The sequence below is a fragment of the Doryrhamphus excisus genome, chromosome 4 (assembly GCF_030265055.1).
Source record: "Doryrhamphus excisus isolate RoL2022-K1 chromosome 4, RoL_Dexc_1.0, whole genome shotgun sequence".
NCBI lineage: Eukaryota > Metazoa > Chordata > Actinopteri > Syngnathiformes > Syngnathidae > Doryrhamphus > Doryrhamphus excisus.
Genome location: NC_080469.1, coordinates 14,441,181 through 14,503,234, shown reverse-complemented (window position 1 = coordinate 14,503,234; position 62,054 = coordinate 14,441,181). Strand labels below are relative to the sequence as shown.

General features: G+C 41.1%; 2 protein-coding genes across 6 annotated transcripts; both read left to right on the top strand.

Annotated features, from left to right (window-relative positions):
* Positions 1 to 19,639: 19,639 nt before the first annotated feature.
* LOC131128152 (transducin-like enhancer protein 4) lies at positions 19,640 to 48,606 on the top strand. 5 transcript variants are annotated; one of them, XM_058070747.1, is made up of 20 exons: positions 19,640 to 20,129; positions 20,382 to 20,467; positions 24,132 to 24,195; positions 24,309 to 24,353; positions 30,582 to 30,644; positions 33,296 to 33,370; positions 34,347 to 34,548; positions 34,911 to 34,927; positions 39,205 to 39,327; positions 39,408 to 39,461; positions 39,541 to 39,693; positions 40,367 to 40,502; positions 40,591 to 40,766; positions 41,120 to 41,196; positions 41,300 to 41,549; positions 41,630 to 41,877; positions 43,556 to 43,703; positions 43,776 to 43,926; positions 44,021 to 44,097; positions 44,598 to 48,606. In XM_058070747.1, the coding sequence occupies exons 1-20, from the start codon at positions 20,085 to 20,087 to the stop codon at positions 44,703 to 44,705; spliced, it is 2,298 nt and encodes a 765-aa protein (XP_057926730.1). In that variant the 5' UTR covers positions 19,640 to 20,084; the 3' UTR covers positions 44,706 to 48,606. The 5 variants fall into 5 exon arrangements, with proteins under 5 accessions (XP_057926730.1, XP_057926729.1, XP_057926728.1 ...); XM_058070746.1 differs by having other exon boundaries at positions 20,370 to 20,467; positions 34,350 to 34,548; positions 40,370 to 40,502; XM_058070745.1 differs by having other exon boundaries at positions 20,370 to 20,467; positions 34,350 to 34,548.
* A 4,735-nt stretch (positions 48,607 to 53,341) lies between these two features.
* mccc2 (methylcrotonyl-CoA carboxylase subunit 2) lies at positions 53,342 to 61,689 on the top strand. Its single transcript, XM_058070810.1, has 17 exons — positions 53,342 to 53,564; positions 53,992 to 54,058; positions 54,504 to 54,588; positions 54,700 to 54,801; positions 54,938 to 55,065; positions 55,279 to 55,391; positions 55,492 to 55,605; positions 55,701 to 55,765; positions 55,846 to 55,945; positions 56,023 to 56,118; positions 57,436 to 57,508; positions 57,593 to 57,669; positions 58,458 to 58,524; positions 59,535 to 59,691; positions 59,887 to 60,001; positions 60,377 to 60,462; positions 60,888 to 61,689. The coding sequence occupies exons 1-17, from the start codon at positions 53,433 to 53,435 to the stop codon at positions 61,003 to 61,005; spliced, it is 1,695 nt and encodes a 564-aa protein (XP_057926793.1). The 5' UTR covers positions 53,342 to 53,432; the 3' UTR covers positions 61,006 to 61,689.
* The last annotated feature ends 365 nt before the right edge of the window (positions 61,690 to 62,054 follow it).

Sequence of the window (62,054 nt, the reverse complement as noted above, 5' to 3'; positions counted from 1 at the left end):
GTGGAATGTTTTATCAGAGCTTTTCTTGTAGAAAATTGGAACCAAAGTGAAGTTTTTTTAATTTTTTTGTTTTTATTAAATGCGTTTTTTTTGTTTTTTTTTTTGAAAACCTGATGCGGCCCAGTCTCACCCAGACCCGAGCTCCAGTGGCCCCCAAGTAAATTGAGTTTGAGACCCCTGCTCTAAGAGATAGGTTGAGGACAACAGTGCCACCTCCTTCATATGGAGAGGAACCGTTTGAGGTGGCTCAGATGCCTCATGGACACTTCCCTGCTGTGTTACGGCCATGCCCAGCCGGGAGAAGGCCCCAGGTTAGAGCTAAGACACGCTGGAGGGATTGTATGTCACAATTGGCTTGGGAATGCCTCTTTGGGCATGGAAGTGGTGGTCAGAGACAAGGAAGCCATGGATGAATGTAGCTTGACTGATACATGATCAAGAAAAAGATGGGTTGTGCAGTGCGCTGACTTATCCTGCACGTCACACAGGTGTGGGTGCCGCACTGTCCAACAGTGCTGTTTGTTCATTTAAAGGTAAAACAGCCTTATAAGCTATTCTATACACAGTGTGCTATGTAATGTTTACTGTAGCTTGATTATACTATATATATATACAATAATTTTCCTCAAAATGACATAAGGTTCAGCGTCCAGTATGATAATTTGGCATTTTGCATCTTGCAAGGATGTTCTCGCCACAGCACAACAGGCTTTATGATTTATATTAGAAATAATAATGCTGTGAAATGATTGTCTTACAGAGGGCAAGAATGCATTGCTGGGTCTCAGGACTGTCTATAATGATACAGCAGGGGTGGGCAAATGTTTTGACTCGTTTGGCGCATTGCTTTCACAAAATTTACGGGGGGGGCGCAGACTATATCTTTTTTTCAGGAGTACTTTGTACTTAAACCATCAAAAGGTTGGCTCAAGCCATGATGCCAGGTTGTATGTTACGTTTAAATTAAATATGTTGGAAAGAACTGGTGGGCCATATTCAAACACTTGGCGGGCCGGATGTGGCCCCAGGGCCGTAGTTTGCCCACCCCTGTGATACAGTATATCAGCAGTTTGACCGGTCCCCAGCCCAGCGGTTGGGGACCCCTGCTCTTTGGTTTCCTCACCTCCCCACAACACGCCCCCACCCCTGGTGCATTCATGGCCACCCGGAATGGTCAGACACATGGAACACATCAGGGTACAGTATCATTACCTCCCTTTGCTGCTTTGCTAGGATAAATTGCAAGATTCAACTGGCAAATAGTGACCTATTTTTTGACCTATGTTTTCAGGTTTCATAGGAAAAAGCCAAGAAAATGTTCTTAAACGCACACTATGATGAAAATAAAACTAGTTCAAGGATTCAGTGAGCCCCCCCGTTTGAGTACACTGCATGTACAGTATCTATACAAAGCAGGCTTGTAAGTGTATGTGTGCGTGTATTGTGAAATGGAGCGTATAAAAGACGTCAGTCACAGTAACTTTTCATAGTGGAGCTCTTGACAAGAGACTCAATCAGCAGCACTAAAGCCTGCCTCGGCTTCCCCCGGCTGTGGCCCCGCTACTTTTGCTGCCTGCTAATCTCCACTGCAGGATGTAGAGGAGCCGTTTGATATTGTCTTCCCTGGTGTTTTTCATTATCACAGTCTTACCGCGGTCAGACGCTGGCTTTAGCTCCACATTAGTGGGCTTGACGGGACGACAATCGCCACACAATCCTGTCGCAATCTTCCATCTCTGATCTAACCCCACTCGCATTTCAAAGCCTGTTTTTTGCTTCTTATCTTACACACTTTTTTTTTTGCCTCAGGGTCACAAACAACATTTTTTTCAAGAGGAAAAATTCTCCAGATATTAGGTGCTTTTTCTTGAATCCAAATTTCCATCAAGGGAAAGCTCTTGTGCAGATACGTGAATATATTGTTGACTACCTTCTAGTATATACACTGTAAATATCACAATATAGCTAATATTCTTGTCAGTGCTGTTGTCATACAGAACTGTACAGCAGGGGTGCGAAAAAGTCATTGTTTTCCCAAGTACAAATACATACATACTGCACATACATGCAAATAGTTTCAGGAAATTAGCAAAAATAACTTCAAAAATAAATTAAAAAATTAAAGATAAGATAAGATATGCCTTTATTCGTCCCTCAGTGGGGAAATTTGCATTGCACAGCAGCAAGAGCACAGAATCAATTAAGCAGTACAAAATACACAATATAGAAAAATAAACAATATAAACAACCCAAGTATTAACAAAATCAACAGTTTTTCCCAGAGTTATATACAATACAGTATGTAGATAATATGAAACGAGATGAGATATATGACCAGTCTATACACTGAGATCTTGCTAGTGAGGCATTACATTCTGTCCACTGTTTCCTATGGACTATACTGTTGCATTGTTTAATATTTAAGGACCAGTATACTGTATCTTATTGCAGTTGTCTTTGGGAAGTTTCAAGTGGAAGAATTTTTTAACATCACAATGGAAACTATGTATTTTTTCCACATCCATGTCGCCTAAAGTCCTTATTCCCTTTTACAGGGTATCTGCAGACTCTAAAATCCAATCAGTTCAATTTAAGGCCTTAAAATTATCTTAAAATCCCATTAAATGTCTTAAATACAATTTTACAAGGTCTCAAAAATGTATCAATGATACTTTTATTGAAACAACTGCATCACTGTCAGTATTTCTTTTAAATATTTCAATTTTTGAGAACATTACAACATAACAACAAAACATAACTAAAGTACTATACAGTGTGCAACACGGTCAGAATTTGTTGAGCACAGCCAGCTAGTGTGCATTTATCTTTGTGAAAAAACGAAAACTAAAAATATTGACCTTCTCAGGCAAGTATTGATCCGGCACTGATAGTACTCCAGTATTGATAATATTGATATTTGGATATCTGCCCATCATTGCTATTTGGCATGAGCAACAAGCTTAGACAGGACTTCCAAGCTTTAATGTCAAACTTGTAAATTTGTACTCAATCTCAGCTAGCGTCTGTCCCATCACGTGGCCCGTGTAATGTGAAACAAGGAATAATATGAGTGTAAAAGTGACTTTTGGGGTTTAATTTCATAGCTCTAATAATGTTGAAACTTATATTTGGAAAGTCAGAATCAGGTTTTCTTAACTATAAACATATTCCACTTATTGTTATTATTATTGAAATCTTACTTACTTAATCGAGGGACGACTGTATACCCAAATGTTAGAAATGCTCCTCAACAATTAACATTATTATCTTTATAATGGCAGAATTTGTGACAGTGTTGTGGCAGGTGAGGGAAAACCATTCCGGCATTGTTACTACGAGCACAGACAGTTCATTCATCTCATCTGAAAGCTCATCTCAGGTTTAATCCAGTCATTACGATTTCTGATGAGATAGCGCCTAAACAGACGACTTGTGAGAAGACTATTTTCTCCAAGGCGCTGACTCCTCTTTGTGTGTGTCTGTCTCTGTAATAAACCCATCGCTCCATGCGGCTAATCTTGTTAGCACCCAATGCTGCATGTTCCGCTATAGCTCCTTTTAATTGCTCTTGTGTTATTAATGAGTGGGGAGTGGGGGAAATGGCTCCTAATTAGCTTGTCTCGTTCTGCAGGCGTCTCAAGTGAAGCAGTGGCACAAACACACAAGGCGTAATTAGAGTACTTCACTTGTCCAAGTATTTATCTAAATCAGAGAGCAACAATTAGCCTTGTCATTAATTATCAGCGGAGTGCCATTGAGTTGAAGTGTTGTGATGTCATTTTGCCACTACAAACACATACTGTATTCATTTACTGTGTCACAAGTGTGTTAACTACTCTCATTGCACACTTATACAAACATTTACGGCTTATTTCACCTGGTGGTGCGTTCTCATTGACTGCAACTAAAGAAAAATGAGTGGCATTGACTGAAACATGCTCTATTGCTGCAGATTAAATGAGCTGTCTATCTTGCAAGCAGCATGGTATTAGAATTGTTAGTAAATCACATCTAAACTTATGAAAAATATCAACAAATTAAACCTCCAATAAAACCAAATAAAAAAACCCAATAAAAACCTCAAAAACATTTTATATCATCTGAAAAATGCTTTGGAGTTTACAGTCTATTAAGCAGGCATTGGGCGCCCCTCAGGGTTCTGTACTAGAGCCCCTTTTTTGTTTCACTTTAGGAGAAAAGTTCCTTTCTTTTAAAGGGGACCTATCATGCTCATTAATCCGACCCTTTGTATTGAGTTGTGAGCGCCTATAGAGCAGCTACACACAATAACCTGCACAGAAAACCCTTTAGATTTTCCAGGACCCACAGCCCGCCTTTGGGCATGCCCACTTCGCTGTGATTGGTGACATGTCCTTCTGTGACATCACAAAGGGGCAGTTTTACCACGCCTTTTGAAACCGAACATTTTGAGCCATCCCAAACTTCTTTCAGGGCTCACTTCCAAATGCGCAAACCTAAATATGTGAATCTTTGCCATTGTTTAACACTAGAATACAACATTTTAACTACATTTATAGGTCAGAAAAGTGAAAAACGCATAATAGGTGCCGTTTATTTATCGACTTATTATCCTCTACTCCAATATGACCTATGATGACATTATGATGATACCATGACCCTTACCGCCAAGTATCGCGGGTGACATCTTTAAACTCTGGCGTCTAAAAGGTTAATAATGAACACCCCCCACTTGCCAACGTCTGCCCCCCAATTTGAAAACCACTGCATTAATATATTATTACAATACATATTATATTGCAATATATAATTATCCATCATAATTTATGTGTAGAAACACTTATTTAAAATATATATTACTATAAAAAATAATAAATGCCTGCCCATAAAACCATCTTGTTCTGGGACTATTAGCAACTACATAAAGTGATACAGTAAATGTTGCATTATTTATAGAGTAAATATAATATAGTATGTTCGCACATTCACCTTCATGCCATATTGTTTAAAATAAATTGGACATATTGGGAATGTGTGTTCTACCATCCATTTTCCTTGCCGCTTATCCTCACTATGCTGGAGCCTATCCCAGCTGACTTTGGGTCCACCCCAGCCAATCGCAGTGCAAATACGGTATCCGTTCTTCCAATAAATAAAATGTACAATAGTGTGTCATTGTAGGTTTAACGTGTATGCAGGGTGCATATGATGAGAGATCAGTGACAGCGTGGCAAGACAAATTTAATTTGCACCTACAGCTAAGTGGAATGAGTGAGGGGACTCTTATGGAGCAAGACTAATTGCTGCCAGGTGATTTGTGTGTGTGTGTTATGTGTGTGTGTGAGTGTGTATGTGCGGCTGACGGGGTGCCAACGTCAATACTTTAGTGAATATTTAATGCGTGTGTTTATCTGTGTGTGTCTGTCAGTGTGTGATAACAGAATGTCAGCAAAGACAGAGGAGTTAATGAGCTCTTTTTTTGCCACCAGGAGTTGTGTGGCCAACATGTCTGTGTGTTATGTTGTGTTGTCATGGTTGTCTGTGCTGCCACAGTGAGAATGAGTGTCACACTGAGTAGTCAGTTTAGCACATACGACACTGGAGAGGACTTATACCCCAGAGATGTTTATCAGACTGCTCATACAGTAAGTCCTCATAACTGGTGTAAATGATGCACCTGTTTTAGATGAAAAGGATGGGGTAGTATGATGACAAAAATACTATAATATTCATAATAGTCTTTCAGGAATGGATGTTAGTGGTGTGCGATACCACTGATTTCCTAAAATTGAGGCTGGTATTGTTGATACCGGCACAATAATAATCAATTTTAAAAAGTGGTCTATATAAAGAAAAGAATACAAGGTATCAGAAGGATTTATCCATTCACCCACCCATCCATCCATCCATCCATCCAGAGGATGGCAGGGGCAGCATCCTTCCCTCTCCCTGACCACTTCATCCAGCTCCTCCTGGCGGATCCCTCAAATGTTGATTTTAATAACTGAAAATAAGAAGCTTTGTCCTGAAATATCTATATAAATAACAAGGGAGAAAATGTAAATGTAAAAATGTATTGTCTACATTTCCTGGCCACAGTAGCAGCTACTCCTGTGGCCGGCGACTGCTCTAATTGTGCACTCTGGATCTCCCCCGACCTCTGTGGATGCATGGTGGCTACTCACATAGCGTATCCGATATTAATGCACCTTACCGGGCCGAGGTAGGTGGCTCTTCCCGCTGTACACTCTGGTTCTCTCGGTTATGATAGTGCTATAAGAAGCCAGTACGCCCATCTTGCAATCAAAGTGAGTGGGCTACACGAGCCTTGTACAATACCCACACATGTACATCCCCAGTGAGTGAAACGTACAACAGCCTTAGCACCTCGAGTTGCATGATCGAAAAGCTATCAATTTGTCGAGACACACCTGCAACCCCTCTGACTACCCACTTCTTTTTTGGGGAAAGTGTAAGCTACACCATCTCTGTTATATGGAGTCTTATTTGGTTTAATTTGGTGTTTTGTTCAAACTTCGAGCGGCCGGACCGGAGCAGGAGGGGATAGAAAAGAAGAGAAAAGAAAACAGACGGGAGTGCAGGGACAGGAGACAATACAAACAATTGCAATGACAATAACAGAATGAAACAGAACTATATCAGTAATAATATTAATAAGATAATAATGGTCCATTGCATCCTTTGATTTTTCAGTATACGGACATTGGTGGAAAATGTGACGACACCCCTGGGTTAAACAATGAAAGCTTTACTTTGAAATGGTAGCTAACACATGTCCTTCATTAAATAGAAAATGCGTGTGTATTTCTGGGCAAACCAAGCCCAAAAAAAAGTAAAGTTAAACTTTTAGTTTGGTGTAGTGCTGCAGTGTTTCTTCTGGACGCCTGTGTCCTCAGCAGGCGGACTCCTAAATTGGATAGCTAAACCTTTCATAAAGTTTAATAAAGCGCTGTTTTTACACCCAGGGGAGCTGGTATTAGTGAGGGGAACCACTGCTGCCGTTCCAGCAAATCACATCATCATAATGAGGCCGTACCATGGGAGTCAACGCCACCCTTTAGCGAGCCCTCCACCGTTTTGTTTTCTTTATCGTTCCTCTGACACAATAAGATGTCTTAACTTCCCTGCCTCCTCCCATTGGGGGATTGGGGGATAGCATTGTTTAAACGTCGTCCGCCAGCACGGACAGACTGGGGTTATTTCTCATTTCCCAAAGATCACAGGCGCTGTAAATGCTGCGACGGCATGCCGTGAATGCCAACAGCGGTGTGATTGGCAGCTTGACGGCAGCGGCAGCATTTGCATGGCATTTAGCTGGGCGGGTGATGGCCACCCCTAACACCTAGGTGGGTAAATAAGATGACTTGTCTGTTCACACAGTGTACACAGCCACAAACACGCACACACACGTGCACTCATGCATGCAATCTCACCCCTCAACAACCCCCTCCCTGACCATCTTAGCCTGCCAAACCTGGAGATGCTCATAATTGTGTGGCATTTAGGCAGAGGGAAGGGACATCTCGTAGTGGCTTACGTGATAGGCTGTTTGACAATCATTAGGCACAATTACAGCTTAACAAAGCTGGGCCTCTGCCAACATTAGCAATATTTAGTCAAATCACAAGAAATAATATCATATAATATATAATAAAAAATATATAAATATATAATAAAATAAAGCTATACCCAAATTGGATACAGTGATTGAAACAACATTGTGATATTGTCAAGGCAGACGATCGGAATCCGAATCAACATTGATGTCTGACATTGAAAACGACATTGAAATCATGTTGAATTTCAAATAAATTCCGACAAATAATCAATCTTGATTCAACTATGATATGATCAACATTGAAAAAATGTAGTCCTGCATCAACATTAATTCAACTCTATGTATATATATTAGTATTTATTAGTAGTTTCCATACTTTTCAACCTTCCTCTGTATGTTTTTAATATGCCCCATTCTTCTTCTTTCTCTTTGGGCTTTTCCTTTCAGGGGTCGCCACAGCAAATCAACCGCCACCATCCAACCCTGTCTCTCCTACCTTCATGTCCTCCTTCACTACATCCATAAACCTCCTCTTTGGTCTTCCTCTACACCTCCTACCTGGCAGCATCCTTCTACCAATATATTCACTATCTCTCCTCTGGACATGTCCCAACCATCTCAGTCTGGCCTCTCTGACTTCATCTCCAAGGCCCCTAACATGGAATGTTCCTCTGATGTAGTCATTCCTGATCCTATCCATCCTGGTCACTCCCAATGAGAACCTTAGCATCCTCGTCTCTGCTACCTCCAGTTCACCTCCAATCTCCAATCACCTCCAGCCCCATTATTACTTTATTTATACCATAATTCAACCAGGTGCATGCCAAATTAATCTACTTGTCAGTGCATATTATTAATGCATATGAAAAACATTCAATGGTTAAAATGCCGAAATGGTCCATTAAGTATGCAGTGGTTCTCAACCTTTTTATAGAAATATCCAATGTTACCAAGACATATTTATTAAATTTAAGGGGCACAAACATGGCAGAGTCCTTCAAAACTAAAAATTAGGTCACTCTTTAAAAAAAAATTCCTACCTTAACACATCAAAGGTAGTGCTCCGTTCCATCACTATATATGTATGTATGTCCAATTCACAAACACATCTCTCTGTTCTGGCCCTTTTTCATATTTGTTGGTCAATTAAAATGGTACGGCAGAATAAATTATAAGAAAATAAATAACATGTATGAGGAATTAATTATAGGATGGACTTTACTTTGCTGGGAGGCCAATAATAGTACAGGTAGCTGAGGTCAAAGTTCAATAATGGTACATTGACAATAACTGACATTGTGCAATCACTATTTTCCAATAAATGGTCGATGGTTAGATGCTTTCTGTTTTGTTTGAATGAGGAGAGAAGCCATTGGTCACAAGAGGTCAGAGCTTTACAACCATTATTGCATTAGCAGGATTTGATGACCAATGATCCTCATGATACAACAATACATTTACTGTTTAGACAGTTGCTTTCTCTGGCTAAGATGAGCAAAACAGGGAGAGTGACTCCCATAAGCACAAAGCTGGCAGAATTTCTTTATCCTGCTGATTCACTCGGCAAAGGTCCCAAAGTTGAGCCAAAGCATGCCTGTGTAGATCAGGGGTGTCCAAACCTCGGCCTGGGGGCCATTTGCTGCCCACAACACATTATAAATAAACAAAACAACAGCAAAAATGGAAAAATTGCAGTGATTTTATAAGAACAAAGTCAAAATATTAAGTGAAAAAGTTGTAATTTTACAAGAATAATGTAGTAATATTATGAGAAAAGTAACGCTATTTTAGGAACATATACTGCACTATTAATAAAAAATAACATAACATTACAAGGGAAAAAAATTAATAAAGTTAATAAAATTAGGTAAACTAGTAAAGTAATTGCAGTAATGACATGACAAAAATATGACAGAAGTTGACGTATGATGTATGATGAAGTGAAATAAAAATAAAATAAAGTAAAACTACTCACCTGTTTAAGTGGCCTGGCCGATAGATAATGAGGAGCAATTCACCGCCATATGTTGGCATTGTCTAGTCATTGGCCAAAGCTACACGCTATGTACATTAGCATCTACTACAATGCAGCAGCAATTTTTAATCCCTATATGAATCAACATTTTGTTTGTCCTCGACTGCTCCTTTTTATTCCGATAGGCTGCTTCTACTGGGTGTCACCACTCCTGGACATTTTATCTTCTAATAATTTATCCAACTGAACACCGACCACACGCTCACAGAGACGTGCCGCGCCGACACTTTTATTCACTTGGAATAATTCAGAAACGACACAGGCGGTGGTGACAAGCGAGGCAATAACAAAAAGTACAAAAAAAAAACTTGGCAGGAAACAATAAATCAATAAGCCTCGCCAACATATCCCGGCCGACTTCTTCTTGACACCTGAAGCTCATTAAACGCAGCCTAACGTCAACTTAGAAGAGAAAGAGTACACAGAGGCTCGCCGTTTCCCAGCCTATCACAGTAAGAGCTGCTGAGCAACCTTGATATATTGTATATACTAGAAATAAATATGATTGTCCTTTAATCTGATTTTATTATACTGGGGACTCCCGCTGGTGAACCTTCTGAGGGCTGATAGCATGTAATCTTATTGCAGGGGGTGTTTCATATCCCCTTCTTGATGGTATTTTATCGTGTCAGGGCTATTATTGTTTCTGTTGCTTTCTGCATTTATATGCAGCGGTGTATATAAGTTCATAAATCAAGTTATTGCGCTGTCTCTGTTTGCATTGTGTGTCCCTGCAGTCTCCCCAGCTCTGCTGTGGCTGCTAATTTATGCCCCTCAATGTGCCAGAATTCTTGCAGGTTCTGCTCAGTTAATGAAGCAAGCATATTGACCCAGTTTGCAACCCTGGCTTTTTCTCATTACCACCTTTTTTTTTTGTGCGCCTGCTTGCATGGCTGTGTGCACTCAGACTGAACTAAACGCTCTCCGCATCATTGAGCGGCATGACTAACCTCTCCCAGCTCATCACTCTCCCTGGGTGCGTGCGGCAGGTGTGTGTGTGTTTACAGGACTCAGCTAAGCAGAATGTCAAATAAATCAACCTGTCCGTCCCCGACTGCATTACTCCCCCATCACTCCTCCCTGTTCATATTTTTTTGCCACTTCTCCTTCCTCCGTCACTCTCCTCTCTCTTTTATGTCCTGTAATTCTCCTTTTAAAGCTCATGGGGTGGTGTCATGTGTCCCCTGATGCATCACTGTCAGAGCAGAGTAACATTGTCATCTACAGATCAACTTACTGCCTTGTGAGTTGTGCATAGTGATAATGTTTTTTTTGGTATACCAGTGCAGTCTGTCTGCATTCAAGCTGCATTCAGCTGCATTCAAATGAATGCACTTTCTGCCCTGGACCGATCTCCTTGTCCTTCTGAATGGGGCCTGATTGAGACACATGCACTGCCTTTGTGCCCTGATCTTGTTGCCATTGATTACCTATCAGGGTTTTTGATTGCATCCAGGAAGTAATTCTTTTAAATAGGCCCTAATGGCCTCCAATCTGAGCTGATGACGCCCTCAGAGAGTCCAGTCGCAGATCCATTTAGGCCCTTTCAAACCTCTTCATGGTCATTGTAAGAACCTTCCTCATAGCTGTGTGACCTGCATCATGTCTGCTCCTTGGGCATGACCAGGAACATTCCACATTGAGGGAGCTTGTATAGTTACTATGTGTCACTTTGTCCAAATAAGTTCGAGTACTTGAATGCATAAACACTTTTACCATTCAGTTATTATAAGATTTTGATCAGCAATCTGACACTCATGACCATTAGTCCAAGATATAATGTCTTTTAAGGATGTCCGATAATGTCGACTGATTGTTAGTTTTTTAGTTTTGTTAGTTGTTAGTTTTTTCTATTATTTTTTATTATATTAATTATTATATTTATATTACAGCAATATGGCAGCCTGCAGGGTTCCCGCTCGGTAGATATCGGTATTGTTGCTATTACGTCAGCAGAGCAGAAGACTGTGCGCTGACAGAATTGAAAAAACTATTGATGATTGGACACAAGAGGGAAAAAGAGGACTTGTGGTCACTGGAGCTAATGGAGTCAGGGGGTGAAGAAAGCAATCGAGGTGCCTGAGACGAGGTGTAATCCTGCTTTTAACTTGACATGACGAGCGCAGCTTTCGAATATGCAAAAAAGATGTGAGAGGAGAGGTATGACTAATCTCTTGAGTCGGGGGGTCGGTTGATCATCAGAATGTCAGGCCGTGTTATTATTATAGTCGGGGTTGGACAGCAGCATGGGGGGAGGGATGTAGCAGACAGGAAGAGGGCTCGCCGTCTAATCCTCCAATTTTCTTACATTACCAACCCCCCTTTCCCTTCGCCTTCTCTCCCCACCTCTGCCCCCCACCACCCCTGCTACCAAGGCTGCCGACAAATGAAACTGGAGATAGCGGCGGCTTCTCCGAGATTGACTTGCGGGAGTAAAACTCACAACGGGAAGAGCGAGGAGGCGAGACAGAGACCTGCTGCACCTCTAACAACATAAATGTACCCAGCAGCCCCCCGGTGGCCCCCTTTCATGTGTGGTTCTTTTCTCTATATGTTTGTGTAAACCTGCTGGTACACTGGTGTCAGCAGCACAGCAACCCTCTGCGATCAATAACTTCCTGCCGATAAGGAGAGAAATCAGATGACAGAATATTACATTAAAATATCACTTTACATTATTATTGACGGATCACATGACAGAATTTCTTGGGCACTTTTCTTCTTCACTTTCTTGTTGCAAGGTCGCTTTGATGGTGTTCAAATATTGAAGGTTGTTGGGAATTAAGTAAGTCAATTTGTGCTTCACATTCTCAATTGAAAGTAACTGTCTTTCCTTTGGTTCTCAAAGGAAAGAAAAAGTGTTCAAGATAATATAAATAGAATTTACAAAATAGGCCAACAATATCTACTTTAATTGAATTATATGACCATTTATTTGAGAATCACTAGATAGTAGGGGTGCTACAAGACACTCATTTCATGACACAAGATGATGCAAAAGATTTGATCTATGAGAACAAGACAATACCTTAACATTACTCTTAAGAAAACTACAAAGGAAAAATCTAACTATATATATGTTGCATTCGTTCATTCATTTTCTACCGCTTATCCTCACGAGGGTCGCAGAGTGCTGGAGCCTATCCCAGCTGTCTTCGGGCGAGAGGCGGGGTACACCCTGGACTGGTCGCTAGCCAATCACAGGGCACATATAGACAAACAACCATTCACACTCACATTCATACCTATGGACAATTTGGTGTCGCCAATTAACCTAGCATGTTTTTGGAATGTGGGAGGAAAACGGAGAATGGTCGAGGCCAGAATTTAACTCAGGTCTCCTAGCTGTGAGGCTTGCGCGTTAACCACTCGTCCGCTGTGCAGCCCACAACATGTTGCAATGTAGTAAATTAATTTCTATAATGTTGTACTCTACTGTACTTTGTGTATGCTGCCAGCCCACTGTCTCTGTGGGTGGAGGTTGGGCTGGTATATATATATATATATATATATATATATATATATAGAGAGAGAGAGAGAGAGAGAGAGAGAATGTGTGACTGAAGGGTTCACTCCGGTCTTGCCATTGGCGCATGCACATGGCAATATATTGAGACCGGCAAAATTAGCTAGTTCATTTTCATTTATTGTGGACCATAGGTATGAATGTGAGTGTGAATGGTTGTTTGTCTATATGTGACCTGTGATTGGCTGGTGACCAGTCCAGGGTGTACCTCATCTCTTGCTGCACGAAGTCAGCTGGGATAGGCTCCAGCATACCCCTAATGTTACCCTAAAGAAGATAAGCGGTATAGTAAATGGATGGATGCCATCACACATACACCGTTAACGTCTTTTTGACCAGTCAAATAAACGTATCATGTAAACATCATAATAACGATCATATATTACTTCTTAAACCAAATACATTCCTACCCAAAATAATAATGCTTGCAATCGTTCCACTCCTCGCTTTCCTTAGCACAGTTCTGTGATTTCCAGCGCCCGCTTGATTGGTTTGCATTCCAGTCACCTCTCATTGGGCGAGGCAGAAACCTGACTGAGCCGGGCTAATTTGCCATGCTAATGAGATGGCACCAGCAAACACAGCCAGCTGGAGACCGGAGTAAATGATCCTGTCACCGGTCGAGAACACAAACACGGCTAACGGCTAATTAGCTCTCCTCGGCTTGTCAGGGTGACATTATTGGTGAATCTGAGAAGGACGAACGGGGGTGGGGGGACGCTGTGTAGAGACAAAGGGAGCGTATATACTTTTGTAACATTAAGCGCAGCAGCTTTCTGCTGCGTGCCTTCTTTTCAGTGTGCTGTACACTGAGGGGTTAGTGTGGCAATGGGCCATGAGAATAAGGCGGGAAAATATGCTAAGCAGACAATCAAAGGTGTACCCCCTGGTGCTAAACAGCCAATCACTGCCACCCCAGCGTGTGTCACCAGCCAGCAGGAGGCAGAATTAGTCCTGGTTAGCGACCAAGGCCCTGCAGTGTGGCTGATTAGGCTTTTAGAAAGAAGAGGAGACAGGACTTGAAAAGTCTGCCTGTGTGAGGTGACTCAGACAAAGGACTTTTTATACTGTACACAAAGTTGGAGTCATAATTTCACTTTTTAATAACATTGTGTTGCCCTTACAATACAGCAAATGTGGATTTTTTTATTTTTTGACCAACTGGATTGATCTTGTTTTGTGTTATCACACAAACAAGTCACATGACCCTGGGATGGAAAATGACTAATTGGCCCGAATTTGTGTATTTCCACTTTGGTTGCCATTCATTAACTCATTTAATCCCAGCCTTTTCCCAATGCATGACTGATCTCTCAAGGCAGACAGAATATTGTATCATACGACTGTATAAACATAGAACCAAGCAAAACAAAGATTAGACTGCCGTCTTTCATCATTTTTCTGTTCTTTAGTAATCAGCAGTCAAATAGGTAAGTTTCAGGAAAATATCTTTTTGTGAAAATATACAGTACATTTCAAGCATTTCACTTTGGTGACAGCTCAAATACGTGGAAGCCTGTTTCTGCCACTGAAAAAAAAGTTATCCCAATGGTAAGTCATAATTATGAGATAAAAAGTGGAAATTATGAGATACAAACTTTGCATGTGGCACAGGTGCTGCCTTCTTCACTTGGCAAAGATTAATTTTGACTTTCTTATCCCATAATTTTGACTTTTGATCTCCTAATGATTTCCCAACGGGATAACTTTTTTTTCCCAGTTTCGGAAACAGGCTTCCATATGAAAGTTTGTTTTCTAACTATACCAACATAAACATCACAAAAGGGAGTTATTTTACAACAAATCAACAATTTATCTACAAATAAAACGGATTTGGGCTGCACGGTGAACGAGCAGCGTGCATGCCTCACAGGAGACACAAGTTCAATTCCACCCTCGGCCAACTCTATGTGGAGTTTGCATGTTCTCCCCGTACATGCGTGGGTTCTCTCCGGGTACTCCGGTTTCCTCCTACCTGGAGTAACCCACGCATACACGGGGAGATCATGCAAACTCCACCCAGAGATGCCCGGAGCGGGGAATCGAACCCGGGTCTCCTTGCTGTGTGGCCTAACCACTCTAACACCGTGCAGCCCATGTCTGTGCATTCATAGAAAAATATGATTGAAATGTAAACACATAATGTAAACATGTATCTGTTCTTTCACAAACACATACAGTATGAACACATATGTCACTTTTTATGCAGATGTAAACATCTGTATCTGTTCAAGTATGCATTCCAGTCACATACACACATTATGGACATCTCTATATATTTAAGTATGCCAATATTCCTTCATATACTCACATCATGTCAACATCTGTCTATCCATTCATGTACAGGCACGATACACACATGATAAACATCTGTCTGAGAGAAAACAAATACATTTGTCATCTTGGTTGCTTTGCATTTTTCTTCCAATTAAACACTTGCAGCCATTTGTGATGTAATAAAGAATCGTCAGCAAACTGTGCATTGCTGTTAGGGGCGGCCTGACTTTGAGCACCAGATGCTGATGCTCCCCTAGGGTGGTCGCTGTGATGGAGCCCATCCTTAAATGTCTCCTCACACACGTCGCTCTCCCTGTGTGGAGGCAGGATTAACCTGCTGCTGGTGGAGTAAATCCAGTGCTGCCTCCACCTCTCCATCTCTGTGTCTGGTTATCCCTTCACATGAGCTCGTCCGTTCAAAGGGGACGGCAGCCGGGGATTAATGATGTGTTAAAAGGCGACAATGGGGGATTTAGATGCAGCTTGCTGTAAGGACAGGAGATTTGAGAACACGGGCCACCGGTTAGTGCACAGTGAAGTATGATTAGGTAGGAGCAACAGCCCACCCCACTCAACACACACACACACACACACACACACACACACACACATACAAAGACAGCATGATAGACAGGTCATATATTATTATTTCATGTGCCGAGAGGATAGCATGGTGGCGAGCTATTCCTATAGTAAATATACATTGAGAACCCTCCTGACCTTAAGGTCAACAGCACCAACCCCCACAATCAAGTGGTGGAGTTGACATATTGTTGTCACTTGTTGACATGTGTGTGATTTATTTCTCCATATTTATTTGTACAGCTTAGTTTCTGCTGCACTAGGTATATAAATATGAAATTAGGAGAAGAAGAAGTCGGTACTTGTCATTTTTGGTGCGTTGTTCAAACAAACTTCCATCCATTTGCTCTACTCGTATGAATATGACGCACCAAAACACCGGATGTGATCACCAAATGATCAGACCATGGTTATCTTCACCAAACAGAAAGCTGAAGCAAAATCAGCAAAAAATAAAGAGTTAAATATCACCCTTGAAGCGTAAATATAGTTAAGTATGAAGCCTGATGATTGACATTGATACAAACCCCCTTATTACCAACACAATTTGCTTCTGTTCAGTTTAGACAGTTTTTCACATTGTTACAGCATTGGAATGCTACCAAAATATATATAGCACGTTTTTCATGTTCTCTTCCTCTTCTGTGTCAAATTCATTGGGTGGATTAAACTGTGTCGCGCCTACACACCCAACAGTGGAAACAAAAGCCAGATCAGGGTTTACTGTTCTGAAAAAGTACTGAAGAGAGCTGAACTGAACTTAACCACTTAGTGGAAACATGTCTGTTGATGTGGCTCGTGTTAGTTGTCTGAGATGGATGTAGGGCAGGTAATGCACAGAGGAAGTATTTGACAATGACATTTAAAACCATGTCATGAGATACGGTTTGGATGATTAATTGCATTTTATAAAGCTGGATTTAAATGGCAGCTATAAATTAAAATGCTGAGCCTATATCAAATTCTATTTATATTGACTGTCATGTGATGTATATCTGATTCATATCTGATTTGTATGCACACTTAAAGGTCCAATATTATACCATTTCTCAACAGTCCCTGCACAACTGTGTTTTGGAAGTGCATTGCCCAAACTCTAGCGAAAGATAGCAATATTAGCATAGCTATGTAAGCTACAGTGCTAACATTACAATCACATTTAATGATCAACATCATAATAGTTTAGCCTTTTCACTAGTGCTGTCAAAGTTAATGCGTTTAATGGCACTATTTATGATGTATTATTATTATTCATTCATTCATTTTCTACCGCTTATTGAGTTTATACTTGGCAGCAGGCTCATCTAGCTAAGGGGCAGGTCAGAGGTGGCAGAAGGTCGTTCCTTTATGACGTCAAGAATATTTGCAATTTCAGTAGCAAGTGTTTGAGCGTCTCCGATTTCAAAAGTGGGGGAGATGATGGATTTTCTTTTTAACGTTTGGTGCTTATAAACAGACTCCAAGGACACATACTTTTGTAATTATGTCATTCAAATGTCAATTTTGCTTTGTTGGGGACCTGTAAAAGTAACAAGAGTCGGATTTGAGGACCATCATATTTTATACGTTTTTTTGTGTTTGATGCACATCTGAATTGGGAGACCAGGGCGAAAAAAACTGGGTCACTTGAACCATGTAGGTGTAAATCCATCCAATGGTTTATAGTTGCACATAATACTGTATGTTACAGCCACCTCTTCAGTCGTGCTTAGTGTTGCATTTAAGGATGTACATGGAATGGAGCACAGCTCGCCTCAGCTGAAATAGACCTTCTTACTGTATGTGGCACACTGGTCAAGAACAATAGGTTTTTGGTTTTGTTTTGTTGGTGAGGAGCAGTCAAATTCCCACAAAGGGCGAGGGTAAGACACTATATAGCCTCCTCTACAAATACACATACATACAGTATACACACATTGACACTCACATCCAGCCTAACCATCTCAAAAACCTGCAATCTCCTGTGCATCAGATGCCAAATGAAGTTCCTCTTTAGAAAACAAAAAAAAAAGAAGCTCGAGCTGTCAAATCGTCAGAGGCTTCGTGGCCGGCGGCCTTGCAGCCCTTGTGTAGAAGCCAATAATCTGGCATCGGGGCTTCAGGTGCGCAGAGAGCCGTGATTGACAGGGCTCGATATGAGGCCCTCGCCTCACTTGACATTTGGGTTTCATAAGGTCTGGAACAAAAGGCAGGGGCAAAATAATCAGAGACGGACGCAGGCAAATAAATCTGTTTATTCCTCCTCACCTGCCTCCCCTCCACTCCCTCCCTTCTGCAACTCCCATGCTCGCCCACATCACCGCTCGGCCGTTGGAGAGGATAGAGGGAAGGCATGATATTACCTTTTCTGAGCCTTAGTGGATTCACGCGCCACGACAGCAGGTCACTTTAGGCCCTGTGCTTACCTGAGATATTAGTTTGTATGTGTGCTGGATAGAGATGTGTATTTGGATGTGTGTGTGCTCAAGCCAGTCTATGTGCCAACCAACAGAAAAGATGGAGAGATATAGGCAGATACATGATGGATGTAGCGTCCAAGCCTAGTTAATTACTCTACAGACCTGAGACCACACTGAATATAAGACGACAACTCTTTTTTTTTGAAGACCTATTTTTGGAAAAGATTGAATTAATCTTTTGGAATTTATCAGCAATATCATTAATTCATTCATTTTCTACTGCTTATCCTCACGAGGGTCGCGGGGGTGCTGGAGCCTATCCCAGCTGTCTTCGGGCAAGAGGTGGAGTACACCCTGGACTGGTCACCAGCCAATCACAGGGCACATATAGACAAACAACCATTCACACTCACATTCATACCTATGGACAATTAGGAGTCGCCAATTAACCTAGCATGTTTTTGGAATGTGGGAGGAAACCGGAGTACCCGGAGAAAACCCACGCATGCACAGGGAGAACATGCAAACTCCACACAGAGATGACCGAGGGTGGGATTGAATCAGCAATATCAGTATCATTAGCTCTATTGGTTTTATTGTACTCAAGCAGGACTTCATTTTGCTAATTCTTTGACCATCAGTTCCATTGGAAACTCCGGGTTTCTGTTTAGGTGACAATATGACAACGAGCCATGATGGAAATAACCATACACTACTATATGGCTGACTTTGGCAGCTGTGATAATTCACATTGGATTCACGTCAGCACACCTACATGTGTTAATTATTCATGTGCAATACAAGCAGACTGGTATACCTGCAAAGCCTGGTGTCAATTTAATTGCAGGGATTGTGAAATTTAAAAATGTCCACATAATGGCAGACTGTTTTAATGGGTTAGTAAATAAGTGGCAGAAAGAAACAGGGAGCACGTGTTCACTTGGGAGTTTGTGAAAAAACATACATAAATCTAGGGATAGTTACCATTGCCATTGTGTCATTTAGTAGCAGACAGAGAGCCAACCCCACGTGGGGTTCCTGCATAGCTCACACCTTTTTCTGAGGTGATTGGACAACATGAAGATGAGTGACAGGTTTGCTAGAGCGCGGGCTGGACTCTTCTTGCTCGCTATTGGTTGCCTTTAATGACCGCCTCTCCTTTAGACCAGAAGCAGGAAGTTGTAGTTTTATTACTCCGATTCACACTCTACTCTCCTTTGGGTTAAAACTACAAATCCCAACATGTTCGATTTACTCGCTTGTAAACGTCGTGAATGTGTAATAGCGCTCGTCTGACTGGCTGCTTCTAAATTTGCTTCTTGAAAGGTGGGGGTGAGAGCCGTCAGTGTCGGTGAAGTGGTCGTAGCCGCCGGGATATGTGAACATTAACGAGGGAAGTAGGAAATTAACTGGCTGGTGAGATGTGGAGACGCCTGCAGGAGGACAAGTGGGGTCACGACATGGCGGAAGACGACGATTAGAAGAGGAAATTCAACAAATAAGTGATTACTAGTGGGATATTTTCTCTTATCACACGGTGTAGACTTTTACAAAATTATTGCTCCAAGAATGGCGATTTGCCGAAGGTCCGAGGGTGTTTACACTCGGCTAGCCGGCTACTGACTGTCTTTTACGCACAGGAGAAAGAGCCACACTTCACTCTTTGTTTCTCGTTTTCATGTGGAGGAACTTTCTAATGCCTTTTTAATGATTCGAGACTTGAGCAAGATGTACCCTCCGGCGCGGCATCCGGTAAGTAGACAAAAAAGCCCATATTGAGGAGCCGTGCTCCTCATGCGTAATCACTTTGGTTCGAGTTTCCGTGCCACTGCGCGCTAGCAAGAACAATTGGGCTCATTGACATACTTCTGTGTCCAAAAACAGACATGTCAAGGAGGCTGAGAGGAAACGTTTGTTGTCTTGACACTCGTATTTCAGCTGTCTTAGTCTTCCCTCTCTTTTTCTTCTTTGATTCTGTTGGTTCGGTTTGAGGTCGTGCACCAGCCCGGACAGCCGTTTAAGTTCACTGTGTCCGAGTCCTGCGACCGGATCAAGGAGGAGTTCCAGTTTCTTCAGGCACAGTATCACAGGTGAGTGTTTGGAGGAGGGAACAGGAACGCATTTGTTGTCCAACGGCTTGTCATGGGGTGTTTTGGACTATTAAACCATATTTGTACCCTGGAATTAAATCAGTACCAAAATTGTGGTCCGAAATGTACAATAAATACAAATGGTCTCCTCTGCTGTTCCATCCGTCCATCAATCCATTTTCCACACAGCTTGTCTTTGTTAGGGTAGTGACTAACGAGTGAGCTGGAGCCTATCCCAGCTGACTTGGGGTGAGAGGCGGTGTACACCCTGGACTGGTCACCAGCCAGTCACAGGACACACATAGATAAATATAGATCAATTTAGAGTTAACCTAACATGTATGTTTTTGGGATGTGGAAGGAAGCCAGAGTACCTAGACAAAATCAATTTAAAGGAGCGGGAAAACATGCTAATTCTACACAGAGATGGTCCGAACCAATTCCTCCAAACCTGTGCAGCCCACAATCAAAATAACAATTTTCCGAACTACTATTGTGCTAACGTGAGCACACATCTGTCCTAGTTTCATCAATTATACCACCAGTGGCTAACCACAGGTATACCTTATCAACCTCCACATTGCACGTCTCCCTCTGCAAGAGCAAGAGGTGTGAAATACTTTTTTAGCCAACATGATGAAGTGTGAAATACATTGCCTGCAGGCAGAACCCGCAAGCGCCATACCAATGCATAATAATCACCTTGCACCTCTGGCCGCTATCATGCAATTATTGCCCAGTCACCTGGTGACTGTTGGCCAGTGGTTCTTTTTTGTTATATTGATTATTATAGAATTTTTTTTAGATGACGATGTGCTGTTGGAAAAGAATATGTGCAGGATTTTCTGTTTCCTGATTCTGTGGGTCCTTGTAATTCTTCAAAATGCTGCAACGGAGGACTAGCATTTAATAATAATAACAAAGCACTCGGAATAGTTTGCTCCTTAGATGAAGAAGTGAAATAAAATTGTAATTGTATTTTGTTCTCTTTCTGCTATCACAAAACAGAATTATGTTTCTTTCAATAAAGCAAAAGCTTTGCTTTTGAGTATTTGTACACCTGTGGCTTTTACTGTATTCACTTAACTGCAGAAAGTATCAGGTAGCTATTAGAGGGAAGGCATTTATTAAGTGTCATGTTTTTATTTCTACAACACATTAAATATTCAATAGTTTTACAAATACTTTCCACAGGTCTTTGTCGCTTTATCACTTTCTTTCTCTTTTTGTCCGACATAATTTCTTGGGGGTTCGTCAGATTGTACTCCACGGATATAACCAGCATTTTCTCTTTGACCTTTACTGCAAACGTCAGCTTTACAGACACCATGTTTGCTCTGCAGGAGTAAATTTAGTAGGAGTACATTTAGCAATTTTTATAATGTTTTATTAAAAAAAAAAAAAAAATATATATATATATATCGATATGGGGCTTTAATTTTGTGGCGCAGTGTGGCGGAGCATGGCGCAGCCCATACAGTGGTAATTTGGTCCAGTGCACCACTGTGCACAGCTGATTTCGTAATTTGGTAGACTGCACTGCGCCAAGATGGGCGTGGCGACGCACCAGGGGAGGAGTCCACATTTTCAGCTCGGCACAGTGAGAATTCTGTGACAAAATAGCCCGCCAAAAGTCTATTCGGGGCGCAGGCGAAGCGCAGCCTGCGTAATGTTAAATTGGCTGACAGGCGCACAGTGCAGACACGTCACCAAAATCTCACCAAAACATCACAGGCAGATTGTTGCAATGTTGCACACATTTCAGTGGAAAAAAAACAATGACAGCTTTAATTTACATACTGACAGCAGCTGAAAGTATGATGCCAACCGGAGCCACCTCTACACTGGGGCGGGGTGGTGGGCGTGACGGGGGACAACGCCCTCATAAATAAATGGCTTGTACCCCAAAATCAACATTTTACAAGTGAAAACTTTAAAATGGAGGAGGAGGAGATACCCCAAATATACCATCAAAGGCTCTCCTATTTGGCGATGTAGAACAGGGATGCTGGTGGAAAAAAATTAAGATGCTCGGATTAGCGTGATGCTGTGTTTAATGTAACTGTCAGGAACAGATGACGTGTCCACGAGGTGGCATATGTGGTGAATGACGCGCATTTGATGCGCAGTCCAGTCCGGCGCATTTAAAGGCAACGAGAGGCGTTTATTTGATTAGTTAAGATGGGTTAAACCCTTCTCTCCTCCCTTTTTGCCACTTGCAACGGCGGGAGGGATGGAGGCATGGGTGCACGGTGCTGTACCAGACTGCGCTGCTCACAAAAGTGCGTTGGCCAAACCCCATTGGGGCGGCGTAGACAAGGCCTGGTCTACGAAATTAGAGCCCATTGTGTCTGTTAGAGTGTAAGTGGTTATTTAAGGAAATGCAGTACAGGTGGTCCTCGGTTTATAGCGCTCCACGTGTTAAGTACGCGTTCGCATAAATGAATGAAAAACTTATGAAAAACATAAATGCGAGACTTGCTGGAGAACTTACAGGGCAAGAATACCCTATGTGCTCAATATGGCGGTACATGTATCAATGGCTTGACTCTCACAATCATGACTACAAATAAACATTTTACTATAAACAGGCTACTGTCGGCCAAACTGCGCCAAAACAACATCGGCCGCAAACTCAGCGGCCACAGCCACACACAGTCAGAGCACACATCACATTCACAGTCCACATAACTCTTCAACACTATAATACACATAACTGCCGGTTCTGCTAACTGCTGATAACTGCTGATCCTCTGAAAGTGACTACAATAACCAAGTAGTGCAGTAGTCTCATTATTGAGATGGAAAGTTTGCTAGTGGTTTGACTTTTTTTTCTTACTGTTTCATTGAATTCTTGTATTTAGTGTTCTATAACTGTATTTTATGTTGTTCTGTGTACAGTGTGCGTGACTTAGGAGTTAATTTAAGTATAATTTAGGGGTAAGATCCGACTTGCACCAAAAGTCGACTTCCATCACTGACAAGGAATGGAACTCATGTATTTGTTGCAGTCCGCCGGAAAGGTTTCCAAATAGTTAAAGTGCTTAAAAGTCCTTAAATTTGGGCTTGAAAAATGACATACATGCCCTGTCTCTAGTTCCTGTGTCTCTGGGATTACATCAAAATTCAGTGGCATATGCATCATTATTGCACGTCAGTATGTTCCAGAAAAGCCACAGACATCCGCACAGTATGGTTTCTCTCCACCGTATCGGTGTGTCAGCATCCTCACTTCACCTGCACTGATAAGCTGACTATTATCTTATAAAACACTCACACTGCTAAAGAGTCCAAGTGGTAAGTGGCGAGCTTCCTGTCGTAGACATCAAAATAGGAGGAAAGGGTTAAGCTTTAGTGTAACCACACTTGTGATATGGATGTTTGTTGTATGGTAGTTATTTTGCCGATGGTGCAGTTTGGGCCTTATGTTGAGGTTTGTGTGGTTGACTATTGATCCGTTAATTACTGAGACGTACAGTACGTGCTGAGTAAGTGTCTGCAGGGGAAGCTGGTGAGATACGAAATGCCACATTAAAGTAGCAGGATGTGGTTGTGCACGCTCTCGCCTTTTGCATCCTGAAATTGTTTTTCTGACGTTTACATTGCAAAGAGTTCGCAGAATGTGTCGTTGCACCTTACACTGATTTCTCTATCTACTTCACAGTCTGAAAATGGAGTGTGAGAAACTAGCAAGTGAGAAAACGGAGATGCAGCGGCACTATGTCATGGTGAGTTTCATTCCCTAAGCGTGTGTGTGGAATTTTTATCGATGCAAAAAAAAAAAAACGGAACCACACAGGCCACTCGTTTGTTTTACCTTGCTCTGCTCTTTGTTTTTCAGTATTACGAAATGTCATATGGACTTAACATCGAGATGCACAAACAGGTAGGAAATACTTGAGTTGTAATGTGAGCCAGAAGTGTTATTTGTGTCAGAAGGACACTATAAAGGATGCTTTCAAATAACTGTTACATTGCGTTTATGTATGTATAATTTTTGTGTGTGTTAAAAACAGGTCAGTTTTAATTGTGGCTTGTTCATATTTAGGACATCTTTTATTTATGGAATTAATGAAAACATTAAATTTACTCACATTTCCACTCTAACTGGGCTTTCATCCACTGATGTTTTGGATCTCCTGTGGGATACATTGATTTCTGCGGAATTGCAGAATTGGCCAATAAAAACAGAATCAACTTATTGGAAAGGACCATTTATGTGGGGAAGTATTTAGTCGTGGCGGAATCTCAACACAAACACTAACAACCCCCCCCCCCCCACCCGAAGTAAATGTAATGAAACTGCAACATTAAACACAGCGAAAAAACTGTCTTACGAAGCTAGCTTGGTTAGCTTAGTTTCGCAGAGCATGCTAGTGCAGCTGAGTGTGCAACTCAGTCTGTATGAGTTTCTTGACACGTGTTATGTTTAATCGCTTTAGTGAGACACGTTTATTCTCATCTTAACCGTCACAAGACATTCTTAACAAACACAACACACTTTCGACCTTCAAAATAAGAGCGATGTTCGCCAAATCCCGTCAAATTGTGTAAACAAAATCAGGGTTTCATTAAAAAATACCTTGCATTAACGCCACAATTGGAATTGCATAAGTCGTCTTTTTACCACAAGCACAAGTATTAACAGTTTGTCAGGGATTTGTGTGCAGAAGCTGAAATCCCATAAGAAAAATTACAGCTGGGCAAAATGATGAATTGCACCAATAAATGTAAGGATTTTTGCCTTTAATTAACATTTTATTTACTCTCACAAAAGTGCACACGCTAAGTTGGTAAAGTAAATGTAAAATGTATAAAAAGTAACTCCAAAAAATTGAATGGATTACATAGGGCCTGAATTATGATTGTCTGCAACTCAGATTAGACATAATTGATTAATCTAACAAAGAATGCTTGTGAAGTATTTAGTCGATTGTTGTGGAATATTTGCGAATAAAAGCCAAAATAGGGTGCACTACTCGGCTTCAACCAGCAGAGGCGCTGTTAAGTCTCAACTACTTTACAGTTTAAAGAAAGACAACATGTCGTCAGCTATGGGAGGCTGAGCTGAAGCTGGTATTCCATGGAGCATTACTCTGCACAACCTAACACTGGCATGGACACAGGCATTCAGAACATTTGGGCAGAGATTGTTCCAATCCATGAGAAATAATAAACTGTTGATTAATTGATTGTTACATTTTCCCATGGTGTGTCATGGAATTTTCCTTTCAATGACCATATATTTAAAACAAACAGAAAGAAAAGCAGTTCAGGTCAATTTCTCAAGTTTCTTCTCTATTTTCACTTGTGAATAATAATTGTCATTTTAAATAAAAGGAAAAAATGACAAGTATTTAACAAGCCTTTGCATTGGGGCTCGTTTTTTTTTGTTTTTTTCAGAGCAGGGGCCCATTAGCATAAATGTCTGTGTTAAGCACTCATCAGCTGCAAGGCGAAATGGGCCACGGCTAACCAGCCACGCATTCATCTGCAGCAAAGTGTGTGTGTCTGAGTGGAGCTGAAAAAAATGCTTTGCTATGCAGTATGTACAGCATGTCTGCTTGTGTGTGTTTGTATATGCTATATATTTACCTTGTGTGCGTGTGTGTGTGCGCGCGCGTGCATGTAGTGTGAATGTGTGGCCATGTGCACATTGCAGTTATTTATTCAATTCTGTGTGCACGCTGATGTTATATTGTGTAAATTTCAGAGTGTTGTGATTGTATATGACAAGTGTGTGCTTACTTCCACAAGAGAATGTTACACACACACACACAGCTTTTCACCGCCCACTAATCATGGTTACGTGATGAAATATGGGGTGTCCACATAAATCCTGCTGTCCGCTGCTGTTTGAGTCCCTTTTGTGTTTGTGTATCTATAAAGCCAAGATGGAAACAAATAGAAATGTGACCGTTGTTTGCATTCTATGGGCAGGCAGTCCAATGATTTCTGTCAGGGTGTGTTTGTGTGTCTTGTAGAATCAAATGATCTTTACACGATGTTTATGTGCGCAAGCCTCTGTGTAAATGTGTGTCTACGCCATCCGATATGACGATGCGACCTGCTGTCTGGATGCCGAGATTGAACAGGATGGTGTGGAGGGTGTCGCTGGGCCCCCCGAGCTCCAGTCCCATTACGGCAGATGGTCTCTCCCACCAAGTGAATCTCTGATATTGCTTGTTTAGCATTTTCCGAGGGTAATAGGCCCATTGATTTTTGGCTCTGCTCTCTGTTTTATTTACACAGAAGGGCCGCGGCGCCCGGGGAGGGCAATGTACCAACACTCGTTAAAGAGAAATTGACTTGTGGACTGAGTGCAGGCTGAGAAGGGAAGGGGGGCATGAAGGCTTTGGAGCAGGCGACTGAGCTACATGAGGACAGCTAATCAATTGCAAATTAGTGAGACTGAAAGAGAAATAAAGCAAGCGATGGACGGGCCGAGACGGGGAGGAGGAGAAGGTGGTGAGAGGCGGAAGTAATAAGACGCTGTGATAGTGAGGAATGGCAGCGTTCTCAAGCAAACCTGACAACTCATTTACAGCTGGTGGATGTGGGGGGGTGTTTGGGGGGTGGAGGGGGGATTCATTTGGAGGATTTAACACTCTTTTAGTCTGTGACATTTTTGGAGATGGCTCAGGATAGAAAATTAAAAACAACTTTAAATCATCTGAAATAACATTGGTGCTTAAACTGACCTGCTGCTATTTAAGAGGTGATTTTAGACCAGTCACACCAAACTTTTTTTATTTCATATATAAGAAGTGTCAACAAGCTCATTGTGTTTTCACACTTACAGTTTTTTTTGTGTGATTCAAATCCCCTGGTGTGGTTTTCTTTTCACACAGTAAAAAAATAATGAAAGCAACCAACAAACACAATGTGTGATTGCTCTCTTTTCTTACTGGCTGCAAGAATGTAAACGGAAAGCATATTTTGTATGGACTAGTGAGTGAAATGGCACCAATAAACAAAACATGAAGCAAAATGAGTCTTTAACCGTATTCATTACTCTATTGACCCATATGTAAGATAATACAGAATAAGACTTATTTATGACACAGTTTTTGCATTATATTTCTAGCTGCTTGACATCTTCCTTGATCACCATTATCTGAAAATTAGCATTCTCCACATCGTGTGAGTGACGGAAAGAAAAGCTCTTGTGTCTATATCATTATTCAAGTTATCACTCACTATTTCCTCTTTACATTCTGGCACCCAGAGCCAACCAATTAGAGAAGAGAGCGATGCCATGTTGGCATAGTTTTTGGTGTTCTTCGAACACATCAGCTGATTAGTACCAGAGAAAGTAAACAAGGGTGATGAAATTTGATGTGACATGTCGACTACTGCTTTGCTATTTATTTGCATTTTTTGATCAGTCTCCCAAATAGAAACACCTCTAGCCTTGTGTTATGAACATCATCTTGCAGCTTCACATTCTGTGCAGCGCCCTTTCTTTCATAACTCTGTTTCCCTGCCTGCCTATCACACTCTCTTACTAACTCACACACTCCCAGCCAGCCAGCCAGCCAGCCAGTCCCAGAGGGATGCAGCCTTTATATAGTGAGGTCCATTAGGTGTATTAGCTAGTGGTGAAAAGCGGTGCTGATGTGATGCTTACAAAGCTCCACGGGGGAGATGGACATTTGATCTTCTCCCTGACCCAATCTGACTCCAGGGCAGCTGCCTGGTTTCATTTATCTGATGTGATGCTGTTACCGTGGAAGCGTTACGTCTTTCTGATGCTTTCAAGTGACATCCAGAGTGATAAGTAACAGTCACAGAGCCGCTGTTGTTACGCTACAGAAGCTTGCCATCTTGTTATCGCCATGAAGCCACGGTGCTTTAACCTACGTTGGCCCTGAGGCTCAGAACATAAAAACCTATCAAAACCACTTTTCTAAGCGATGGCTTGGAGTTCCTTTGGAGTTGGACCAGTGACCTGCAGACCACACTAGTCTAAAATATGTATTTTGGGGCCCAGACTGGATGCCTCCCATACTGTGTGGTTGTGGTATGGTGGCCAACGCTCTAAAACAGACTAGAGCTTTCCCATCGAGTCTGACTGGTGTGTGTCCCGCTTTGCGCTTGAACTGATGAAGCCTGCTTGGATGGGAGGCGAAACGTCTTCTAAGACAACCTAAACAGTCCAGTTAGGATCAATTGAATACCCTGAGTATACCCGAAACACGCAAATTAAAAATGCTGCAATAGCTGTCTTCAAAGACTTAAAGACGTAATATTTTAAGGTGTTATACAGCAACCGATTTTTACGAGTGTTTAACAGAGATATTAAAAAGAGTACCTTTCCGTCCCACAACTTCCTCCTGGGCATCCTGCTCATGTCTTCTGATATCCTCCAGGTATTAGTTTTTTTTATCTAGCAATGTTTATGTAATTGCAATATTTTTATTTGTGGTATTTTTTATCGTGTTTCTGTGCATGTTTTTTTATGTTTTTTTCTTTGTTTTGTTTTTTTGAACGCTTGGACATTGTTGCACGTTTGCCCCTGTCGGCCATTGTATTGTGGAAAGTTTGAATCAACTTCAATTTTCACAGAATTGCCACTCTCGATATGCCACAGAATGAAAGACTTGTTGATGAATAGTAAAACGTCTTCATTTGTACAAACACAGAAGTCATTACCGTGGATGCAGGGTGCTTTTTTTATGCATGCAGGTTGCGGTCTTCTACATCTTTTCTTGTTTGCATGCACGCTGGGTTTGAATTGCACTTCTGGCACTTCCTTTGGGACAGTAGATCAGGCAATTTCCTGTTTTAAAAAAAACACCTGGCGGGGGTGGGGGTGCTTTATAATCTTTAAAAGCTAACCCTTGGGTTCAGTAAAAACATCTGATGAATACAGAGTAGCCTGGGGAGGTGTGTGCATCTAGGTGTGTGCATGTACCACTCTGCAACAGAACTTGTGTGTGTGTGTGTGTCCACTCTCATGGCCTCTGGCAGCTTGTGTTCGCGCTGATACCAGAACTTCACCTCTGTCAAGGTCATAGACATAAATCAAGTAGTTTAAGGTGAGATTTAAGCCCCCCTGCATTAAGTTTGTGTTCAACTTTTGCTTACTGTTACTTTCATCATGCTGTTTTGCACTTCAGTCACTTTTCAAGTCACAAATCAGGATTTTGGTGTATTTCTTTTTTCCAAATAGTACTCCCTGAGATACTGTCAACAGCCACAACTTTAAGTACACCTATGTAGTCGATATAGGAGCGTATGCCTCTCCAGACATTATAGTTATATTTGGGGCCCACGCCTGAATACAACTAAGATATTTATATATGCAAAACAAGTCAGAGCTTTTCTTCATGTCGCTCACAAACAGCAGTAGCTGCCAAGGAAAAGTACTTCAGAGGTTGGTAGCAAGTTGGCAAATAACACAGGAGGACATACGAGTCATCAGATATTTCTATTGTTATTATGTTATTGCCTTGTATTTGTGTCAATACAGTAATTGTTATCAATTAATGGTTTACCTGATCAGGTCAAGCAGCATAGAAAATAGATGGATTTTTTTACCTGAAAAAAAGGAGTACTTGGCTGCAACCAGCAGAGGTGCTGTTGATTTCGTCTCAACTCGAAAGCAGGCTGGAAAATTGAGTTACATCACTTGTGACCTTCCCATTCTCCTTAATGACACCGAGATGGGAAGAGGAGCCAGAAATATCCAGAAAACGATTCTTCCATTTCATTCATATATTTGAAAAAAATAATTACATACATATTTATATTGCTATATCAATTCCTACCTCTGTTGAAGGCAGCATTATTGTACACTCACGTGTAGCTAGCAAGTTTGAATGTAGTAGATTGAAAGATATTTTTTGTATTTCTGGGTGTTATCTTTACACTGATAAGTAAACTCAAAGTCCTTCCGCCATCACTTTGTACTACTAATGTAAAAGCTTTCAACAACACAGTATACATCACATTCTGATAGCACATCAACTTGCCATACAGATATTGATGACTATTTATGACACTATTTACTACATAAAATTGCCAAGATGGGAGTATTTGCAGGAAGTGCGCCAAATGTGTTTCTCCTGTCAGTCGCTTATGTTTATGTGCCCACTTTTCTGTCTTTCAGGCGGAGATTGTCAAGCGGCTGAATGCAATCTGTGCCCAAGTCATCCCTTTCCTCTCTCAGGAGGTGAGAAAGAAATGCCTGTCGCTGTGAGTTAAGGAGGAGGCGGGTGAGAGAATATGGGAGAAAAAGGGAGGAAGGAAGAGTGTAGCGTGTGGTAGATGGCGAAGAACAACAGACAGCATGAACGCACATGTGCACTTGCATGTTCACCGCACACAGACATGCGCGTGCACACACAGAAATGGATTATCCTGGGTTTATTCCCCCCCTCTCAGGATAGGCAGATATGCTCTGAACCTATTAAATGTCTCCCACTAACATATGCAGGAAAGAGTGTAATTTGTGCTGTAATGTGTGCAGTGTTTTAGTAGTATGTTTACTATGGAATGCTTCTTGTGTATGTGTGTGCATTTAGCAGATAAATCCCTCCTCTGGAGGAGTTAAAAGTGCCTGTGTGTGTGAGTGTGTTTGTGGAGGGGTGGGAACAGCAGAAAAGTGCGAGTGTGTACTCCAGAACTCTCCTCCAGATTAGCCCTGGATTAGGAGGGTTTAGTGTGGATTAGAAATAATGGTATTAGACAGCAGTGCCGCTGCTGCTTGCTGCACAGCCCGGAGGCCCACAGAGGATGGAGGCAGCGAGAGGAAAAAGGGTTTTTACTGTTTTGTTTGGATTCACAGCCACGCTCGCTGGGCATGAATGTGAAATGTAACACAATCACATTAGCACCGCACCTTCATCCTATCTGCATCTGGAAGTGTTTAAGGAGCTTCTTTTATTTTGCGTATGACATTAATGATATTGTGCTTTCATGCTGCTTTAAAAGTACTGTACACATGCTTGTCTCTGAGTTAGCAGTTTATCGTGGTGGAGGAGCTTGCGTGTCCCAAGGAGCTAAATTGTCAGGGGGCTTTTATGCCCCTGGTACGTCTAAGACAAACAGCTCTTAGGTGAGGGATCAGACAAAGGGTAGCTCAAATAGACTCCTATGACAAGCAAAATATGTGGTTTCTCTTGCCCGGACGAGGGTCACTGGGGCCCCCGTCTGGCTTGCCTATGGTCATGAGCTTTGGGTAGTGAGTGAAAGGACAAGATTGCAGGTACAAGCGTCTGAAATTAGTTTTCTCTGTAGGGTGGCTCGGGTCTTCTTTAGCGATAAGGTGAGAAGCACTGTCATCCGGAATTGAACCTCTGCTCCTCCGTATTGAGAGGAGCCAGATGAGGTGGCTTGGGTATCTGGTCAGGATGCCTCCTGGACAAGCCTGCCTGGAAAGTTATTCCTGGCATGTCCGACCAGTAGGGTAAGAGACCTTGGGGAAGACCCAGGCCACGTGGGAGAGACTTTCTCTTAACTAGCCAGGGAATGCTTGCTTAGGCTACTACCCCCACAACACAACCTCAGATAAACGGATGGACTATACATGTTATTCTATATTTTGGCTTATTTCTGTTATGATATAGGATCATTTTGCATGTACACTGACTTTGCACAACACTTGTACCATGTCATGAGACCAAATGCAAGAGTATTCTGCTTATACAAAGACAGCAATGATCAGTTTGTTTTGAATATAGAGTATATCCTATGGGGCGGATATGTTTTATTTGAATTACTCTGACATTTTGTTTGTTTGCATGAAAATATGAGTTCTCACCATATATTCTCACATATTTCTTTGAAGATAGGATTTGTTTTTGCCTTTTTGCCATAGCAGTGTCATATCATTAACAACAGGAGGGTGAATATGTATACATTGTGGTAGTTTACAACCACAATATATACAAAAAAGTTTCTTTTTTTTTAAATTGCATCTGTCGTTCACAATGGTGTTAGAAATCATAAAGTGTTTCCCATATTTTGCCTCTTTTAATGTAGTTAAATAACCAAAATATGAAACCGCATAATAATCCATTGCAAGTGACAGCAACAAGAATAACCAAACAGTTAAATTAATACCTTTCTGACAGTGTCAACAAACAGCGCAGAATTGTCTGTGTTGTATTCATTCTGGTTCAGTATAAATGATGACAAAAAGCAATTATTATTACAACAAAGGAGTGATACGATGTCATTTGTGCTAATGATTTACTGTCATCATAGTGGTTAGACTTATTATTGAAGGATATGTTTCACACAGGCAGGCTAGACGCTGGAACTACACACTTGTTCATTTCCCCACCTGATAAGCTCTTTCATCTCTGGCCTACTTTCAGTTGTTGCTCCTGGATGAATCACTCACACGCCATCTGGATCTCTCTCTCTCCATCTCCCTATCAGGAATACTAGCAGTGTTTGTTGTCAGCTAATGATATCGATTTGGTAAAGTTTAGCTACCATTTAATGTATTGCCTACAACGTGCATAGCGGCCATCATATAAAAACATGTCATGGCTGGTATGTGTATACCAGCCTTGAATGAGTGACAGCCATGAGTTATTTTATTTGTGCAGGACAAACATTTACAACAATTTTTATGCAGTTTAATTCGCCAATCTGTTCTTGTACACCTTTATTGGTAACATATGTTAGCCGGCTGTGTTAGGAGCAAGTTACATACCGTCTCCTTAATGGTTGGCATAATTAGGAGCTGTACCACAGTCCCTGGAGGAGGTAAAAAAAATCGTTATAACAGTTGTTATTTACAGAGGTCACAACATTTTTAATGCACTTTTGTTAATGTTGTGTCGAACACTAATTCCTCATTGTGTGTCTCAGCATCAGCAGCAGGTGGTGCAAGCAGTGGAGAGGGCCAAGCAGGTCACCATGGCTGAACTCAACGCCATCATTGGAGTGGGTATTCGTTTTTCTTGCAGGCAAACATTTAAGGCTCATACTGATACATTTATTTTTCCACTGCAAAATATTCAGAATATTCAAATTCAGAATACAAATGTACGGTATATAGTCGTCCCTCACCACATCACTCTTCGAATTTTGGGGCTTCACTATCACTATTTTTTTCAAATAATAAATCATTGCTGTTACGTAATTGAATACGGTATACTATTAGTCGAAAAAAAATAATGTTTAAGCAATTTGTATGTATTTTTTTTGCCTAAATGAAGCATTTCACATGTAAAAACAGTCCCACACTGTGCTCCTTTATAGGAATTTAAGGTGGAATTAGTATTTTTTCCCTCCCCTCCTGTTGTTTCCCTTCATCCCCCTACTTCATCGCCCAATCATCCTGTCCTGTCTACCCCTTGTCGACTGTATATTATGTTGTATATGTATGGATGGATAAAAAGGAAATGTGCAATTTCCTCTTGTGGGACTTATAAAGGCATATGTCTCTCTCGCTCTCTAAATAACTTAGTGAACTAAAATACAAACATAAGACAATAAATAAAAATGCATCAGAATACATATTGATATATAATATCTACTCTGGTCGCCAGGTGTCAATAATTAGTCAGCAATATATTAGCCATCATAAGACGTCCCGGAAGTAAAAAGAACACGGAACTCTCCAAATTTTCTGTTTATATGTCTACTATATTGGGTAATAAGAGTGTAAAGGTTACTATAGGGGTGTTATTTAATGTATAGAGAGCTCTAAACTCTTAAAAACTATTTAGAAGATCGTCAATAACTTTTCTATGCTGTAAGTAAGAAAATATGCCATTTAAAAAAAGAAAAAGAAAATCCTACTGTGTGTAATAAATGAGGGATGACTGTACAGGTATATGTTCTATCTGCTCTTTCGTTTTCCCCACTTGTTCAAATGAAGCATTAATGGCTGCCTCGTTGTGTGTGTGTGCTTCAGCAGCAGCAGCTCCAAGCTCAGCATCTCTCTCATGGCCACGCCATCCCTGTCCCGCTCACACCGCACCCAGCAGGCCTTCAGCCCCCATTGCCCCCTGGTGCCGGTACTGCCAGCCTGCTGGCGCTGTCCTCTGCCCTGGGTCATCCGCTGCCCCTCAAAGATGAGAGGAAAAACCAGGACAGCGCCGAAGAACACCCAAGAGGTAAACCTTCCCCTGAATGTGTTGTTAAGTTGATTTTGCGGAACACATGCTCAATTTGCTCACCAGTGTACAAACTCATTTAGAGGAAGATTAGAATATATTAAGATGCTTTGATAGTTTGAGGCGTCCTGGTTTAACATGTTCTCGAGCTACATGTTTACAATTTTAATGAGCGTATGTTGATTGAATGCAAACAATGAATGAAGTTCTAGTGTTACCTCATGTTGCATCAGACAAAAACCCCTTTATCTTTATTTATTTGTGTGTGTGTGCTTCGTAGTTGTTGACATAATTATGCTGCCTGGTGTTTGCTGCTCATCATGAAATGTTTCCGTTTTCTTTCTCTTGTCATCTCCTCACAGAAAGAGACTCAACTAAGGTAAGTCCTTTCAGTCCTCTTACAATCTGTGACTTCATGCATCAATACAATTGCAGATGTTAATATACATACATCAATGAGGCAATGAGCAATATTGCACTTATTAGATGTACGTCTTAAGCCTGTGGTTACTCAAGCTAGTCTAGTGTTTTTTAAGATTTTGCAATGTGCAAATGGAGACAGAGAAATTTAAAAGGATGATGGTTAGTGAAGGGAGGAAGCGCCAAAGACAAACATTACAGCTTGTAGTAATTAGTCCCTTAAGCTGAGCCTTTTCCCTAGGCAAACATTTGGTTTGGTGAATACTCAATGAGCAGATTAGCATTTCTTTATTCTGGCAGCCTGTGCTCGACTCGACGAACGCACACACTATTAGGAAACATGCACACGCACGGACACACTTTGCAGGCTGCATGCTCCCTTGTCTTTGGGAGTAGGTGGAGACAGGAGGAATGCTTAATATGTTATCTCCTGCCCCCCTCCATGTAGTCTATCCTCCTCCACATACACTCGCAACAGTAGGCACTGTGATGGTAGTGATTAGCCGTGTGTATATGTGGGTGCATATGTGAGGTCTTCTGGAATCAGTGACAAAGATTGGAAGACCAGAATGATGAATGCCTTTCATTAGTGCCCGGTGAGAGAACAAACACACACACGCACACACACACACACACACACACACACACACACACACACACACAGTTAGAGATGCTCTTTGACATGGCGGCCAACAGTCACTTCATGAAACCAATAAGCCCCTTGTCAGCGGTCTACAGTTGCCTTGGCAACAGTCCACTGGGTACGGTGTGTGTGAAATGCATGAGCTTCTGTGGCGTAATGTCCTTGGTGTTAGCACCTTGCACATTGACAACGCGACGTGGGCGTAAACAGTGACATACGATGTGTTGGTCTGCAGTTACATTATTGTTGTGGTGTGTTCAAGGACTGTAGGTGCTCAGGTTCCTTGTCGTTGCTGATACTTTAAATGTATATTAAATGAAGTTAATTCTAGGTTTGTTTGTCAGGCTTCAGCAACATTTTATATTCAGCTTCTATAGCAATATAGAGTTACTATACACTGAAAATAATAAATATAGTTAGGTCCATGGACACTGACACAAGTTTTGTTTTTTTACCCTTTTACTGAAACATACTCCAAAGATGGTGATATAATGGACATGGACATAAAGTGCAGACTCTCACTCAGCTTTTGAGGGTATACACATTCAAATTGGATGAATGGTTTAGGAGTTTTAGCTCTTTAACATCGGCCACCCTCTTTTTAAAGGGACCAAAAGTAATTGGACAATTGACCAAAAGGCTATTTCATGGGCAGGTTTGGGCAATTCATTCATTATATCACTATACATTAAGCAGATATAAGGCCTGGAATTGATCTAAGGTGTGGTGTTTGCATTCAGAAGATTTTGCTGTGAAGACAACATGCGGGCAAAGGAGCTCTCCATGCAGGTGAACCAAGCCATCCTTAGGCTGTGAGACGAGAAAAAAAACCCGTCAGAGAAATGGCTGCAATATTAGGAGTGGTAAAATGTACAGTTTGGTACATCCTGAGAAAGAAAGCAGGCACTGGTCAACTCGACACAAAAAGACCTGGACGTCCACGGAAGACAATGGTGGTAGATCATGGCAGAATCATTTCCATGGTGAAGAGAAACCCCTTCACAACAGCCAGTGATGTGAACACCACTCTCCAGGAGGTAGGAATATCAATACCCAAGTCTACCATAAAGAGAAGACTGCACTAAAGTAAATACAGAGGGTTCACTGCATCGTAAAGGCCACTCATAAGTCTGAAGAATAGAAAGGGTAGATTGGACTTTGCTGAGAAAGATCTAAAAAAGCCAGAATGTTTCTGGAAGAACATTCTTTGGACAGATGAAACCAAGATCAACCTCTACCAGAATGATGGCAAGAAAAAAGTATGGCGAACAGCTCATGACCCAAGCACACTACATCCTCAGTAAAACTCAGTGGAGGCAGTGTGATGGCTTGGGCCTGCATGGCTGCCACTGGCACTGGGTCACTAGTGTTTATTGATAATGTGACACAGGACAGAAGCAGCCGGATGAATTCTGCGGTGTTCATAGACATTCTATCTGCTCAGATCCAATCAAATTCAGCCAAATCGATTGGGTGGGGTTCATAAAACAGATGGACAATGACCCAAAACATACGCCAAAAGCAACCGAGGGGTTTATTAAAGCAAATATATGGAATATATGGAATATTCTTGAATGGCCAAGTCAGTCACCTGATCTCAACCTAATTGAGCATGCATTTCACTTGTTAAAGACTAAACTTAGGACAGAAAGGCCCACAATCAAACAGCAAATGAAAGCTGCTGCAGTAAGGGCCTGGCAGAGCATTGGAATGGAGGAAACCCAGCGTCTGGTGATGTCCATGAGTTCAAGACTTCAAGAAGTCATTGCCAGCAAAGGGTTTTCAACCAAGTATTAGAAATTAGCATTTAGTTTTCGGTTATTTAATTTGTCCAATTACTTTTGAGCCCTTGAACTGAAGGGATTGTGTTTAAAAACTGCTTTAATTCCTGGCATTTTTGTGCAATCTTTTTGTTCAACCCGCTAAATTAAAGCTGAAAGTCTGCACTTGAACTACATCTGAACTGTGTCATTTCAAATACATTGTGGTAGTGTACAATACCAAAATTGAAAAAACTTTGTGTCCGTCCAAATATTTATGGAATTAACTGTAGACCTTGCAGTGAACATGTATGTCGTGTAATTCATACAGTTGGTGTTATTGTACACACATTCAAGTGTCCAATAGGCAACGCCTACTCAAGTGTGTTGGCTCTATCAGATGTTTCTCAAATTAATTAAAGTGATTATATTGAACTGGCTGACAGTGGGTAGAGTGGGGGTCAACTTGTCTCATCAGTAAAAATTAATTCCCCATGATGTTATTGAAAGAGCTAATCTCTAGGCTAATTAATCTAATCACTGTGGAGAGCATCAACCTTCTTCAGTGCACTTCCTGACATCTCAACATTGTTTACACACACACACACACACACACACACACAGGGAGCACTAAAATGTAAACATGTACAAGTGCTACACACACACGCACACAAGCGGCAAACCTTGCTCCACCCTCACAGAATCCTTGTCATCAACACTTGCATCACGGCAAAGGGCAGCGGAAAGGTTGCAAGCGTGAGTTAGTGGAAAGGTCGAGTTAAAGGTCCTGCTTCTTTTCTCTGCTCTCTGTTAGTTGTCTGCGGGGTGAGAAGCGTTTCCCGATGAGACGGCAATTGATGGGCAGTGAGTGATCAGGACAGATGGCCGTTGAATTGAACATATTTACGTTCTTCCGCAGTACAACTAAGAATTCCATTAATTGAACTCCATGTTGATTATTTTTCTGGTCTCTATGTGTCAGTAATGTTACATTGATGAGACAATAGCCACCAGGAAGTACGCCGTTAATGCAGACGTGTGAGACTAGTTTGTAGTATTTATGTGTAAGAAGGCTTATTTTCTATTATTATGTGTACTATATTGGGTCGTACAAGTGTAATGGTGACTACAGAGGTTTTATTTCAGGTCCCGAGGGCTGTAATCATGGTACAATAAAAAAAAAATCGTTTTCTATGCTCCAACTATGCGTGGGTATTCTCCGGGTACTCCAGTTTCCTCCCACACACCCAATAAAATGTTAATTGGGGACTCTAAATTGCCCATCGGTATTAATGTGAGTGCAAATGATCATTTGTCCAGGGTGTACCCCGCCTCTTGATGGGATAGGCTCCAGCATACCCCTAAGACCCTAATGAGGATAAGCAGCACAAAAAAATGAATGGACAGGATGGAGGAACCCTGCTTCGCGGAAGTTCACTTATCTCTGTCTGGTTTGGAACCATTTAACTGCAATAAACGAGGAATGACTTGGAAGTGGGCAGGTGTGGGTGGGAGTGGCGGGGCAAACCCTAATGCTTTCTCTAACCTGGCAAGTTTCGACCTTAGGAAGCTATATAAGAGCTGTAAGACAGGCGGAAAGCTATCTTTGTGTAAGGGAATGTTACAATGGAGACACCGGATGTGAATTTAACACCCAAAACTCACCTCTTATGCCCTGTTACCCTATTGACAACAGAAAGGAATGTACCAGAACCTCATGCAATCCCACCATCATTGTGGTTAAACTGCATAAAGGTCCTGATGATAGAAAACCTTATTTTGTACATTCTCCATGTCATCTTATGTTCAGTTTATGGCTGTTATTACTTCCAGAGCTCATCTGTGTCTCCGCCTGCCACTTTTCGGACTGGAGAGAAGCACAGGGGTTCGGGTGATTACACCGCCGACAGCAAGAAGCAGAAGACAGACGATAAAGAGCTGGGCTCGACACGCTACGTAAGTCTGTCTTGTCATATACGGTACTTAAAATATGAACTATAGAAGTTAAAACATCAATTTCATACTACGCTTTCCAGGAGAGTGATGGCGAGAAGAGTGATGACAACTTGGTAGTGGACGTCTCCAATGAGGTATGCTTTAGTATCATATTTAGTGCTATTTGGTGTTTGGAAATGAAACAAATCAACTGAAACTCAAAAATCGCCCCAGGATCCAGTGTCTCCCAGAGGAAGTCCCGCCCATTCTCCCCGTGAGAACGGTTTGGACAAAAGTCGACTGCTGAAAAAGGATGCACCCCTGAGTCCTTCCTCTGTCGCTTCCTCCAGCAGCACACCTTCATCCAAGTCCAAAGAGATTAATTTGGTGAGTCATTTGGGTAATTATATCCTTCTGATCTTCTGTGTTTCATTTCTCTCGGTAAGTTGCTCTTCTTGTTGGTGATTTTAGCACCACAGATAAAACCTTCCCAATTAAATTTTGTGTGGAAAGTTTATAAGAGCCGTGATACTGTAACTCACCAAGGTGAACACCCCCGTCACTTTTCAACAGTAATTTTTAGCATGGCATATCTTCTCAAGGGACTATACTATAGAAATGAAACATGAATGTACTTTTGATTAGTTAGTGTACAGCTTGTACTGCAGTATAGGTTTGCTGTCAACACACAGCCATTATTATCTTAATAGCTGGCAACACAAATGAGTACCAAGATAAATATGTAGAGCTTGCAGTCAAACATGGCGGTGGTAGTGTAATGGTGTGGGGTTGCATGAGTGGTAGCATGTAGTTCAGTGAGGCGGAACATGTAACATAATAAGGAGCCCAAACCGAGGCAAAAATATGGGATACATTTTTTTTACATTAACCAAAAAACACAACTTGGGTGGGCACTAACCGAGGTTCCACTGTAAATATACGTACACAGCTGTACAATCTGTACACTGACTACTTTAATGTATATTCAACTTTTGTGCTTTAAGTAAGTATTAAATATGAGATTTAATACTTAATTGTTTTAATTTTTTTTTTTTTGGAGAAGAATGAAAAATCCCCAACACCTGTTTCCAAGTCCAGCACACCCACCTCCCGCTCTGATGCACCCACGCCCAGCAGCACCACCACCCTGGGCCTGAGGGCCGCACCCAGTAAGCCATCAGTAGTGGAGACACTAGGTAGGTGGTGTTGTGTAACGTAATTAATTCCAACCGAATATATGTGCATAGACATTTTAGACTTGATTCTGATCTATTCTTGTTGCAGCCCCGGGTCTCCGCACACCTCTGGCAGTGCCGTGTTCGTACCCCGGTCCGTTTGGAATGGTTTCTCACCTTGGCATGAATGGCGAGCTAAGTGGAGCGGGGGCCGCCTACACTGGCCTGCACAACATGAGCACTGTGGCTGCAGCAGCTGTGGCCGCTTATGGACGCACACAAGTAGTAAGCAAAACAGTACCCCTTTGTATTTGTATTAGAGTCATTTTATATCAGCAGGTAGTATACTGATAATATGTCTGCATTTGTGGCACCTGGTCATAGCAGGAAATAAAAGTTGTAGAAAATAAGGAATAATAGCTCGTCTGGGATAATTTGATGAATAATTTAGATTAATGGAGGTGTGTCTAAAGACTTTATGTCAGGGCAGTGATTCTCAACTGGTTTTCAGTGGGTTGCAGTGTGTGTTTGCCAAAAAAATAGGGTGATGGTGGGTCCCACAGCCAAACCAGTTGAGAACCACTGGTCTGCAGCGTATGTCACCCCAGTTTGTTGAAGGTAACCTTCATCTTCTCTAGGTTGGATTTGATCCTCATCATCACATACGTGTTCCTGGGCTTCCTCCAAACCTTTCGGGCATTCCAGGTGGAAAACCGTATGTTTCCTTTTATACTTATTTCCACTTATTTATACATTTCCTGCCACCGTTTACTTCTTGTGTCAAATGACACAATGTGTGATGTATGTCTTTACTTCAGAGCCTACTCCTTTCACGTCAGTACTGACGGACAAATGCAGCCGGTACCTTTTCCTCCTGACGCTCTGATCGGCCCTGCTATCCCACGGCACGCGCGGCAGATCAATACACTTAATCATGGGGAGGTGGTGTGCGCTGTCACCATCAGCAACCCAACACGTCATGTTTATACTGGCGGCAAGGGCTGCGTCAAGGTGTGGGATATCAGTCACCCAGGAAACAAGACATCTGTGTCACAACTAGACTGCCTTGTGAGTCACTTCAATGACCGTCTGATTTGTGGAAGTTGGATATTGGGTTTTGAAGTTAAAATACGTGTCTGTGCCACCAGAACAGAGACAACTACATCCGCTCGTGTCGACTGCTCCCTGATGGACGGACGCTCATCGTCGGAGGCGAGGCGAGTACTTTGTCAATATGGGACTTAGCGACACCGACTCCACGGATCAAAGCAGAATTGACCTCCTCGGCTCCTGCGTGTTACGCACTGGCCATTAGTCCCGACTCCAAGGTGTGCTTTTCCTGCTGTTCTGATGGAAACATAGCCGTGTGGGATCTTCACAACCAGACTCTGGTTAGGTAGGTCACACATTCTTCACTATATGTAGGTCACTGGGGGGGTGGGGGGGTGGCAGGAAGAAGTGGTGTCCACCCTGGACTTAAATTGCATCCTTTCCACAAGCTATTTCTGATGCTACATCTATTGTTGAGAGGTAGGCTGCACGGCGGAGGAGTGGTTAGCGTGCAGGCCACACATCTAGGAGACCTGAATTTGATTCCTCCCTCGGCCATCTCGGTGTGGAGTTTGCATGTTCTTCCCGTTGGTTTTCTGCGGGGACTCCGGCTTCCTCCCACATTCCAAAAACATGCCTGTTAATTTAATTGGCGACTCCAAATTGTCAATTGTCATACAAAATTGTATGAATGTGAGTGTGAATAGTTGTTTGTCTATATGTGTCCGGTGATTGGTTGGTGACCAGTCCAGGGTGTACCCCACCTCTCGCCCGACGACAGCTGGGATAGGCTCCAGCACCCCCGCGACCCTTGTGAGGATAAGCGGTAGAAAATGAATGAATGAATGTTGAGAAGTAAACACTTTCATTCACCTAAATTGTAGTTGGCGTGTTTCATCTGAACTGGAAATAATATTAATATTGAAGACTCAAGACTGCAAGGAGTGGGGAGAGAGAGAGAGGAGGTGACCCACGGCAACAACATCTCAACATCTTTGATCATTTTAACACCTTCACTACTTTCACAAAATTAGCTGGCAAGTTCCAGCACGGAACCTACTGGAAAACAAACTAGTTTGTTGGGAATGCAGGGTTTCCCCTAGGATTTTTTTTAAGCTTTGTTGGTGGGCTGCACACTATGGTGCTGTGCGTCCACGGAGGTGGGGAGAACCACAGCACTGGCAGGGACAGGCCAGCGGGGGGGAGGGCAGTCCTAAAGCTTATATGGCCTACAGCTCATATCTATATTAGGAAGCCTGACTCCTTGTGACATCACAGGGAGATAGTATTATAAAAAACTCTCAGAAACCGAGCGAGTGTTCAGAGCCATCCCAAACTTATTTCACGGCTCACTTCCAAATGAACAAACCTCATTATATCAAACTTTGCCATCGTTTAACACGATAATACATTCTAGCAACATTTATAGGTTGGAAAAGTAGAAAAAGCATCATAGCTCCCCTTTAAAAAAATGCTTTGACAAAAAGAAAGAGAGGTGAGCTATTTGTCTTTTATGTGAGTGCCAACATTTAAATTGTACTTTATTTCCAATGCACATATCCATTCATTCATTCATTTATTCATTTTCTCCGCTTATCCTCACGAGAGGCGAGGTACACACACCCTGGACTCTGGTCGCCAGCCAATCACAGGGCACATATAGACAAACAACCATTCACACTCACATTCATACCTATGGACAATTTGGAGTCGCCTCGCCGTATCCACATATTCATTATTTGTCATTAAGTGTAGGTGTCATGTTTGAATAGAACACATACACACTGAATCCGTTGCGGCTGCCGGAAGTATTCTGCAAGATTGAAATCCCTGTTGTAGGCTCACACTAGCTCCATGTGGTGCAGCTTCATCTCTGGCGGAAATAATCTGTTTGGAGGACATAAAATGTATTTAACAATGAACATCTTTGGTCTACCGTACTTTATAAATTCAGCTATCACTCTTGTTCCTTAGATGTTATCTTCACTCAAAGGCAGCTTCTTTCGCTTTGTGTTTGTCTGCAGGCAGTTCCAGGGCCACACGGATGGAGCAAGCTGCATAGACATCTCCAATGACGGTACCAAGCTTTGGACGGGAGGTCTGGACAACACCGTCCGCTCCTGGGATCTTCGAGAGGGTCGGCAGCTGCAGCAGCATGACTTCACCTCACAGGTACGTCACAGTCTTCAGCTTCTTCAGTGAAACGTCATTCAGGAACATAAACATTATGAACTGTGCTTGCAGATCTTCTCACTGGGCTACTGTCCAACTGGCGAGTGGCTGGCGGTGGGGATGGAGAACAGCAATGTGGAGGTCCTTCATGTCTCCAAACCTGACAAGTACCAGCTTCACCTTCATGAAAGCTGCGTGCTGTCACTCAGATTTGCTCACTGTGGTGAGTCCGTTGTTGTATGCTTGTGTTTCTTTTGGCCATCATTTGGGCAGTTGTGTGGTTGTCGTCGGCTCATTAACTGTGCTGTCATTTGCAGGAAAGTGGTTTGTCAGCACAGGAAAAGACAATCTGCTCAACGCATGGAGAACCCCGTATGGAGCCAGTATATTCCAGGTAACTGTGGAGGAACATCAAGATTGCATGCTGCTGACAAAAAAAACTGTAGAGATAGCAGTAAAGTTACAGTAAAATATACACAGAGGAAAAACAAGATATTCAGATGGAGCTCAGGGTGGACCGATTCTAGTGATATAGAGGAGAACATAACGATCCGCTGAAGAAAGAAGATAGAGAAAGGACTACAGCGACAAAGGATATATAGTGCTAGAGAAATAGTGTCCAAAGTGCAGTCCAGGGGCCATTTATGGCCTACAGCTCACTTCATACTGGCCCACAGCTTATTCTAACAATAAAATGAAATGTCACACAGAAGAGAACAAAAAGGATGAAAACATTAATTGTAATGGTAAGGGAACAAGTTGACATTTGCTTAGTCCCCTTTTGACACAATGCTGAGATGTCGGCTGTTTTGAATCTATAGCATCTGCAATTGAATTCTTCAGTATTTGGAGTATTTCCACACTGACATATTCCCCCCTCCCTGCCCCCGACAGTCCAAGGAGTCTTCTTCAGTGCTGAGCTGCGACATCTCCGTAGATGACAAGTACATTGTGACGGGCTCTGGAGACAAGAAAGCGACTGTCTATGAGGTCATATACTAAGAGAGGGGCGGAGTCATTCTTCCAATCCTCTCATCCTGTTCAACGTGGCCAGCCCTGTGTACATTATGTATGTTTGGACTTTTTCTTGAACTTTTTTTTTTTGTCTTAAACTGCTCTGAACGAAGCACACATTTTTTTAATGCGTGAATGTCAAAACACACTGAGTATATGTTGATAACTTATTTTCCACACTCTTCTTTTGTCTTTCTGAATGTGTTTGCGTGGAAATTCTTTGCATTACCTATTGCTGCGTGTGCATGGATACTATCTCCTGCCTCGCACATACAGTATCGACAATATATTGTAGGAACTAAACACGATTGGAAGCAAAAAAATAAAAATATATATATATATACACACACATTAATATCAATGTATACAGTGGAAACTTGGTTTTTATGATAAAACCTAATTGTAAGAAAACTGAAATAATCCAATTCATCTCTTCTAGACACCCATAAATGTTAACACTTACATATAAATGATGAATGAGAGGGATAAATTCATATTTAACATCACTTTTACCTTTTCTTGAAGTCGGCAAAGAGAGATATACTTTGCTACTAGTTTTTGATTGAATTCAATAGTGTTTGTCATTTATCTTGCCTTATTTATCAAAATTCGGTCACTCATGTTATATCCGACAAGGCACAGACAAGGAGTCACACTCTCACACAGAGCCTGATCCGCCAAGGTGTGGATGGGAAGAATACGAATAATTGTTGTCGAAAACCAAGGTTCCACTGTATTTCATTTTGTTTTTTCCCCCATGTAATTAATACTCAATTTACATTTTCCAACTGTTGGGAAAAGCGTAAAAGTTGAATTGACGGCAAATGCTTCCTAAAATTGTCTTCATTTATTCACTATTGTGAGGAGGAAGTGCTTATTTGTTTTCTTCCAGGATTGAAGCGGAAGAAATGCGAGCAAACATAGCTGGAACCACTCCAGTACAGTAGTTCAATGCAAATAATTATTTGTATTGAACCACCTCCTTATTCGAATAATAATTATTCCAATAATGCCTAAGTTGAGATAATGATGCTGATGTTTAAACCATCTTTACTTCAATGAGAAGTTTGCAAAACCTCTATAGATAAATTAATTTTTTTTTTTTCCCCGCCCACTCACAATAATCTCCTTTTAAATGTGCAGTAGTTTGTGCCTGACATTCGGAAAACAGATTTTTTTTAGTTTATTTGTGTCATAATTCGAATACAATATCAAACCCGCTTTGTGTGTCTGTCTACCTCTTGGGCGTATAATAAGTCTGCCCTCTGTGCCCTCATTAGTGAGCGGTTTTTACACTTTTGGTTGTTACCCCACAGTTAGAAGTCTGCTTTCTGTTTAATGACACAGCAGCTCTCCTCCAACAGCACGTGGTCTGTGACATGTCTATTACTCGTCTTGGACTTGTTTGTAGAAAAAACAAAACAACAACAGTGCCTTTATGCTTCTTTGTTGGACTGATGGATATTACTGTTATTTTTTTGTGGGGTGTTGCAGCAATGGAGGCTCCAATTCAAGTTAAACTGTAAAATATTTTCTTTTATTCCCCGTTTTGCATGTGAAACACACCACTATATACGTAGTTACTGCTGTGTTATTAGTGGTTTGAAGCATGGTGTCATAGTGCCTAAAAAACACTTTCACACAACATCCCATGTGCTAAACTATAGCTACAAAGAAGCATTACAGCAACAGCCCTGCAATACAAACTGTGTGATTACTGTTTGGTTGTAATGCTTTATTCATGATTTAGGATTTCAGGGTAGGCTTCTTAGGCAGGCTTTTACAACCTTAAGGTCCAGATTCTCATTTTCTTCATTAAGTTTATTACTTGTATGCGTCTTATATTCTTTGTTAATTTATCAGTGTTATGGTGATTGAGTGCCAGGGAGGAACCCGACTCCTGATTTGGGCTTGACGTTACAAAGGTTTTTGGAAATCCTGTCAAAATGGTCAGTTATTATTATTTTTATTCTTTTTTTAGGCATTTCATTACCTCATGGTGTCCTGTAGAAAATATATTGTATTTCCGTGAGTCAATGGGTTTACTTGTCACAGCAGTGTCTCAAATGGAAAACATGGCGGGAAACAATGTGCTCTTTTTTCTTCATCAACCCTTTAAAATGCTGCCTCATATTTAAAATCCCCCCCGAGCAAGCAGTCTCTTCCAAAAAAAGGATCTAAGAAAAATACAGTGAAAACAGTTATAAAGGTATTACTGTTAGTATTAGGGATGTCCGATATTGGCTTTATTGCTGAAAACCGATATCGTCCAACTCTCAATTTCCGATTCCGATATGTGTAACATGACATATCTTCTGTGGTGGAATGAACACATATGTGTTGTATGCAGCATTTTTTAAAATATAATTTTTCATGATCGGGAAAAAAATCCAATATCAACCCATATTGCACTGATAATTATCGGACATCCCGAATTATTATTATTTTCCATTTATTATCTATTTTCTACTTTATCTTCACAGATCTGTGTTGATGTTTGACATGTGTAAACATACAATGTTCAAGCACCATGCTTAATGCAAAAACTGAAATCTAAGCAAGATTAGATATCTCAAAGCAATGTACAGTTGGCCCTCACAACATTCTTCGTATTCTGCATTAGACATTCAGAAAACTCATTGAAAGACATGACATGTAGTATTCTACACTGACCACTAGGTGTTGCTAATGTTACATAAGCCACCACAACACCATCTGGGAGTAAAAAAAGACAAAAAAAACCAACAAGGAACCCTCCCAATGAGTCTATATTTTTTCTGATGATGTTTATTATTTTGGGTATTACCAATGTAAAGACGACAATAGGGGTGTTATTTCATGTTTGAAGGGCTCTAATAGGTTGTAAATAGGTTTTATATGATCTTACAATGAAATTATTCCATTTATGAATTAAGAATCACTTATCACGTTTGGGTCTGGACCCAATTAACCGCAACAAATGAGGGATAACATTTGAACATACTGCGATAGTAGTATATCCCGCCTCTTACTGCTTGCATGCACTGACCTAACACACGTTTGTCATTTTTAGTATTAGTATTTGCGAAAATAAATCACCATTGGTAACATATGCTAGCCGATATTTTGTGAATTTGGAGCAAGTTGCATACCATCCAAGTAAAATAACCACCATCATCTTGCTTTGTCAAATCACCACTCAAATGTTCTTTTTCAGTTGACAGACGATTATATCTCAAATTTCATGAAGTATTAATTAAAAATGTGATAGAAAAATAAAAAGTGCTTACTTCTGCTTGATTTCTACTTCATCTTGCTTAGATTTCAAATTTTTTGCTGACAAACTACCATCATTCACACCTTTTTCTTTTATGCATTTGGATGAATATGTTACTATTTTTTTTCCACTATTTTGATACAGTCAAATGCATTCACTAATTATGAGAAATGTTACAAAAATGGTTCATGGACTGTGTTACCTGCAAGCAGGGTTTCCCTAAACGTGACCCATAAAGTATTGCTATGATGTTGACATACACTGTACATAATTTCATGATTAAACCACAGATGGCATACATTGACTACAAGCTTTTGCCAAGAAATTTTATGAAATCTAACATCATAGATATAAATTAATCCATTTGCATCCTGACCCTAAGTTTGGAGAAGACCTGCCCTACAGGATCAAAGTCATCTGGCTGATACATGGAACTATGATATTGAATAATACGTAAAACATTTAGCTTGACAAAACTTGTGATGGTATTGTACAATAACTGTAAACATGTAATTATTTAAGCTTAAAAAGAAACTTCCTGTTGCTAAAAGCTTTTTCTCCTCTACAAATGGCCTTTGCTTTCTTTTTTTTCCCCCCAAGTCTGTATATGATTTTATTAAATTATTGTGTGGATTTTGTGGAGTGTAAGATTTCGTTATTCCCTTTCATAACTTGTGAGAATGTTCACTCAGTTCACTTCAATGAAAGGACCACCGGATCTCTGGGCATCTCTGTGTGGAGTTTGCATTATTCTCCCCTTTCCTGTGTGGGTTTTCTCCGGGTACTCCGGTTTCCTCCCACATTCCAAAAACATGCCACGTCAATTGGCGACTTCAAATTGGTGCGCAGACCTCACAGCTAGGAGACATGACTTCAATCCCACCCTCTGCCATCTCTGTGTGGAGTTTGCATGTTCTCTCCGTGGATGCGTGGGTTTTCTCCGGGTACTCCGGTTTCCTCCCACATTCCAAAAACATGCTAGGTTAATTGGCGACTCCAAATTGTCCAAAGGTATGAATGTGAGTGTGAATGGTTGTTTGTCTATATGTGCCCTGTGATTGGCTGGCGACCAGTCCAGGGTGTACCCCGCCTCTTGCCCGAGGACAGCTGGGATAGGCTCCAGCACCCCCACAACCCTCGTGAGGATAAGCGGTAGAAAATTAATGAATGAATTAAACAATTATAGTGCCTTACACTCATAATTACGATTGTTCCTCAACGCCTCAAGTAGCAAAAAGGAAACAGACCATGAAGTTATTCATTGCTCTGTGTGCATCATCGGAACAAATACCCTGTACGTAAGTTCACTTTTACACCACTGCAAAATGTTATATTGTTAAATACCCTCTCTAACAGTGTCAGTGTGTATCTAAAGAAGTGTCCTATGTGTGTATAATTTCGTAGCACAAGCTTACTGGTCTCAGTGCTGGGCCATCGTTGGAGTGGGTGATCCAAGCTGTGAGGGCTGTGGAGGATGATGGAGATGCACCATTACAGTGAATGATACTCCTGTTAGCGCTCTCCAAACGGCCTCTTCAGAGAGGAAAGGTGTGGACGTGATGTGGGAACGAGGCCTCCCCATTCTCGTGTTTTATATTTGCAGCTCCGTCATCTGACAAATTGGCCACTTTGCAGATAGAAATAGAAGCAGATTAAACCAACGGACTCTGGAACTGAAAGATGGAGGTTAATTGTCATCACATATTTATTGTTCTTTTACTGACCTTTCGCTGCTGATGCTGCTGACATTTACATCATAGGAAAATTCTTGCATATTATTATTATTATTAAGTTATATACCTACTTATGCATAGTAAGTAGTACCATATCGACTCATATACTGTATAAGGCTTTATTTAACCCCCTAGAAAAGTCTGAAGATGGTGGGTCGTCTTAGGAGCTTCTAGGAGGAGCTTCCCTCCTGAGACCTCTGAATTAAAGTGACCCAGGCAGAACTTACACCCAACTTACAGTGGCAGATGAACATGAACATGGAGTCTGACCAACTATTACAACAAGTCCAGTTGCAAGGACGGCTAAAACAAAATAAATGGCTGAGCCATTCGATGAGCTTGTGGGTGGTCTACAGGAAAACAAGCTTCAGCTTGGGCGGCCTATTTTTCTCTTTGTCGTAGTGTTTGGCGAAACTCCTTTAAAAATATAGCGTAACATTGTTTTGGGAGGGTAGAAACTACAGCTGACGAAAACTGCCCTTTGAAAAAATGCAGGGGACATGTCCTCTTTGCCCCCACCCCCAATTTCCATCCAGTAAGTAAGCTTCGCTACTGAATAAATTCCAACAACAAATGATATAAATGTGATCTTTATCCGTGATCTTATTCAGGAAATGTGTTTGTTGGAGCTTTTTAAAGATCATATTATCTATGTGCTGCTAATATTTTAGTGCTCCGTTCCAGAGCGGACAGATGATTAATTCATGTTCCTGCCGCCTTAACGAGGTAATGCCTATGAGTGGGCAGGAGGGAGGCGGCACTCAGCCACGCTTTGATATCCTTCATTTAAGTCTGTGTCAGCCATTAATGACTTCTTTCAGATGGGAAACCAGCATCATTAACGCTTTCTAAAAAGAGGAATGAGGAGAGAGCTTGTGAGGACTCAGTGTGTGTGTGTGTGTGTTATTGTTTTATCACGTTATGTGGAACACTTTGTAGTGTGGGGTCCGAACAACACAATGTCAGTTAGGCTACTTGTTCCTGCTTTTTCAGATCATTCATTCATTCATTCATTTTTTACCGCTTATCCTCATGAGGTGGTACTGGAGCCTATCCCAGCTGTCTTCTGGCGAGAGGCGGGGTACACTCTGGACTGGTCGCCAGCCAATCACAGGGCACATATAGACAAACAACCATTCACACTCACATTCATACCTATGGACAATTTGGAGTCGCAAATTAACCTAGCATGTTTTTGGAATGTGGGAGGAAACCGGAGTGCCCGGAGAAAATCCATGCATGCACGGGGAGAACATGCATGAATCAAAGTCGGGTCTCCTAGCTGTGAGGCCTGCGAGCTAACCACTTCATCACCGTGCAGCCCGGTTTCAGATCTGTTTTTAAATGAAAGTTTTTATTTTTGAAAAAAAAAATCCAAACCTACATGGCCCTGTGTGGAAAAAGTGAATACCCCCCCCAAACACACTCAGCCTGGCGTAAAAGTACATCAGACAAGCAGTAAAATATGGTGGTGGTAGTGCGATGGTCTGGGTCTCTTTGCATGAATTCCGCTGTCTACCAAAAAAAAAAAAATCCTGAAGGAAAATGGTCCAAAACACAATGAAGATTTTGGAGTGGCATAGTCAAAGTCTTGACCTGAATCCTATTGTGATGCTGTGGTATGACTCCAAAAAGGCACTTCATGCTGGAAAATCCATCAATTTTTTTTCTATGCCGCTTATTCTTTCGCCAGCCAATCATAGGGTGGAAAATCCTCCAATGTGACTGAATGACAACAATTCTGCAAAGATGAGTGGGCCCAAATTCCTCCACAGTGCTGTAAGAAACTCATTGCAAGTTATGGCAAAGGCTTGATTGCAGTTGTTGCTGCGAAGGGTTATTAGGTTTAGGGGGCAATCACTTTTTCACACATGGTCATGTAGCTTTGGATTTAGTTTTTTTACCCCTTAATAATATTCATTCATTCATTCATTTTCTACCGCTTTTCCTCACGAGGGGTGCTGGAGCCTATCCCAGCTGTCTTCGGGCGTGAGGCGGGGTACACCCTGGACTGGTCGCCAGCCAATCACAGGGCACATATAGACAAACAACCATTCACACTCACATTCATACCTATGGACAATTTGGAGTCACCAATTAACTTAGCATTTTTTTGGAATGTGGGAGGAAACCGGAGTACCCGGAGAAAACCCACGCATGCACGGGGAGAACATGCAAACTCCACACAGAGATGGCCGAGGGTGGAATTGAACCCTGGTCTCCTAGCTGTGAGGTCTGCGCGCTTACCACTAGACCGCCGTGCCGCCCCCCTTAATAATATGTTTTCATGTATATATTTTTCACTTCTGAATTCAATTTGAACTAGTTTTGTGATTTCATTGATTGATCATAGTGAATACAATTTTTCCCATTAAAAAAAAAGCAGGAAAGTGGCACCAAAAGCAGATGCACAAATTCTGAGAATTCTGTGATTTGTATTAAATTCCCCAATGCAAACATCCATTTTCACCCAAGCTATTGTATGAAGCACTCTCCTGCTCTGGAGCTTTTCATGCCTCTACATCTATTCTGTCACTCCACCACTGTGGTAAGGGAGGAGTCAAAAGGTCACGGCAAAGTAGAGCGAGCTGGATGTACCAGAGTGTTGGAGGTCGCACACAGAGTAGAGGATTGTGTGTTTGCTAAGACAAACAAGAGCAGCCATTTGAGTGGAGGTCACAAGCACGCTGACGGAGCGTTGGAGGAGAAGTGAAATGAACTAAAAAGCTCTCGTTTTGAACACTCTTCAGCCCACTCGGACAAACGTACGCTGCCTCTCCATGGAGTACTTGGGTCAGAAAGGATGTTTTTTTTCTTTTTTTTTACAGCTTTTAAGCTAATGCTGATTTCCATTTAAAAAGCTCTTTAGTTCACATTTATAAATGAGAAATGGTTATAGCGGTGTGGAATTTTATTTGAAGGGCTTTTTATTTGAATCACTGTCACACTTGCAGGAATCCTGTACATATTTCAGCTAGATGTATTTACATTTAGCAGGGTCAAATAAACAGAATTAGCATATTTACACAGCACATTTATTTTTATTATTTTTCTTTGTATGGAACTATGGATTGGTTAGTTAAATTAGATCATTTTGCTAGAATCTGGTGCAAGTGTTTTTGTTGTATTAAGCCTAATGTCTAATGTCAATGTCTCCTAATTAATAAACAACATCCGTTAATTAACATGACTGCAGAAAGTTTGACGACATATGGCATACTTTTGGGTTATTAGTTTAAAAGAAATCTCAATATTATCGTTTTTTGTTAAATATATATATTTGACCTATAATACCATCATAAACCATGTAACACGTGGGTGATAATTTATATGTGACACTTGTATGTGTCATTTATATTATACTGTATTAGACTGTAAGTTTTGCACGAACAGTGGCACTGAGCCTATTCCCCGTGCTTTGTCGCCATCTAGCGGCAATATTTCTAAATACAAGTAGTTGCTCCATAATTCCAATGTTTTTCAATCATTGCACTCATCAAAGTACTCCCATGCAACACTGAATAAAGACTGAATTGCTGTTGTGTCAAATGTGAGATAATAATTTCTATTTTATAATAATTAACATTGAGCCTAATGGTTTCAATGTAATTATCATCTGCAGCCACCAGGTAGCAATATCGGTTTTCATTGGTGCTGAAGACAACCAAGAAGAAGAGCATTGCTAGGCTAGCTAGCGAACGCCAGAGTAGAAAACTAAGCATTAAAATGCTGCTTCAGACGGTCAAACCGTTGCTTTTCCGTTGCAGGAACCTCCCACTGGCTTGTAAGAGGTCATACTACGCCGACAAAGTTGCCCGTCTCGGTTCTCAGTCCGATAAACACTCCACCGACTACCAGGTATGCTAGATGCTAACGCCAGCCAGCCCTTGGGGCTAACAGGCATCCTTGCTAATAAACTGTATGGTAGTATGTTAGCAAGGTTTTTTTTAAATGCCTAACCTTAAAGCCATTGGAAATGACTTCAGAACAAATATACAATTATCAATGTTTGTGCAATTATGTAATCGATGTTTTACACTTAAAACACCTTTTATTGCCTTCAACTCACAGTAGATGTCACCTAGTTTTCGCTACCTGTCAGTTAACCTCTACAAATGTCACACAATGCAGTCAACGTAGAAGTGTAAATTACAAGTTGACATTAAACACCGATCTTATGTTCATGCACAATATACACATATCGAAATGCCCAGGACACAAATTCATAATAATACATATAATATAAAGGTTGTGTGCTGAGTCTCATAGTTTTTTTTTCTTTCAGGAGAACTATGAACGAATGCAAGCTCTTGTTGAAGAATTGAAAAGCCGCACGGAAAAGATTAAATTAGGTGGGTGGTTCTGCGAATTATCTTGACACGTATGAGAATGGACCCCATAGTCCACATTTATGTCACGTCTCCACAATGTAAAGACATACAATATCTCAAAGCATCCATTTTTTTCATTACAGTATACATCTTCTGAAGGGATAATATAGTGGTGTCCTTTGCAATATTGGCTGCAGAGAATTAATTTAGCGGGCAAAGGGAACGGGCAAAGGTTGACAATCTCTCGCCTATGCTCAGCTCTTAACGTAAACCTGAATATTCCTGGAAACAGGGGTGTCCAAATATTGTTCACCTACGGCTGCCTATAGAAAGGTCTTGTCATCAAATGTACCAAATCTTTTGTATCATGTGATGATAACATGTCCTTACAGGGATTTCGTTGATGCAATGTAGTGAAAAGTGGTCACATAAATGTCACTCATGTTTATTTCTGTTACGTTTGCAGGTGGGGGAGAAAAAGCTAGAAAACTTCATACTTCCCGTGGTAAACTCTTACCCAGAGAACGTATCGACAGACTCCTGGACCCAGGGTGCTGTTCTCTTTGGACGCTTTCTTATTGTCTTCACACAACACATTTCATTTTCATTTCTGTGCTCAAAAATCTGCTATTCTTTATTGTCGACTTATTCCTGTTTTGCAGGACTCCGTTTTTAGAATTTTCTCAGTTTGCAGCGTACGAGTTGTATGGAAAAGAGGAGGTGCCAGCAGGTGGTATGATTACAGGGATTGGACGGGTGTCAGGGTAAGCATCTAGTTTACATACATTCTTTTGCATAGTCTTTAATAACTCCAAACACTAATTATTTGGATAATTTATTGTGGTAATTGTAAAATGACACAAGGGTCTAACATGTCGTAATAATATCTATAATTACCAGGGTTGAATGTGTCATCGTGGCCAATGATGCAACAGTCAAAGGGGGGACTTATTACCCCATCACAGTGAAGAAGCATCTTCGTGCACAAGAAATAGCTCAGCAGAACCACTTGCCCTGTATTTACCTAGGTGAGGTTTCACTCGTATTTGTTTAGTATTTGGACACTTCGGCCAAACAGATATATTAGACCCACTTGTTGCTTTATAAAACGGGGCTTTCATTTCTGCAAAATCTGTCAAATGTAAAAACTCAGCATGTGGACTGAAAGTCCAAAGAATAAAAAAATGCTTTTTGTGTGTAATGTGAGATCTCCTCACCACATGATGTTTTGATGTCATCAGTGGACTCAGGGGGAGCCAATCTTCCCAGACAGGCAGACGTCTTTCCTGACAGAGAACACTTTGGACGCATTTTCTTCAACCAGGCCAGGCTGTCATCCCAGGGAATAGCACAGGTAATACAGACACTTAATGTTTTGCATTTGCATCTCTATCATGAGGTTATTGAAGGGATTTCTTATGTTAACAAATAGTTTTGTCTCATCTGTCCTTCAGATTGCTGTGGTGATGGGATCCTGCACGGCTGGAGGAGCGTACGTTCCTGCCATGGCAGATGAAAGCATTATTGTCAGGAAGCAAGGAACTATTTTCCTCGGAGGACCTCCACTGGTTTGTCATGCTTCTACATGAGTTAATATGATGTGTTATGTTGTCATAATAATAATTTACCTTAAGATAAAAGTGTGTGGTGTTGGTGTTTGTAGGTCAAAGCCGCTACTGGAGAGCAAGTTTCTGCTGAGGACCTCGGGGGTGCTGATCTCCACTGCAGGTTAAAAATAACACTACTTCTTGACGTTCCCTGTGCGCATTTGTAATGCCAGGTTTTTAACGCTTCTCTTTATTTAACAGAAAGTCTGGTGTGACCGACCATTATGCTTTGGACGATAACCACGCTCTTCATTTGGCGCGGAAGGCCGTACGAGGACTCAACTACAAGAAAAATATTGAGGCAAGTCCTGTGACTGCGGGAGTGTGGCACGTGTCCAGAAAATAAGCTAATGTCAAGCGTTACATATATTATTTTAGGTTACTACAGAACCAACCGAAGCCCCTCTTTACCCTGCAGATGAGCTCTATGGCATCGTTGGAGACAATCTCAAACGGAACTTTGACATCAGAGAGGTATAATGAAGTATTTTTCTGTTCATTGTTTGAAAAGTTCCACGTCGTACTGTTTTTCACCAATTTTAAATAAGCCTCAGAGTGTATTGGAAAATGTGTTGGCCAAAATCTAGCCTTGACGCTAAAATTTTGACAGTTTCACAGTGCTTTTAATTGGCCTCAATTGGGAACAAACTGCTTTAGTGCGTGCTTATGTGCAAGTGTGTGCAAGTGTGTGCGTGTAGCTTTTAATGCTAATGAACTGTGAAGCACTACAGTCATCCCTTGCCACTTCTCAGTTCGAACATCGTGTCCTCATTCAGCCACGGTTTCTCAAAAATGTATTAATTCATAAACTGCTGTTTGTGGTTGACTACGGCCTATTATTATTTTTGTGTGCATATTAAGCATGCTTTTGGAATGTGTGAGGAAACACGGAGAAAACCCACACAGAGATGCCCAAGCGGAGGTCTTCCAGGTCTTCCCAATCTCCGGACTGTATGGTCAACATGCTATCCACTGTTCGGCCCTTAAATACAAATACGGTATAAAGGATTAAAGGATTAAAGAACTGTAGTACACTGGCCACTAGGTGTCACTAGTAATATGCACCAGACTTCATTGCTATCAACAATTATTTCCGCTTTGAATTATCTCACAACAGGCACAATAATAATAATAATCCTAATAACAACACAGGCTACTGTTGTGGCGGTATTCTTTCTCTTTCGGCTTTTCCCTTCAGGGGTCGCCGCAGCATATCTCCTTGATCTTCCGCTGTTGTGGCGATAACAACAATCGGGCTATTTTTTATAATAGCCCGATTTGAAACACTAGACAAACTGATAATATTTAATTTATCTGAACTGTATAGACTTGTCTTTTTTATAATAGCCCGATTTGAAACACTAGACAAACTGATAATATTTAATTTATCTGAACTGTATAGACTTGTCTGTTGTTATCTACATATTACATTGCTGTGTGATGTTTTAGCACTTTAAGACACAGTGACTAAGAATGGTAGGTGGAATATTAACCGGCTGTGATTTCAATGAAGCTGGTGAAGTCATTATGAGCTCTAATGTTGCTCTCGTTGTTTAATTAGGGATTGATATGCTTCCCAGGGAAGGAGCGATAGTGTTAACTGCATTTTGATGCAATCTCCGTAAATGTCAATGCTACGTGCTGTACATTGGTTCGGTTCTTATACAGGGAAAATCCTGATATTTTTAGGCTGATATGGGGCCGATAATTATCGGTGGTTACTTAATAGGGTATTACATTTCTTCTCATTGTTCACATGAAATATATATTTTATATATATTTGGATTGTAGGTTATTGCCCGAATTGTGGATGGAAGTAAATTTGATGAGTTCAAGGCATTCTATGGAGATACGCTTGTGACAGGTATGTTTCTTTTTCTGAATGAAACACCAAATGGAAATCTACAATTTGCATTGCTGTTATGTGACTTTCAATATTTCCCTGCAGGATTCTCCAGAATTTTTGGTTACCCGGTTGGAATAATTGGCAACAACGGAGTTTTGTTTTCAGAATCTGCAAAAAAGGTGACTATTGTTTGTGTAACTCAGCAGTGCCTTTAGTCATGTGAAAGTTTAGAAAGAGTTTCCTAAAAGCGTTCGCCAAGTGTCAAGGACTTAAAGACCTTAGCCACTGTGCTTCTTGCAACAATGAATACCAAGCGCATGGTCCTAATAGACGATTTGTTCTGACCCATTTTAGTGCAGGTGCTGGTACAATAAGCTCTCTAATTGCATTTGTCCTGGCCTACTGCTGAGCGCCCAGAATGGTATCGTAATAGCGTTGGATTTGAAAGGCGCAGACCATTTTCATTCAACATTGCTCACTTAATTTGCCAGGCAATTCTGCCATGAACAGAGCTGAACTGTAGCCGTCCTGAAAACGGATGAGGGGCTGAATGTGTTATTTCACTGCACTTCACTGCAATTTGAATTCGATTTTTTTGGGGAGTGGGGGGGGGGGGGGGGGTTTTATCAGCATGATAAATGCGACTGGCATGGTGCTTCAAATATGCCCGCCAAGCGCATCTAAGGAAAATCAATACTGCACTCGCATTTGGAGATGTCATCACTGAAGACAATGACGACCTTCTGTCATGCTAAATGCTTCACTCCACAAAGCTGTTTGTGTTTGTGAAAGGCTGCCAAGAAAAGATTGGATTCATGTTATTGTGAAATGACGCGACTGATCATTTGTCTGTCACATCATCTCCTACTTTGTTAACATTCTAATTAGAAGACAATAGCTAAACAAAGAGTATGTCTAGACGGTTCTTTTTTTTGAATTTACTCTTTTTTTTACTTTTGTTTTTTAGGGGACACATTTCATTGAGTTATGTTGCCAGAGAAACATTCCTCTTCTATTCTTGCAAAACATAACAGGTGAGCTGATGTTTATGTGTTTTCATGTGTTGATGTATATCGGCACTCACAAACAATACACCCACTGAATACATGATTACGTATACCTGCACAGTCTAAGGTCAAAACCTTTTGCCTCAGAATCAGAAAAGGTTTATTGCCAGGTATGATCAAACACATACTAGGAATTTTTTTTGGTGAGGTAGGTGCAGACACATCTATTAAAAAAGAGTGAAAATACAAAATATACAGAATACACAGTATAAATATATGTACACAGTCTGTTTTTTGTTTGTTAATCCGGAAGTGCAGTCTGATTGTTTTCCTAAGAGTCCAAACTGGGCATCGATGTAACGCATATAGTGAAAGTATATGCATAATAGAATGCATGGGAAAATCCAATGGTGTCCTGTGGGTTTCACTGTGCTTGTCTACAAACTTGGATTTCTTGTTGTGGTTGCCCTAAGTATGAACTTTATAAGGAAGTCCGCCTCTCTGTGACATCACAAAGGAACTGTTTTACCACGCCTTTTCAAACCGACCTTCTTTCATGACTGACTTCCAAATGCTCAAACCTCATTATCTGAAACTTTGGCATCATTAAACACGAGAATACAACATTCTAACTATATTTATAAGTCAGAAAAGTGGAAAAAGCATAATAGGTCCCCTATAAATTACCTAGGTGTCTTTGAACGCAACTCCTCATGACTCGTAATAACATGGTTAACAGTGTGATCCAAAGGTTCTGCTACTGCAAAAACAAATACTCAAGACATGTGTGGTATCTTTTTAGCTTTGGTTACATTTTCAGTGGAGCTGTTAATACATATAATACAATAATACACCATGTCATGTACAGTTTTGTTCATAAAATACAATAAAAATTGGCATTTTCCACACAAAGTTTCAAATGGGATTAATTTAAAAACTGTAATTAAATTAATTAAAAATGTTTAATCATTTGACAGCCCTAATTATCTAATCTCATTACATTGTGTTCATTTTGTAAACACAATACTCCCTGTCAGGTTTCATGGTGGGCAGGGAGTATGAAGCAGGAGGAATTGCCAAGGATGGAGCAAAGATGGTTACTGCCGTTGCTTGCGCCAATGTACCCAAGATCACGGTCATTATCGGCGGCTCATATGGTGCAGGAAATTACGGCATGTGTGGCAGAGCCTACAGGTAGGTTGACCTGGAGTCTTCTTTTTGTGTGGACTGCATCCAAATTATGTTTTAGGAACAGGAAATAACTACCCAAATGTTCCAACATCAAATACCTGTGTTTATATTTTGTCAACTTTTGGCAGCTCTTCATATACTACAGAAACGGTTAACACATCAAAAACACACTAACGGGCACATCTTCTCATTTCACAGCCCTAGATTCCTCTACATGTGGCCCAATTCCAGGATATCTGTCATGGGTGGAGAACAGGCTGCCACAGTCCTGGCCACCATCACCAAGGATCAACGAGCCAGAGAGGGAAAGGAGGTAATGTGGAGCACTGATGGCCTTTGTTAGCCAAAAGCAAAAACATAATGGCTTCCTTTCTGTAATGCCTTGACAGCTTTTATATAAAGATCTAATTACTTAATGTTGTAATGATTCTAATTAGTGCTGTCTAAGGCTTCAATTAAAATGTGTTAGCTGTACTGTGAGGGATGTGTCAAGGGCATTAATAGCTTCAGAATGACACCTCAGCTTGGCACTGATTATTAAAACGTTACAGATTTTCATTTTTATTGCACCCCCCATGACCATCATGACCATCTGCAAGACTGTCCTCGAAGGAACAAAATTGCTACTACTTTTTAAATTAATGTCCTCGTCTTTAACTCAGTATCCTAATTTCTTCCCTCTGAAAAGTTCACTGCAGAGCAAGAGGCTGCCATGAAGGAACCCATCGTGAGGCGTTTTGAAGAAGAAGGAAATCCCTACTTCTCCAGTGCTAGGTGACATTTGACCTTTAGACATTTAATGTTATGTTGCTGGCACTTTGCAGTTAGAGTGGATGTCGAGAAGTCTGTTCCAGGACGCTAGGCAGTCTACAGATTGATCGCAAAGCAGGTTTTTACCAACAAAATGTTGCCATAAAAAACATTTTTATCTTATCATACAAGCCTTTCTCATATTTGAATGCCATATAAGTGTAAAACTAACTAAATAAAACTAAACTAAAATGACTCAAGCTTGTGGCAAACGTGAATATGATAAGAAAGAAAGGTCCGTCAGCTTCATGCGATGCTCTATGATGATCTTACATATGATGATTATTTTACATCCATGTTTTTGTTTGAAGTGATGTGCATTCATGAATTCATTGCTAAAGCCTCAGATTATAGTATTAATTTTGGGTGATGCATTTGTGTTTCCACAGACTATGGGATGATGGAATTATAGATCCTGCTGACACTCGTCTGGTTTTGGGACTGAGTCTGAGTGCAACACTGAACGCACCGATGAAGAAAACACGTTTTGGAGTGTTCCGAATGTGATGGACTGATTGAACCGATCAGTGTGACATGTATAGTACTTGACATAGGTTGACACATAAACAAAGGAGGGATAATAACAGTAGCTCAATTATTTTTGACGATCATTTTTATGGGGCCAATGGTAATTTGTGCCTTAACTGTTACAATATGTAAATGCTTCTACTATTATAAAACTAACTATTTTGGGTTGTTCAAACAAAAGATTACCTTTTTTTCTCAGTAGCATCAGTGAAATGAAATATCTTAGAGAGGAAGCAGTTATCACAAGGGGGCGCTGTGTAGCCATGACTATCCTCATGAAGCTTAACGAGGCAATACATGAACTTGGCTGTTGACAGAATATAGCTGCCTTGGGGGAGCATCTAAAAAGGTGTCTAGAGCAGAGACAGAGGTGGGTTTGTTTTGTTTTTTTTTAATTCGAGTTAATCTTCATTTTTTTTCTTGACAGTTTTGTAATGGTGCAAATATTGTGTCCTAACAGCAGGGTGGTAGCACCGAATCTGGGGCCTCTGTACAAAACCCTGCCCCCCATACACACACACAATAATTATTGTGTACATTCGGATGAAACCGGCTTTTTTGCTCTCTAATCGATGGTCCTTGAAGGCATCACAGTTATGTGAAACTTATACATCACTAGTTTTTTCCCCCATTCTTATATCATTATATTGTTCTGCCGCTGTGTGTGTACAATTGACATTTAAGTAAAAGAAAACAATCTTCAAACCATGACAATCACCCATCCCCGCCACTAAAGCTTTTTCCATTTCGTATCTTGTAAGTTTATCTGGTAAAATGAACATGTTAACATAATAGTAATAATAGTAATAGTGTTTCCTGGACACTTGGGTTAAACACTTGGGTTCCTGGACACTTGGGACAGAAGCTGCTGGTCAGGTTGCTATAGATTGAGAATTTGGAGCAGAAATAACTTCTAGACCCCACTGTGTGTGAGAGCGAGTGTGTGAAATGAGTGCCCACCCACACACCGCCTCCTCTAGCATCTAGCACTGATTTTTAAAGCCGGTTTACTGGCCATCCCTTCAGCC

Coding starts and splice junctions, on each gene's coding strand:
- LOC131128152 (XM_058070743.1), top strand. CDS start 20,085: ATGATTCGAGACTTGAGCAAGATGTACCCTCCGGCGCGGCATCCG. Junction 41,878..43,555: donor CACAACCAGACTCTGGTTAG/GTAGGTCACACA, acceptor GTTTGTCTGCAG/GCAGTTCCAGGGCCACACGG. Junction 43,927..44,020: donor ACTCAGATTTGCTCACTGTG/GTGAGTCCGTTG, acceptor TGTCATTTGCAG/GAAAGTGGTTTGTCAGCACA.
- mccc2 (XM_058070810.1), top strand. CDS start 53,433: ATGCTGCTTCAGACGGTCAAACCGTTGCTTTTCCGTTGCAGGAACCTC. Junction 53,565..53,991: donor AACACTCCACCGACTACCAG/GTATGCTAGATG, acceptor TTTTTCTTTCAG/GAGAACTATGAACGAATGCA. Junction 55,766..55,845: donor GGTGCTGATCTCCACTGCAG/GTTAAAAATAAC, acceptor TTTATTTAACAG/AAAGTCTGGTGTGACCGACC.